This window comes from Epinephelus fuscoguttatus, linkage group LG17, assembly GCF_011397635.1.
Source record: "Epinephelus fuscoguttatus linkage group LG17, E.fuscoguttatus.final_Chr_v1".
In the NCBI taxonomy this organism is placed as follows: domain Eukaryota; kingdom Metazoa; phylum Chordata; class Actinopteri; order Perciformes; family Serranidae; genus Epinephelus; species Epinephelus fuscoguttatus.
The window spans coordinates 14,577,094-14,638,041 of NC_064768.1; the positions used below are offsets into that span (position 1 = coordinate 14,577,094).

General features: G+C 41.4%; 1 protein-coding gene across 2 annotated transcripts; it reads right to left on the reverse strand.

Annotated features, from left to right (window-relative positions):
* Positions 1-1,354: 1,354 nt before the first annotated feature.
* nfatc1 (nuclear factor of activated T cells 1) lies at positions 1,355-56,904 on the reverse strand. 2 transcript variants are annotated; one of them, XM_049602223.1, is made up of 11 exons: positions 56,523-56,904; positions 53,385-54,432; positions 52,868-53,027; positions 45,185-45,387; positions 41,964-42,136; positions 38,360-38,500; positions 26,254-26,309; positions 22,864-22,996; positions 17,421-18,047; positions 9,720-9,835; positions 1,355-4,212 (listed from the first exon to the last, which is right to left on the reverse strand). In XM_049602223.1, the coding sequence occupies exons 1-10, from the start codon at positions 56,539-56,541 to the stop codon at positions 9,735-9,737; spliced, it is 2,661 nt and encodes an 886-aa protein (XP_049458180.1). In that variant the 5' UTR covers positions 56,542-56,904; the 3' UTR covers positions 1,355-4,212; positions 9,720-9,734. The 2 variants fall into 2 exon arrangements, with proteins under 2 accessions (XP_049458180.1, XP_049458178.1); XM_049602221.1 differs by lacking the exon at positions 9,720-9,835.
* Between the last annotated feature and the right edge of the window lie 4,044 nt (positions 56,905-60,948).

A 60,948-nucleotide genomic window follows, 5' to 3' on the forward strand; every position in this document is an offset into this window, starting at 1 on the left:
TTATCATAGCCAGAAACTGTAAAAACAGGAATTATCATTAGATTTTCAAAGTTCTGGGGGTTGTTGGGCACGTCATTTGTGACGAACGCCTCCATCGGTAAACAAAATATAACTAAAACTTAGCTTAACATAGTGATATTTCATCAAAATCGCTTTTTTCTACATCTCACTTAAAATTTCATTCATTCCTTCATTTCATTTTATTGGCCCAAAATAAATCGTTTGTCCTGACTAACCAGCATGCACGGCAAGAGTGAAAAAAACAACTTTTAACTTTAAAACATCAAAGGATTAACTTTAAAAATCTAATAACTAATTTATGCTAGGAGGAGGCTCATGCATTTTCTGCCAGTCACTTAGGGAGGCCCAAAGAAAAATATTTGTAGCTACGGGTAGGCTCAATTAGCCTGGTGTTCCAGACCCAATCCGCAAAACACAAATGGGTCTGGGCACGGACTGTACATTTCCTCTATTCCCGAGGGGCGGTATCAACGGCTGTCACTCAAAGTGCCCCTTCACGCAATCGGAAAGACAGAAAACCAATCAGAGTAAACGAAACGTGTGACGTAGGCTAGCACAACACCACTGTAAACAGACCAGCAAGCTGCAGCGGAGATGAGCTGTGATGATGTCTGGGAAAGAGTGTTGCCGTCTTTACGGATTTCCTCCTCACTGCGGACTCCGAGTTGCATGGCTGTGATTCCCAGCTTGGTCGCTTCCCTGACCTGCTCCTCCATGAGAGCAACTAGCCGAGAACCAACAATAGCCACTGGGTTTTCACTTAGTCCCATCTTTTTCCCGATCAGCGGAGCCAGTTGGTAAACACATCCACATTCAAGATGGCAAACACATCCTTTTTTGTTTTTTTCTGCTTTTAAAGAAAATGTACATTCCAGTTCGTTCAACACATTTACCATCGCAGTTTCAAAATCAGTAGCCATGTTGGTTGTTTACGAAATGCATTCACTCTGCTCCTTGTCCCTCCTTCTGATTGCATGGCCAGACTGATCTGCGGAGTGAAATAGAATATGAGCTCGCGAGATTAGGATGGTTTCACCAGGCTAAGGCTCAATGTAAAAAACAAACAAAAAAACAAACAAACAACAAAAAAAAGCCACCCCCTCCTCTGATAAGTAAAGAACAGTCCCTTACCGGTACTCATTGGACATTTGAAACAAATAAAACCCAAGTTCTTCACTTTTCCTGTGAACAATTTAACTTGAATCTGGTAACTGGCCTAGAATTTATCAATGCTGTTGTTAATATGAATCTACTCTTAAGGCATCTCCCTCTCTTTCATAATATGATGACTGATTTCATGTCCTCTCTACAGTATGAACAGGTCACTCAGATCCAAGAGATGAAGGCTTATTTATTGACAAATACACAAAATAGATCACAAAGCAGAATTATGTGTTGTAGAGCAACAATAACCTCCTTGGTAAACATTTCAGTATGGCTTCGGTTACAAGGATTAAGACTCATAAATACATATAAAAACATGAGAACAAAGTGTGTAAGCCCATTCAGTTTTACTATAAGAGCGCAAACTAATGAGTAGATAAACCACAGTATGTAGGTAACCATGTCAGAGAGGCTGTATGATGAACATGACTAAACAGAGCACATGCTAAGAGAATAAATATGAAAATAGAAAAACAAACATCAAAGACTTTATATATTTGTATTGCTGTTCACTTTTGTTAGGTATTCTTTGGATTAGAGACAGTTACATTCTGTGAGAGACGACCGGCATGTTGCATATAGTAGCTTCCAGAGAAAAGTCAAGCTTTGTCAAAACTGAGATGATTTCGTCTTTGATAAAAATGACTGTAGCCAACAGTTTACTCCAAAGTTCATGTTGATTTCAAGTTTCGATGCAGAAATGACACAAACTGACTCGTTATTCTGTGACTACACAGTTATTTGTACTGTATGAGTGCATGAAGACATATGACCTCTAGATGAGGTTTGGGTAACTTGTTGTTAATTCAAGTGACACTAAATTGTTGTCTTAAAGGGTCAGTTCAAACCAAACCAAAAACACATATTTTTCCTCTTACCTGTTGTGCTATTTATCCGTGCAGATTGTTTTGGTGTGAGTTGCTGAGTGTCGGAGTTATCAGCCGTACAGATGTCTGCCTTCTCTCTGGTATAATGGAACTAGATGGCACTCAGCTTGTGGTGCTCAAAGTGCCAAAAAAAAAATACATTTGAAAAACTCAACAGTAATGTCTCTTTCCAGAAATCATGACACAGTTACTCAAGATAATCCACAGACCTTGTTGTGAGCAGTTTTATGTAGGAACTATTTTCTTTCTACCAAACTACACTCACCGACTGTATCACCGTGCAGAAGGAAGCGTGCATCCACTGCTAGCTCACCTCACACCACTGAGCTCAGGCTGTTCTCATGCACTATTTGTATGTTTTCCTATGTAAAGTAATGCACCAAAATTTGTACATATCCCACGTTATCATGAGCCAGTAATTTGTGTATAACCCACATATTTGGGAAGGCTGTGATCAGAACAGAAGAGCACTCCTTTAAAGAGGCAAGTTGGGGCACAGGCTGGGTAACAAACCAGAACCTTTCCTACCAGGAGACTGGTGTTCAAAACTGTGTGAACTCTTGAGTCATTTCAAGGTATGTTGTCAATGTGTTTCTTGTCCTATGCCTAACCTTTTAACTTAACACTGACTATGTAACATTACTTTAGGTACGTAACGTTGTTCGTGGGGCTCTAATTTGTAGGATATCATACATATCATTGTGTGAGGATATATTGCTAAGCTAGCTAGCATTACAGCTCAGCCAAGAAGGATGCCATTAATGTTTATATTTCATGCTGTAACAAGCATGAGTCTCTCATCCATGAGTAGATGCACGCTTCCTTCTGTGTGGTGCAGTTGGCTGGTGTACTCCAGTAGAAAGAAAATAGTTCCTACATGAAACTGCTCACAACAAGGTCTGTGGATTATCTTGAGTAACAAGGTCATGATTTCTAAAAAGAGACATTGCTGTTGAGGTTTTCAGATGTATTTTTTTTTTTGGCACTTTGAGCACCACAAGCCGAGTGCCATGTAGTTTCATTATACTGGAGAGAAGGCAGCCATTATCGCCAACACTCAACAACTCACAGCAAAACAATCTAGACTGATGAACAGCTCTACAGGTGAGAGGAAAAATGTGCATTTTTGATTTTGTGGTGAACTGCCCCTTTAATGGAATATAATATAAGTAATACCACAGGTTTAGTGGTTAAGTGCTTATTGTTGTTTGTGAATACAGAAAATGTATTCGATTTTATTAATCTTTATTTGTCCAAACAAATGTTGACTAAATATGATTTAAATGCAGCTTTTAAGAGAAGAAGTAACACATTCTTCCTTTTACAAATTAAAAAAAGTTGATGAAGTTCATGAGAAATTAAACAAACCCTTCATCACTTCAACACACCCAGGGGTTTTGTTGCTACAGCCTCACTGAACAGTAGCTTTTGGGGGGGCTAATCACAATTCTCTAATCATGCTACTGTTGCCTTGTCTTTTGTCATTTAACATTACCCCATTATCACCATTTGTAGCCTCTATTCAGCAAAAGTTACATTATCTTACTTTATAAAATCTTTCATCTGTTGAAGTTGAACCTGTGAAGCCAAACTCAGGCCACATTTTTCTGTTTCCAGTCAAAAAGGCACTTCTCTTTTAAATTGTCTCTCTGTAAAGTCAGATACGCAAACTGAAGCACTACAGATACTGTATATACAAATATCATAACTCAGGCACTGGATCATTTACAAACTGCAGCAAAAAAAGACATATAAAACATATTTTGGTCCTCTAAAAGCATACTTTGTTGTGGGGTGGCAGGTTTGGTTGCTACATACTCAATTTACATGTCTTTAAAAAAGTCAGTCATGTGATTTATTCCTTGGATAATTTCTGTGTAAAGGCATTATATATATGAAAAACAAGGCACACGTTGGACCCTGGTCATCTGGACAATACATTTACATTTGTTCTTTTTGCATTTTGTTTTGCTGCTTCTTCCTGCACGCTGTAGTCCAAGCATGAAAAGCACAATGTCCATCTTTTGTTTGGTGTTTCCCTTTTTTTTTCTGTGTCCCGTGTCAGTTTTGTTGGTGACGGGAAACTACGCGTGGCTGTGGACGGAGATGCTCGACAGGTCGTTCCTGATGATCTCATTAACTGCAAAAGGAAAAAAAAAGAGAGAAGAGGACGGTCAGTATTTATGACCTCCAAATAGAGTAAAGTCATCATGCTGAGTGTGTACATGTACAGCGTAATGTTAAAGGCCCTGAAAACTTATCTTCTCAATTCGCATTTTGCTACTGATAGGATCTAATATGAACACATTTTTTTCCAGAATCAATCTTTGATTAATGTTTATTTAGTTACAAATATTAATGTTTATTTTAAGTGGAAATAGACACAGTTTTTGCTTCATCATGAAGTTGATTGACTATAAAATAAGGACACCTTCTGTGTTTCGGCCTGTTTCCTATAAACCTCCCTTTCACTCTGCAATTCCGTTTGCCACTGCGTACCATCTCCCAGGAAAATTAAGGCCTGATCTACACAACTGAAACAGGAAGAGGACAGTGCTTTTGCTTTCCCTGTCAGCTATCAGCAGCTATCCAAAATTACCAGAGAGACTTAATGTAAGTTCTTTGCAGTTACTATTTCCAGTAGCAGACATGGCGGACGCCAGAGCGACAGAAGTAACTGTGGAAAACAAAATGCAATGTGTCCTGTGCCGTTGGTAGTTGCAAGGCTCTGAGGAAAACAGAAAGGATTATGGTTGTCTTTGCAACAGTGGCACCAAAAATAATACCAATGGAAAATGCTGGGGGGAGAGAAGATGAAAATGTGTCTATTTCCACTTTAACATCTAAAACAATATTAATGAATTGACAATAGGCAATAAGCATAAACTCTATGAAAAATAGCAGACAAAGCCACAATGACATCTTTCATTGATTTGTGGACTCCCATTTTGGAGCCTTGAGTTTTTGCCAAACCCCTGGGAAGATTGCTTTGGAGCCAATGTGACACAGTGGCCAAACTGTGGAATTGCAACTTCTGGGTTCATCACGTGAAGCCATTGGTCCAAAAAGACTTTTTCTACATAGAATTAAACTGTGAAAGGGACGTCTGTAAATCGTGGGTTACCGCAGGTTCTCCAGCTTCCTCCCACAGTCCAAAGACATGCATGTCAGATTCACTGGTGACTCTAAATTGCCCGTAGGTGTGAATGTGAGCATGAATGGTTGTCTGTCTCTATGTGTCAGCCCTTGGATAGTCTGGTGATGTCAGGGTAGGTAGTCACTCACTGAGGGTCAGCTGGGATGGGCTTCAGCCCCCCCCACGACCCCTACCAGGATAAGCAGTTATAGAAAATGAATGAATGAATGAATGAATGAATGAATGAAGGTCTGTAAATCAGTGGATATATTCTTGGAGCGTCACAAGCCCTGCGAAACATTTCACTATCAGGATTTGATCCCTTTGGCCCGATGGCACTTCTGAAGTCTAGCAGAGCGGCATGATCAAATCATTTCATCCCCATTCAAGTTAGCAGTGCGCTAGACTGGAAGTTAGCTTGTCAGCTAGCAACAGCCTCTAATGCACTTGCTCTATGGGCCACACAATGTGGATGAGCCTGGTAATTTTATACCCAGGAAGTTGATCTTTTTCGGCTTCATGCACCACTGACAAGGGCCCTCCTCCAATGCCATCCAGTTCTCTTTATACAGCCATGATTTTGGCTCTTGCCAAAAATCTGACTGAGAAGCTGAGGACACTATCAGCAGACAGCAATTCGACGCTGCCTGCCCTCAATTATGCATAACTTTAAGCCTTAATAAAATGTAAATGGATGAGTTATATAAAAATTAACCCCCCATTTGGTTGCAATGAAGAGGGAGATTAGTTATAGAGACCAAAATGTTTATATGTACCAGGCTGTATACATGGTTATTTCTGCTGTAAAGATGGGCATTTTAACATGGGGGTCTATAAGGACTGACTGGCCTTTGGAGCCAGGCTCAAGTGGCCATTTGAGGTACTGCAGTTTTAGCACTTCATATTGCCGCTTGGTTGTAAGTCACTGTGGGTTCATTATTACAAGTGACCCTTTTTACATCACACATAGTGATTTCTTCCATTGTTATTATTAAATATATTTTAGCGCAGCTTTAAAGTTCCAGCCACTGTGAGTATAAGTCCTCCGAGCTCTGAAGAAGCTGTTATTTCCTCTGAGCGAAGCTAATAGAATCACTTTATATCTGAGATCCCCAGACCTTTTTTATCAAGAGAGATGATGCAACCTCCTGCTGTCTCTTAAGGATCCAGGTGCACTTGTTTATCTGTTTTCATCAGCTGTGTTCTTTGGCTGACGGAGGGGGGTGGGGGGTGGGGGATCCAGGAGTAAGTGAGGCTGACTGAAGCTAAATCAGAAAAAAAATACGTAGATATCAATGCACCGATAACAAGAGAAAAGGACAAATCTTTCATTTTTCTCCTCACTAAAGGGGATTGAGTGGGTTCATTTTTCATTAGCTTTTACTGTTCTTATCTGTGAACTAGTTTATTACTTTGAAGAGATAGTCTCCACAGTTCCTCCCTCTCTAATCAGCCTCCAGGTTCAGGTTCAGGCCCTCTTTTCTCAGCTCTCACAGGGATGAGAAATGTGAGAGGGGGAAGGGGAACACCCCTAGCTGGATCCGGCCCCCGAGAAACCGAGCCAGCAGGCTGATGGGAGGAATTCCCTCTGACTGACTGGACGCTGGAAAAGCAGCCTTGGAAACCTGAGATTCCCCTCCACACAATGGAGTTACTTTTTTTTTTAAAGTTTATTTTCATCGCAGGCAGCAGAGCAGCCTTTTCCTCAGTGACCCAGCACTGGCACAGCCATTTCCTACCAGAAATACCACTTGCTTCCTATTACAAGAAAGATGACAGGGTGTACGTGCCTCGCAAGAGGTAGAGGAGGCCGCCATGGTGAAAAAAACACAAAACATACAGGAGTGTCATCATTACCTTTAAGGGGGTAGAGTAATAAGTCAGGAGGAACTCATAATAGCTCAAAAATGTGGGTGCAAAACAGCAAATCACCCAGACAAGAGTGATATGTTACACTCGTCTAGACATAAAGTTCATATGCTTGGCGTGCTGGTTGGCTGCTATTAATACGGCAACAGGAAGATCTCTTGAGAGATTTGATAACTGCAGCACAGCAGAGATCTCACAGGAGTGTGTGACAGAAACACATTGAAGCTATTATGTGACTATGAAGACTGGGTGAGATTCACAGCAGGATGTCTTCATGGAGAACTTGGCAGTGTGGGAGATAACTCGTCAAAACAGCAGTGACATTCATATTCAGGTGCTTTAAATCATTTCCTCTTGATTTAGCAGAGGGCCAAAAAAGGATAAACTCATCATCCATATTCAAAAGATTATTCTTAAAGGAGTACTCCACTAATATTACACAATGTTTAATGTCTCCTGTGGTTCTGGACAGAGTCTTCTGAGCAAATAATCCTGATTACAGCGTGTAGGGTTAGGAGACCACAACTTCATAATAGAAAGTGTTAGCAACCTTTTTTTAAATGGAGTACCATTTTTTAATTTTCTGTAAATCAGTGTGCCATATCAATATAATGTCAATCCATCGCTCCTCAAAATGCTCCTTGAAAACCTTGGCTATGTCCTCGTCTTTTATTGTTTGAGGCATTGGTTCTATGCAGCAGAGCTCCTCCCTTAAAGACAAATCGCAGTGTAGCCCCTTTTCCACTGCACAAATAACCCGCTAACACTCGCGAACATCTGGCTTTTTAATGTAATAGGAATCGGTGTTTACACTCAGGTCAAATGGCTCTGCAGTAATCACGGGGATTTACTGGCTCCAGCTCAGATCGGCATTGATGGAAACACATCACCCAGGTGAACGTCCTAATTTTAGCCCCTTAACTGGTGAGATGTAATGATCTGCCACCACAAAATAACATCCCTCTCGTCCAGGCCACACTCAAACATCGATCCAAATTAGTCTGCATTGAGTTTGAAAGACAGATTAAATAAATAAGAGATATATGAAAAGAAGTAATCACAATTAAGTTTTTACAGGCCACCATGCTGCTTTCTACTGTTTAATAACCTGTTTTCGAGCCTGTCCTTGACATTGAACGCGACACACCAAAAAACAAACAAACAAAAAAAACAACACACACACATACACACACACAGAAAGGCATACTCATTTGCGCCATGTTCACGTTCGCTCTAGTCTACTGGCAATGAGAAAGGAGTATATTTTTAGCTGGTTTTCCCGTGTGTTTTCCCACATACACACACTAATTTTGGTGGTATGTCTTCCTATGATTACCAAACGTGGTATATCATTCACATCCACACGTCATCAAGTGTAATACTAAATATCGTGCTGCGCTCTGTTTTCTCCCTTTTAATCAATGTGTCGTTTTTGTGTATGGTTTCAAAATAGCGTTTAACACTTGATGTTTCAACGTTTTCAAGACACACAGTACAGTACACACTGCACGGCACTTCTGAATCACAAAACTATATATATATGTATATTTATATATATATATATATATACACACACACACACACACACACACATATATATATATATATATAGATATATAGATATATAATTTATGTTAAGTAAAATGTTTTTGTTTAGTTTTGGTTAACATAATAACTTTGCTTTGTCTTGTAACTTAAATCCTCCAGCAATCAATCCTCCATGCTTTTATGTGAAGTTTTCTCTTTTTTAAAATCTTTATTCTTGTTTTAATTTTTGATATACCTGTTATTATTTCTTTTACTTTATCTCTACTATTACTGTCTTTGAGCTGCTGCAATAATCAGATTTCCTCACTGGGGATCAATAAAGGTTTATGTTATCTTATTTTCAATACAGTACCAAAATCAACTTGGAGTTAATACTTTTGCTTTTTTTTTTTTTCTTTAGTTAAAGTTAATATTTTAGGTGGTGATGCTGTTGTGAGCAGGCATTAAAGACTCAGTAATGATGCTTTCAAGAACACTCATATATCTAAGAGTAGGCTGCCCAACAAAACTGTTCTTTAAAAAAGAAATAACGTTTTTGAATTTTTGTTGTTTTTTTAACTTTTGTTTGACTTCTTAGTTAAAATATTCTCTGCTCACAGCTACTTCATCATGCAGAAATAATGGAGCTTTGATTAATAAAAATGTGACAAGTAGTTAATAATAATAATACTAATAATAACAATAACAATGATAACGAATAAACACTCAAACAAGTTTCAGCTCTCTGCAGGTTGATACTGAAACAGAGGAGGCTTGGAAGGTAGAAAAATCAACCAAGAAACTTCTGCTTTTTGTGTCTGTGATTCTCTGGTAATGTGCTAAAAAAAATGCAAAGCCTCTGGTGCTGGCCTGTATTTTAGCCGTGTATTATACATCATGGAAAATGGATACACCCATCTGTTAGAGCACAGTGGAGGGAATGAAATCTGACGAGGTGGTTAATGATTAATACTTATGTTTATATGGTAATGCAAGATGCTTTCTAACATAGCTCATCACCAGGACAGAATGCTGCCGCCAGCCATGTGAATGTGAGAATATGACCAATATCACCAAAAAGACATTCTTGAACCAGAAGAAATAAACACTCTAACCTCATCTCCACCCTCCTACAGCGTGTCGTTCCGCTGCCATGTGTGCTCTTCTCGGCCCAGACTGAACTGACTGACCTCGTCTCCTCTATTTGATCTGGCTTTGACCTTCTGTGCATCTGGAGGTGGAAGGATATAATCTTTGAGTTCAAAAACCTCAATGGGACGTTATTACAACGACTTCTCAACGCGCACATCGAGCCCTGACGTCGGCTATAAATTTAGCACATCAAGACACTGTCAGAGCTCCACATCATGTCATCACCTGTTCGGTAGCTATCAAAATCACGGATGAATTATGGCGTTCAGATATTTTTCCTTATGCATCATTGTGCACCATATGTGTTGGAATATTTTTCACATGTTAATGAAAAGGTGAAAAGACTCTCGCAGTTTATTCTGATATAAAACAAAGGAAGGGCAGGCAGTAAAACTTTATCTTTTGTCCCACTGAGGCCACAACGTTCACAAAGTTTACTGTTTATGTGTCTGTTGCCATGGCCCACTTTTCATTGTGGCGTCACATTTGATGTGGAGGATCTAATTGAAAGAAAAAGTCAATCTATTGATCTCTAAGTGTGTTTACAACGAAGTACTAAAAATAGGCCCAGCACCAGTGTGACATCTGTGTCATGTGTCATCCGGTCACATTGATTCGTTCAGGAGAGAGTCGGGTGATGGAGATGCTTCAAACAAGTTTACAGCAGCTGGGTGGGACGGTAGACTCTGGGTGTTCATTCAGGAAATGTCACTTGAATTCTGATTAAAATCAAGAAAATAAAACAACTTCTTCTTTTCTTTTTTCTTTTTTTACAGTATACGTGATTTTAAAAGAGACGATGTTCAGTTACTGTACGGATCATTACTAATGTACAAAAATATAATTTCAAAAATACTTCAGCCCCAAATGACCGTATCTATTGCTGTTTTTCTGTGTTTAATTTAATTAGTGGAACATTTTTTGTTTTTCTTGCATCTCGCAGTCATGGGGTCCACAATTAATATTAGAGAACCTCCATCAAAACATCAGTTTACAAACACTCACACATCTCATGTAGTACAGACGTCTTATTTATCCAGTTGTATGCTCAGTTCCTCCTAAACAGACAGCCCTGAACACGTGAGCTGCTGGTCTACTGCTGCGTCCATCAGTTAGTTTGTTTGTGTTATTGTGACTTTGGTAAATCCAAACTAACACTATCCTAAAACACCAAAGTCCCACAATTACACAAACTGATCAATGCAGCGGCAGTCCAGCAGTTCCCGTGTTCAGTGAGGCAAAATTACTCTTTTTGTCAGTGGAGTTTGGCTTTGAAGAGAGCATCGAGAAGTTTCACTCTGTACCTCTCCAGTACCTCTGGTGCTCTCCACCCCCACACACACCCTTGGTGACAGAGCATTCAGTGTGGCAGCCTCCACTGTCTGGAACTCTACTGGCAGAGATCCGCAAAGCTCCGTCTCTGGACATTTACAAAAAACTGCTGAAAACCTACCTACAATCATCACTATAACTATTTCTGTTCTTGTTTTGTTTACTCTGTTTAACTATTTGTTTATTTTGTTTTCTTACTCTGTTGAGTGGCCTTGGGCACACTGGAATGTACTGTATAATCCAATTTTATTTTTAAATTTATTATTAAAGAAAAAATAAATAAAGCTAAGAAAATATCTTCACCACAAGGTCAATTTGGTAACTGTTATGGAGGCTATTTTCATGCCACATGATCGTCATCAGGGGATGCAGTTTGCTCAGTTGTCAAATTCAAATTTTCATATTTTCTTTAAGAACTTCTCGTTCACGTTGAGGTTTGGATTTCATTGTTCATACGATTGTGATATGATCAAAAACTCCAGGACAACTACGAATTGGACCTTGTGGTTGAACTGTTTGCTCAGCGGCAGCTTTTGAGCCAACAAGGATAGAAAGTTTGTATCCGGACAGTTCACCCCAAAATCAAAAACATATTTTTCCTCTTACCTGTAATGCTGTCTATTAATCTAGATTGTTTTGGTGGGAGCACAGTGTTTGAGATATTGGCCATAGAGATGTCTGCTTTCTCTCCAAATCTAGATGACACTTGGCTTGTGGAGCTCAAAGCACCAAAAATTACATTTGAAAAACTCAACAGCAATGTCTCTTTCCAGAAATCATGACCCAGTTACTCAGAGATTGTTTTGAGCAGTTTCATGTAAGAACTATTTTCTTTCTACTGAACTACAACCGCCGACCATATCACTGTGCAAGATCTCCAACACACAGCAACTCACACCAAAACAATCTGGATTATTAAACAGCAGGTAGAAGGAATAAATATGTATTTTATAACTGGTAAAGACTGAACTTCAGACTGTAAATACAGCTGGGAACAAAAGAACAGGAAATACAACTTGCTTCTTATGAAACAATATAGGCTAAAAATATGACTATGCAGTATACTGTATATATATTATGTAACAGTGTTACTCTGTGCTCGTACTTCACTACTAATCTAACACAAGGCACTGCAGTGTTAGTGAACTAATATGCCTCACACTTTACAGTTATTTAAGAACGAGGAAGGTGGGGTTTGATATGAAGTAATCCAGGAACTGGTTTCCTGTCCCATGGAGGTCCGCAGCAGCTGGAGCTGACTGATACAGCCCAGCTCTCTGACCAGGAAACCCCTGACAAACGAGGAACTCCCAAACAATTAGCAGGACAGCACTGTTTGCCTCATTAAGGGACGAAACGCGTCAACAAGATCCTGTCCCTGTAATAACACAATACTGCAGGGGAACCGATCAGCTGGAGAGATACTCAACAATCTCTCTGATCGCTGTGAATAAATCAGCTGAGGGACCGGAGCTGAGACAATGAGAGAAAAAAGGCTGGGGGGGCGCAGAACACCCACGAACCCCCTCCCCCGCTTACTGCCACGTCAAGCCCAGGCCACAAGCCACGAGATGTTCTTGGCCCACATTACGAGGCTCCTACTGGGTTACTGCAAGTCAGTCCCTCAGAGCGGTTCTATAGTTCAGCTCTGATTCTGCCAATTTTTTTTTTTTTTTTTGAGCTCAGGTATTATTTAAAAAGAAAATATCTGTGGACAATAGCTTTTTGGAAATGGTGTGAGCTTTAAGAAAAAAGAATAATAGAAAAGGGAGAAGACCTCTGAGAAACATCTCTGCAAAAAAAACCCTTTTATACTAGAAAACTAGAAAATAAAGATATGCACTTAAAACAATCCTGTGATAAATGACCTGTGTCACATGCATACACACCTACAAACTCTCGCACACATATGCCGATGCATACACAATCATAAACAATAAATAGAGACACACACACACTGTTTTGCGTGTTCTGTTGTTTTATCCTGAATCTACTGTATATTTTTTAACATGAATTTAAAATCTTGATCAGGGGCTGCAAATTAGCTTCAGCTGGACAGCCTGCAGTATGTATATACAGTACATCACACATGTTGCCGCTCACACACTTTTACACAGAGATTCTTCACAGAGAGAGAGATTTGTGTGGTGATTCAAGTAGTTAAATTACCTTTTTGCCAGTTTTGTGTCATTAACTATGACCAATTTTTGGCCCTCAAAGGAAAGGAATGATTTTTTATTTTTATTTTACTACTGCTTCTTTACTTGGACTCTACTCTCTAAAGGCAGGTGTCTGACTGTATACAAAGCCAAAGATGACATTCCTCAAACTTTCCCATGAATAGCTGGGTATTTTATGTTTTGGAAATGGCTCTCTATGACCTTTAATTTGGAAGGTAAAAGTAAAAGTGGTCTCTACAAGAAGTGAACTTTTTAGGCTGTTTTTAATTGAAGGGCTGATGCATTTCATTACATTATTACACTAGTGTTTTTTTTTCTTTTCTGGCCACTCATTGGATTTAAAAATGCACTAATAACTAACTGGCAACAAGTCATACCAGATGTGGATGTCGATGAATTATTTGATAAACCGCAGATTTTTTTCGTACAAAGATAGCGTGCTAATAACTAATATTTGAGAAAAGGAAGCAAGTGTTACTGTATAAAATCAGACAGATTCAACAGAATCTTCAGTCAGATACTTCTCACAAATTCTTTTCCTATGATCATCTAAAATCTCTGCTCATCAATTATACAGTTCTGACATCTAACAAGGCCACAACACGCCATAAAAAAGCATTTCGTAATGCTATTTGGCTCCGATCTGACTCCAGAATGCACATGTTTTGCTCATGTTACCTCACCACTGACAAAAGTCTTCGGCACACTACTGTGCAGTATAACGTATGGCTTTGGCCACCTCTTCCAGACTCTCTCTGTGAGCCAAAGGGAAGCATGCAAACCTCTCAAGTCAGCAAGTTTTATGGCAGCGTGGCCGGCCTCCATCTCCCTCAGCCTCAGCAGCGCTGGAGCTCAGACTGTGCACCCTGCAGCCTAAACCTCCGGCTCAGGGCCAGACAGCTACGATTCAGACTTTCCATGAGCAGACATGTTTGTAACCTCTCAGGGGATGGTGTGAAAAAATGAGCAACAGAAGGGGGTCCTGATTAATACAAGAGGGCTGCACAAACAGGGGGAAAGATATCAGCTCTGATTACTGACAAAATGGCAGCAACAGAGTTCGGGTGGGGATCAAAAACACCTGAGTGTGTCACTTTCATTTATAAGTGACGTTTACTGTGGCTGCTTGACACTATAAGTGCTTAAACATTCACGCACTTAAATTATTTGTGTCAGATTGGTCAGAAATTAAATTAAATTGCACTACATTAAATAAATAAATGCCAGTGATTCATCTCTATGTCTGGCAATAATGCACAGATAATGATATACTAAATTACAGCCCATAAACACAATCCTATTTCCACTGAATTCTTGTAATGACAGTCAGTGTCCCAGTTCCTCTAAAAGTCTCAGATATCTTAGTTTTAACGATCATGGCCAACACGAAATTACAGTAACACCACACCTGAGCGAGGCCATAAAGCAAAGCGTAGCATCAAACTCTGCCAAAGGTTTTAATGAAGTGAGAAGCCATATTAAGTTTGGAATGCTTAGCAAAATTTCCTCCAATTTGCCAATGAAAACAAGTGTAATAGGGGGCCCAGCTCCTCAGAAATATCCATTATGGTTATGGTGGCGCACTTTAAAACTTTTCACTTTAACTACACCTGGTTTGAACCAAAAAATCCCCAAGAGACATGAGCACCAGTTAGAGTATAATTACAAATCAAGTCTTTAGCCCGAGCCGGCCAAATATCCCCGCAGACAGGCCTAACAAGTGTTAATGTATTTACCCAGACTGTTCAGAGGAAGTGGCATGGGAACAGTCTGAGTCCTGCAGTCTGCGGCCCAACAACAGCGTCTCACTCGCCATCGCCAGGAAGCCCGGCCAGACGATTCAGCGGGGGCTCTGGTGACGGATCAAAGCCCCCGCTGCTCTGTCCGCTGATAGCTGCTGGTTAGTGTTGCTTCATCTACTGCACTCCCCTTTCTCCACGCAGCCGGGGACTGTTTCTTCTTGCCCCGAGGAAGATCATTTATCCAATTTATTTCAAATCACCGCAGCGCAGAGCGCGCGGCCCCCTGAACCTCAGTGGTGAGCACAGAGGGCCTGAGCAGTGAGATCATAAAGTTTGTGCTCCTAAAAATCTGCTCTCTCTGAGATAAATAAAAGGAGTCACAAAAGCTGTGTTCATTATATCAGCGAGCTTCATGCAGGCTTGTCTCATTCAGGGTTTACAGCCAAATATATCAAATAGGACCACCAGGTTTCTTTGCTCTAATTACCTCAGATGTTAGACGACAAAGGAACGGACCACAAAAGTGAAAGTATTCATAAAGAGATATTAAAAAACATGTCTTTGAACAGCCTCTATTCAAGTGAAGTAGGACTTGCAACAACAGTGATAAATCTTTTGTCACCACATCACTCCCACACCAAACTCCTGCTACAGCGGCCTGTAACTGACAGTAATATCATAGCTTCACAGTGTAGAAAAGTGAAGAGGTGTTGGGTTGGACAACTAATTAACGATATCCAGGCTGAATTCAGTTATAATAAGCAGAGCTAAAAATACCTCATGCATATGCATGGTCATGCACAAAAATTTTGAGCTGCTCAGCTCCACATGCACCAGTGCACATAATTTGGTACAAATATGTTGCACAGGGCTGCAGACTCTCAGGCATTGATCATTAACTCACACAATTGAAACTTTTCACATGTTCTCACGTCCATTGTCTCGAACAATAAAAAACACTCTGACAGACTTGGATTTCAATGCACGTTTACTTGTGCTATATGGTATCGGTACTTGGAGTGGCAAAAAGGACAAAGACTCACATTACAGTAATAATTTATCACACATTATAGTCTCATTGCATATGTGATGTCACCAAAATTAGTTCTAATATGATGAAAAGTTTTCATAGGTTTGCTAGAGCCATTTAAGCTTTAAAGTAGTCTCACTGCACATCACTGTACAGGGGAGGCTCAAATGACATTGTAACACATTGCAAATAAATTTGTAAAAATCTCTCACAATGAATAAATGTTTTCTTTCAAAGGTTTGCTGAAGTTTCGGTGATGAGAAATAAGGCCAAATACACCAAACAGTGCAGTAAATAGCAAATTTTGGTGCACATAGTTTTGAGAGTGTTTTGAGACCTGAGAAACATGAGTCAGTTGATTTTGATGGGTTTTTTTCAGCCTTTATAGATTTAACGTGCTGCAATGTTTGTTTTTCGTGCTTTCTTGCTGAGACTTGAAGAAATAGAACCATAATTTTTGCACTGATTTTATCAAATGAAATATAATGTAGGGCTGCTCCCTGAAAGTTGAAGATTCAAATCATACATCAGGGACCTCTCCACTGAACTCAGTATACAATGTACTTCTGTGTCAGTCAGTATACAGTGTACTTCTGGTGAAGTTACTGTGTAAAGATTTCGCTGTAGAGTGAGCACTCCTTGCTGCTCTCCAGTACAGGTAGCTGTGGACCCAGACTCAGGGTGAGCCTCAGACGGAAACAGAGGCTTTGCCTGGTCAGGCCCTAAGATAACATTATCCCCTGCCTTCTGCTTAGAAGTTATGAATTTACAGCTCACAGCAACTTAATATATGGTGTCTGGCTTTTGTTTTATATCTAGTGTCTGCAAAAATGTTATTGAGTCAGGTACAGCCCTAGCTTAAGATGTAGTGAACTTTAAAGGTGTTGGTAGTCTGCTTTTCTAACTTTTGGACAGAGGCAGACTAGCTGTTTCCCCCTGTTTCCAGTCTTTATGCTGAGCTAAGCTAACTGGCTGCTGGCTGTAGCTTCATATTTACCATACAGACATGAGTGGTATCAATATTCTCATCTAACTCCTGATGGGAAAGCAAAAAAAAGTGTCTTCCCAAAATGTTGAACTGTCCCTTTAAGTGAAAATGGGTTAGGAATTTTTTTTCCAAAACAAAAAACCTCCAAAGTGAGTTTTAAAGGCCAAAAGTTTCCGCTCCTGGCAAAGTGATCAGTGAGTCATACTGTATGATATTGATCAAGACTCCTATCAGCACCTGCAGACATGTTATGATCATTTGTGCTGGAGGGCAATAAAAACCTCTTTGTTTAGTTAATTAGGAGGTTGGACGAGTAGTTCGCTTTATAATTGTTTCCATGGATTAGAACGTTAGGCATCATTTTGTATGATAACAAAAACTTCTTCACTCACCATCATCAAGGTACATCTGGTCCAGCTCCTGTGGTTCCTGTTTGATGCTGACAGCCAGCGTCGGGGGGCTGCCTTCCTCCTGAAGGGAGCCCCGCCCCCTCTCTGGCACCTTGGGGTGCTGCTGAGCTCCTGGGCTGGTGCTGCCGCTGCTGACTGGCTGAGCTGGTGTGATGCAGAGGGCTGGAGAGAAAGGCCCGTCGGTCGGGGTTGAGGGCTGCGAGGTTGGGGAGGAGGAGGGGGAGCTGCTGGGTGGGTAGAGGCTGGGCGGCTGGTAGCGCCCAGGAGTCTCCTGGATGATGGAGACATGCGGGATCGGGGACTGTTGGCCCGGGTGCTGGACGGCTGGGCCGGCAGAGAGGCATTTGGAGAAGGGCGGCGGTGGCGACAGGTCGTGCAGTTTGGGGCTGGTGCTTGGAGAGGGGAGCGAGGAAGGCTTGGCTGCCAATCTTTGCTGGCTGACAGAGTAAGCCCCGCCCACAACGCACGGCCGAAGGTCAGAGGTCATCATCGGGGTCATGACCTGAGGGGGGAAGTATGGCTTTGGGTGCATGGACAGGCCGGGGCCATGTTGGCCACACAACAGGGGGGCGTCGTAGTCGTCGTGTGGCTCCGTCTTTATTGTCGGAGCTGAGGGCAGAGGAGGGGAAACAGAAGAAGGAAAAGCTAAATGAGTAAACACGTACTGCAGTCGTCCTGCAAGTGTGAGTGAGTGAGTGGGTTTGTGGCTAGGATACCCGCTGCCAAACAAACACTCTCATCAATGAGACTCTGTGTCTGGGCCTGGGCTCTCCCACCCTGCAGAAAATATTCACAAAAGTAGGAAAAAAAGGGATGACTCATCAACACGAGAAACATCCAGCTGCTTCTATAATAAAATGCTTATTTTCTTTGGACACTGCTCTGGTGCTAATATCCACTAAATGTGCGATATGAAATATGTTGCTGTAACAGCAGCTTTATTCTCAGCAGGGTTCGGCAATTTAAAGTAAATTACTGCTCGTTCATTGAGACAAAGAAAAAGTTTAACTGAAGCTGCTTTTTTTTAAACACAAGATGAAGCTGAAAAAAGACAAAATGGAGGCTGTTGGGTGTTTGAGGATAGCAGTTATCGCACAAACGAGGACCAGAGTTACACTGAGTCAAGGATTTGTTCTCTGTCATCCAGATTTCAGTGCGAAACAAGTTTTTAAAATGTGGGCCGCCGATATGCTGCAGCTCCTGACACGACATCAATCTTATATAACAAGCGTTTCAGTCCAGTAACAAGGAAACGACAGCACGGCTCTGACCCTGAGCTTCATCACTGCATCACTTCACTGGATCTATTCCTTCTTCTCTTCTGTGGTGAAGCTGCTTTAGATTATAACATGAAGCATGTGTTTGAAATCAAAGCTGACACAGTAAAAACTTTATTTGTCCTTCTGTGACTCTTATTCTTATATTTCACTGATGCACATAATTGTTTAGTTGTTTATCTGCGTCTTTTTCTTAGCTTGGGGAAATCTCCTGACAAAGATATTTTTAACCTCTCAGCAGGCTAAGTGAGTGACTAATTAGACCAAAAGGAGTGAAACTAAGACGCATCATGCTTTACTGAAGCCTCCATTATCAACAACTGTAAAAGAGGAACTGTGATGAGATGGTTACACCAACCGCAGCACTAAAATAGCACATGCACCCCTATTTCTGGCCTCTTTGGAGGAAGTGTTTCTGTCTGCCTGTGGAGGATAGGCACATGCACAGAAAGGGAGCACAGAAGAAGCACGAATGTTTGTGTTGCCACAAAAGAGAGCATCATGCCCCTGGGTTTCCGGAGTGTGAAAATCAGCCGTGTGCATGTTCCCAAAATAAATCTGCTGTTTTCATACGAGCTGTTGTAACACCTGCTGCCGCACTAAAGTTAATGACGTGATTTTAAAAGGAAAGACTGAAACCGATTTACATTTCATTATTGAGAAATTGAGCCTCTCATATATTTTTACAGCTGTGTTTTCACCTGGGGTCGAAGAAGATCTTTTACTTTAGTGTAAAAATGCTCTGTTACAAGTAAAAGTACTCAAATCTTACTCAGGTAAAGCTGTAACAATATTAGCACCAGCATGTCAGTCATTTCTCTGAAGAAAACCAATTGAAATTGTCATTTTAAAGTTAAGATTATCACTCAAGATATAAACTTAAAGAAAAATCTCACAGGGTAAGGATCTCTCTGATTCATATCGTCTCTGATAAAATAAATACAGGAAATAATCTGCTTAAATTTGATCTAACTTGCTTGTTTTACACAAACCTACTGTAGTTATTGTGTTTAATATTTGGGTTAATTGTACAGTTTATCAGTTATAATGTTGTGCTTTAATTATAATGAGAAATATCCATAAAATATGTCACTCAGTCAGAGCTCGTCAGTGTACTCAGTGAGAGGAAATATAGATGGGAACCACTGACTTTAAGTAAAACAAGTAAAAAACAAGTCAAATTAGCAGAGGTGGGAGCAAGTCATTGTTTTGCAAGTCACAAGTAAGTCTCAAGTCTTTGCACTCAACTCCCAAGTCCTGAGTCAAGTCGCAAGACAAGATTGACAAGTTCTAAGTCAAGTCCCAATTAAAGACTGACAAGTCCTGAGTCAATTCCCAAGTAAAGACTGACAAGTCACAAGTCAAGTCCCAAGTCAAGCGAGACAAGTCCTGAGTCAAGTCGCAAGACATGATTGATAAGTTCTAAGTCAAGTCCCAAATAAAGACTGACAAGTCCTGAGTCAAGTCGCAAGACATGATTGATAAGTTCTAAGTCAAGTCCCAATTAAAGACTGACAAGTCCTGAGTCAAGTCCCAAGTAAAGACCCAAGTCAAGCAAGACAATTGTTGAGTCAAGTCGCAGGACAAGATTGATAAATTCTGAGTCAAGTCCCAATTAAAGACCAACAAGTCCTGAGTCAAGTTGCAAGGCAAGATTAATAAGTTCTAAGTCAAGTCCCAAGTAAAGACTGACAAGGCCCAAATCAAGTCCCAAGTCAAGGCCGACGTCAAGAAAGACAAGTCTTGAGCCAAGCTCCAAGTAAAGACAGACAAGTGCTGAGTCAAGTCGCAAGGCAAGATTAACAAGTTCTAAGTCAAGTCCCAAGTAAAGACTGACAAGGCCCAAATCAAGTCCCAAGTCAAGTCCGATGTCAAGAAAGACAAGTCTTGAGTCAAGCCTCAAGTCCCAAGTCATCAAATTCTTAATTTGAGTCCAAGTCATGTGACTCGAGTCCACATCTCTGCAGAAAGGCCCATTTCACAATAACATTTATTACATCATTGTATTATATTTATTAATGTGTTCATTACTTTAATGTTGCAGCTGGTAACGGTGAAGGTAATTTTTAACCACTTCACATCCTGCTGTGTAGCTTAATCTGTAATGGAGTGATATGTCATCATTTATTAGCTGATAGTATTTTGTATTAATAATCCAAACCTATCAATTAATAAGTAATTAAAGCTGTCAAATAAATGTAGTGGAGTAAAATAACATGTAAATACTCAAGTACAGTACAAATATCTACAAATTGTACTTAAGTATAGTACTTGAGTATTTAGTTACATTCCACCACTGGTTTTCACTCCACCCATTTCTTTTTAACTTTCCTTGACTTTCTCCTTTTCTTGACGACTAGCAGATCATATTGTTCTCCAGGCCGACTCGTCACTCTTTAGGAGACACTGACCAGACTAGCCGTCCCCCAGTCTTTCCCCTCCCTCACACTCTGCGCGTCCCGAGGACAATGCTCCACTTTGACAGCGGGGCACTCCATCGCCCACGTACAGGGCTGGGCCAGTTCACTTGAATCACAGCTTTGAACCACCCACTGGATTTTCGCTCCAAGCGCCGCAGTGCAATTAGCAGTGGTTTTTACATTTCAGTTGGTGGGTCAGTGTTTATATTTAGCTTGGCAATAGGTTCTCTATTCAAATAACATGCTTTTCCCATGCCCCCTTTCCCCACCCTTGTGTGTCCAGTCACTGCAGTGTACAGGTATGGAAAAGAACAGATTTTATAGAGTTTTTTTTTTTACAATGAAGGAATAACAGCGTTGCTTTGTTCCTCCCTTGCAAACCACAAGACAAAGGGGAATACAAACTGTTTGTTCTTGTCTTCAGATGTAAAATGTTTTTAATTAGTCTGGGGTATGAAAGGCAAAGAGCAGACTGAGAGTGGTGAAGTGCTGCAGTGATGACAGGAAAGTAAAAGAAAGACAGAATAAGTAACGATGTGTTGAGGGCTTAGCAGTAATGAGGGGGTATTCTCTTATTTTAGTGCTAAATTTGTATGACAATTAAATGTCTATTAAACACTCTAGTGGCAGTTATTTCACCAAAGGTTTTTCCTTTTTAATAAATGTCAGCAACCACTGAAAGCATTATTCATGATCCACTGCAGTGATTGTCTGCTGATATTGCTGACACCACAACCCCTCAACATATCATATAAAGGCTATTCTGAGCATGTTTTCTTTAGTGTATAATCACCTGAAAATAATAACTGTTGTGTTTTCGTTACCTTAGAATGCGCCATTTATATCTACATAGGGAGTTAGTCCATGGAGATTGCTATGTTGCACCGCCATGTTTCTACAGTAGCCTGGAACGGACAAACCAAGCACTGGCTCTAGATAGGGTAATTTGTGTGTTTGCATTTTTGCATCTGCCACCATAGTTAGAAGCCCATCTGCAATGAGCAATATCAAAGTTTCACTGGTATTAAAACTACTTTCTTCAGGGTTTTTACTAGTTTGATTCACCAGTTCCTTTTGTTTTGGAGAGGAAGAGACCTCTGTGGATAATATGGCTCGTGGTAAAAATCTCCTGAACGTCTGGAGCTTAAGTTATCAGAGAGAAAAAAGGTGCAGCAGGTACAGCATTGGAGAAACACTATCTTGTAACATGAAACTACTTTATTCAGTGTTTCTACCGGTTCAAATCACTGATTCCATTTGTTTTGGAGAGGAAGAGACCTCTGCGGATAATTTGGCTCACGGTAAAAACCTCCTGAATGTCTGAATCAGAAGGTGAGCACACAATAGCAAGTGGTGGGCGTGTTGCCCGTCTCTGAAATGCCATACAGTGCAGGGGAAAAACTGATTTGTAAAGTGAAACTGCTTTATTCAGTGTTTTTACTGCTCTCAATCACCTGGTTTGGTTTGTTTTGGAGAGAAGGAGACTTCTGTGGATAATTCAGCTCACGGTTAAAAACCTCCTGAACAATGAACACTGAAGGAATTCTGGCTGGGAGAAGTTTCAGCTGGTTGCAATCTGCAGTTTGCAGCTTGACACCACCAAATTCTTTCAGTTATGCCATCACAGTGTTGGGCAGTTCAAATCGTCATGAAATGGGCATTCTCATTAAAAAGTCAGTTAAAGCAGACAGGAGAAGTGGTGAATGTGTGAGAGGAGGAGAGTTTTACCGCTGGCAGGGACGTAGGTGAAGCGCTGGTACTGGCTTCTTTTCCTCTTGCCGTTGCAGACGTAGAAGTTGACGTGGACTGGGGTGGAGAGTCTTTGGTTCCGGTAGGGAGGGATTTCAACGATTAGTGAGTTCTGCAGCAAAGAAAATTGAAATCAAAACATGCATTCATAGTATGCATAAATAGATGATAATAAATAAAGAGATTAAAAAGCTAAAGCTTTCTTATCACCTCCACAAACGAGGTTATATTTTTGGTTGTGGTTGTTTGCCTGTTTGTCAGCAGGATTATGGAAAAACTGCTGGCCCAATTTTCATGAAACTTGGTGGAAGGGTGTAGCGTGGGCCAAGGAAGAACCCATTACATTTTGGAGCGTAGGTCTGCGCTCTCTGAGGGTCCTTCTAGTTTGTTTTATGGTATAGTTATTTTTCCATTTTTCTGTATAATTCCATCAGATCTAGTTCTTCTAATGTATTATTTTCTTTGTTCTGTTTTGTTACCCTTTGTCAATCCTTACCTGGTCTGTCTCTCTTGCTGCTGTAATACTTAATTTATGTCTTTTGAAAAATAGAAAAGGCTGGTTACAAATGTCACTGGTGAAAAAGGTGATGCAAAAGGCCATTTTTGTTGATCACTTTGAAATGAAAAGGCATTTTCATAAACAGAGGTACCACAAACAGAGTAAAAAATGAGCAAAAAAGGGAAAACTAGGCTTACTCATGTCTTACACTTTTTCCAATTCTTGTTTTCATTTCATGTGAGTATTTGTTATGAGCTCTGGAATATTAGTACCTATTACTAGTATTTTGTATTAGCAGTATTTTGTATTGTCTCGATCTTTGTTTGGGAGAGACAGTGCAGCTCAGCAAAGAGGATGTGAGTCCTGGATTCCTTTAAATCCATAGCCTGAAGTTGTGTGTGTGTGAGGGCGGTGGATAAAATCTGGTTGTAATCCCAAACGAGGGAGCCACAAAGAGACCATGAAGTAAGGTTATAGAGAGCCGTGGTTGTTTGCATAGTGAATAAATTGAACTCGGGATAGTTTATTTCCCCAGCAGAGCTTCCTGCTGTCTGAGGAGAGAGCGAAGGCCAGGAGCGACCACGCTCATCAGCCCCATCTGTGTGTGTTTCTGTGCATGCGTGTGTGGATACATATATCTGAGTGTGTTGGAGGTGCTGCTCAGTAGCAAGGGAGGAAGTCATCTGTCTACAAAACTGTGCTTCGGAGGACGGCTGGCCCTGACGTTACAGGTGAGAGCTGACACACGTTCTATTAAATCACTGCAGTCGTAAAGTCAAGTGAAGCCAGATGAGGCTTTTCGACTTCTCTTATTCAACACAATCCATCTGTCCTTCGGAGAATTAGCTGATAAAAACTCTGGAAACGGTTCACCGTTTGCACTGCGTAAACTGTAATTGTGTCCAGGTTTAACAGGAATATTTGAAGCGTTTCGCTCGTGTTGCTGCTGTCCAACATGTCAACTTACTCATACGCATAAAAAACAGGCTTAATTATGCATCCAAAACATGCACGAGTGAAATCATTCACTCACTCCTGAAAGTTTTATGTTCACACGTGTTGTTTTGTAAAATCATCTCAACCCACTGAGGACACAGTGGACCTCCAATTTGTGTAAAAAGCGTGAAAATCACCAAAACACAGAGATGTTTTTACCTGACAAAAGTAATTTCTCTCATGCGGAGGGAGGAAGATAAAATATGACAAATCGAGCATGAAGGAGCTTTCTTGGACTCCTCAAGTGAGTGCTGCAAGGCCATTTGTCTAAGTTTATATGAGTAATCTGCTGCATCTAATTGAAAATAATTCTTAAAATTAAAAGTGAATCATCCCTCTTCTTCTACGTCTGCCTCCCTCTCGGGGGAGGTCAGTCTGCGCAGGTGACGGAGGCAGTGAGGTATTCTGAATTTGTGGTTTGGTCTGTGTTGTGGTAGAGCAGCAGAGGTTAAACCTGGCCAAGGCACCGTCAGTGTTTAAAATGGGCCCCATCCAGGAGACTGGGCTGAGAGGGGAGGGAGGCCCTTTGTCTATTCAAGCAGACAGATGTGTCCCAGCAGTCACTGTATACTTGTGTGTGAGAGAGAAAGTGTGTACGTTTTGCAATGGGAAGACACTGAGAGCAGGTGCACCGCCTCACATCGAGACACCCTCTAATCCCCTCGTCTATCTCCCAGACTCCCACCACTACACATCTCTCTGTCTCTCTATCTGTCCGAGGCCAAGACAGGACACACTGCCGAGCACAAACTCCCACTGGATGAAGGTTGAACTTTTGAAAACCTTTTCCACACGTTTCAAACACAACATAGCTGTTCTCCTCTTGAGAGATTCTGCTCCGGGCTGAGAAAATCTTCAGCCATATCCAAGTTACACTTCTGTGTATCTGTGTCATTAATGTGCTTATGTTCACCAGTGTGTGTATAACTACAGTGGCTGACAAGGGCAAATGCACAGTGGTGTAGTGGAGGATATACGCAGGTATACGTGATATATCCACCTCTTTATGTGGCTGTTCACAGTATACACCTATCAGGCAAAAAGCCATTAGAATCTGTAGGAAGGTGTACTCACTCCTCGATAACCTACTATTTGAATCGATTGACCCCCTAAAAGTAAATGGCTGAATGAGGTGGGCAGATATTCTGTAAATCTAGATCCATGATTCCGAAATCACCAGGTGATGCGGAGCTCAATTAGCCCTTCATAAGTCCCTCCCCTTTCCACTCAGTTGTGCAAGCTTGGCCCCCAGGAACAGTGCTGAGCTTTGAAGCCATTTTTACATAGTGGCCAAAAGTGAAACTACACCGTCCTGGACCGTCACATGATGCCATTGGGCAAAATCAGAATTTTTCCCATACACTTACAATGTGAAAGAGACATCTGTGAATTTGTGGTTACATTTTTTTGTGCATCGCAACCCACGTGCTACCGCAATTTGATCCATTTGATCTATTAACACAAGAACAGAACAGAAGCCAAGAGCCACTGACCTGGCTTCCATATCTCACACCCCGGGAATGAAAATGGGATGCCACTGGATATTATACTCCTTGCTTTCAGCTCCTTGAAGCTGTATTACTTAATGCCAAGAAACTATCTATCACACCACAGCACCTGGCTTAACAGAACTGGTGTCGCCATGCTTCTTTCTGTCAAGATTGTGCAGCCCAGCAGCAGTAACTAAAGGGAGTAGGACTCAGTTAATTCACTCTCAGCTCACTTGATTTAGACATCAGCTAGTTGTTTTTTTATGTAAAGTCTGAAAATTCTTTGCCACTGAAATGATGGAGAGCAGCTGTTTTATCCTCAGTGCTTTAATCCTGAAATGAGACTGGATTTGTCACGATAACAGCGTCACATGTATCACTTACAGGCTTAGAGGCGTCTCTGTCGACCTTGGCCTCCGTCTCCCAGAGGTGGTGACCGTCTGAAAGAGAAAGGAAAAGAGATTCGTAATGACAAATTGGAAAATAATCCACCTACTTGGCTCCCAACAGAAATGAAGAAATGGTATGAGCGTTGTTATTATAATCTGTTACATCAGTGATATATAAAACAGCCACACGTCATGCTGTCTGACCCGCCGCTCATGAGCTCATATCCTCGGTCTAACAAACCTGAGAGACACAGACAGAGAAAAATTCTGATGCAATCCTAAAAAAAACCCCAGTCATACCAAAGAGATGAGCGACATCTTTGGTGGATCGGAGAAACCTTGACTTCATCGCTGTGTGGAATCCCAACATGCTCCAGCAGCTGGTGGGCTCGTTAATGCACAACGACTGGAAACTGACAACTCGCCTCAACTTTCAAACTCCTTATTTCTCGTGTTCTCATAGGAATCTTTCTGCTATCCCCATATAATGACTGCTAAATGGTATTTGCTCTTTTTTTGGTAATGCGTTATTTTCTCCTTAAAGTGGCCACAATAAAGAGGTTTCCCATCAGGCAATTAAAAAAAGAGGCATCATGTGAGCTGTCGGAAAACACAGGCCTGGTAAAAAAGAAGTTTGATTTGTCATTCTGCCCAGTGAGGTGTCAGTAAAAGTATATTTTTACCAATTTATTAGTCACAGAAGGAAACCATTGTAATTTCTTTAGCCTCCTGACTCATTAACAAGGCCCTAAAAAGGACTGTGAAAATGACTTTAACTGCAGTTTAAAGAAGAAGGGTCAGCTGTGGCCAAGTTTTGTTAAAGAGAAAATTAACTAAGATATATGCAGTGTTGCTCAACAGGCTGTCAGCAGTTTGATATGTGGAGCTTTTGAATTGAGCAGACAGCACGGTGCAGATGGATTGGGCAGCGCTCGTTTGTGTGGAGAAGAGTTGTGAGGTGGCAGAGATGGAGGAGGTGCAGCTTGGCCCTGACAGCTTCCATTATGTCTGAGGAGACACTGGAAACCTGCTTCCCTTTCCTTTATTTTCCCACACCGCTGTCAGCTGTGGAGTGGAGTTTTGGTTGCTCCTCTCCAGGAAAGTATAATATCTTGTGTACCACCTTAAAGAGAATTAACCTTCTACCCCAAAGGAAAAACAAACAAATCAACCAGGTATGGTGCCAGATCTCTGAATTTCTTGTTTCTGTTTGTAGTTGGAGTAATCTGACTGATCACTGCCTCTCAAAGGTTGGCTAAATAGATTTTTTGGTGAGGTGAGGTAAAACCTGGCACAGGGGTCCCTTGAACTCCTTTATGCTAATCCCATGCAGTTTTGGGGTAAACCATGCAGTTTTTTGCATGCAGTACAGATGTGTTAATTTCACCTTCTGTATTTGAATATTTCTATATACTAAGGTCCCTAAACACTCTTGAAATTGCATAAATTTGGTATGACTGGAAAGTTGTGACTCTTGTGGATTCAATGAGCCCAATTCAATTAATGTGTGATGACGTTAGCTCCCACAGTAGCCATTTCATTGTAGCTAGACCATTTTCTCAAACTTCACCTAACTGTATAGAATGACCTATTGTGACCTCTAGGATAATCATAGCATCATGAAACTTTACAACTTGACCTCTGGCATTCAGAGAATGTATGGCTTTCACAGGTATAAGGTATATGATAAGGGGTTTCTCAGAAGTTTCTAGAGCATAAGTGTTCAGCACCCAATCATCAAAAAATGCAATGTTTGCATAAAATGTCCAAATGTCAAAGGTTTTTGATACAGAATCATGTCATGCACTTTTCTACTGTGTTCCCCAAGGTCTTGATGTCTTAATGTGGTATTTTAGAGGAAGTTTTGAGCATTTTTATCAATTCTTGAATAGTTTACAATGCTTAAATTTAGTACCAAATCTGTGTAACAATTAGTATCGACCCCAAAACTGCTGCAACGACTTATGGAACACAACTGAGCATGGGAATGGTCATCATATACTTCCATTTTAATGTTCTAAGCCCAAACCAAAACATTATGTTTATTATGACTTTGTGTCAGATAAATTGTTAAGTTGTTAAGCTTTCAGATGATGTATACCACTTCTGTGTGGCCTTAACTGTTGACCTACTATCTCCCCCTAAAGATCCCCTTAAAAGACACAAATGGATCTAGAGTGGGTCTCAGAGGGTTAAACCTAACACTAAGAAAATAATTCAAAAATATTTGCTATAAATAACAAATATAAAGCTAGCTAAAACAACAGTACTGAATTTCCTGGGCACCATAGGAACAATCAGGTCTGGTACATGGCATGGTGCAGACATCTGGGCTGCAAAAAAAAAAACAAAAAAAACACCTGTGTGTGGTAATATGACTCAAATATAACATTTGCAAACCATGTTGCAAGGAAGCCTTTGTGTAAACAGAAATGAAAAGGGAAACAGCTTGTCATACAGGAAGTTGTACAGGATCTTTGTCAGAAAGGGTGAAAGGACATTCAGTGTCCAGTGGATATCTTAATTTCATTTTAAAAAGAAATATTCGATGTGCAACATTTTAAGTGTTACCCTTCAAAAAAGTTACATCCATGACCATTCAAGTGGACAAAAATGTCCATTTTCTAATAACTTTTGTAGTGTCCAACAAAAGGTCACAGGCGGTGATTTTTGGAAAGGGGGGGGGGGGGGGGGGGTAATTTTGAGTTAAATTTGAAAATCCCAACTTTCAGGATGAAAATCCATTGTTTGACCCTGTAATGCATTTTTATCCCATCCATGACCCTTCAAGTGGACAAAAATGTCCACCTGTCATTAGCAATTTGTTATAGTTGCTATACCATCCATTTATCATGGATGGTTCTAGAAAATGGACATTTGTGTCCACTTGAAGGGTCATGGATAGAATAAAAATGCATTACAGGGTCAAATAATGGATTTTCGTGCTGAAAGTTGAGATTTTGAAATTTCATCCAGAATGACACCCCCATGCAAAAAAATCACCCCCTGTGATATTTCATTTGTCTGTGAGTTTTGAATTTTGGAAATGGACAAAAATGTCCAGGGGTAACACAAGGGTTAATAACATATCCTATTCTGACTCAAACATCTAGTCATCTGAGTTCAGAGCAGGAAATTTTGACATCACTGACTTTAAACCAATTATTTCTTACTCCAAGAAAGCAGTTCTGTCTCTAAAAAATGTTTGTTTGACTTCAATCTGCTCGTCCGTCTCTTTTCTCTCTGGCTGCTTCTCTCCGCTTTGGGAACCTCTCCAGAAGGGAAGCCTTTGCAGCCGATGTAGATCCACAGGAGGTAAACATGTTTTTCAGATCTCCCTCTACGTCTCTCTCTCTGCTTCTCCCTGTCTGCTTTTCTCTCTCTGACTCACACTCACATCATTTTTCACATCAATACAGAGATAGAAAAATCTAATTTAGCACTTTTTTTCTGTGCCCGGCTACCTACTGCCAGGAAACTTCTCAAAAAAAAAAAAAAGAGCTTTAAATGCGTGGGATGCCTTTGTTTGAAGAGAGTGTACCGGATAATTGATAACCACAGAATGTTCCAGAGTTATAGGGCAACATCTGCGCAGCGCCTGCACTGATCCAATGAAAAACTTCAGCAGCATTTACTCTCCAGCTCCCCTCCTACCAAATTTCAGCGAGCTCAATATGGTTTCTAACTCCCTGGCCCACTGTGCTGGAAAACATCCAATATTATCTAAGTTAAACAACTCAGCCTAAAACCTCTCCCCTAAAACCACCCCGACCATATAAACCCAGTACCCCTCTCCAACTCTCACAACGCCCAAGCTCCACTTGCCTTGGCAGCATCCCAGCCTCGCAGAAGTCTTACAATTCACATTTCGTTAGCAATGGTCTATACAAATCATTAGTTTCTCAGAACAGACATAACACAGAGCAGTCAATGGCACAGCGGCGGTGTGCTGTACAGAGTCATGGCAGCCGAGGGGGATCAAACAATATACAATACAGTTATTTGTCATGTTAGGTTTATAAAGGGAATCAAACAGCTCCTTGTGCTCCTTAATTGGGGCTGGGTGGAGTAAAAGTTTGGTGCCCAGAGTGAAACAGCGGGGTGGCGTGTGCCCAAGCGCTCATAACATACAGTAAATATAAACACATGCTCTACCCATGCTGAAAGAGTTCCCTTGTCCTCTGACTGATGACTGAAACTTCTTCCTTCCTCCCGCCCTGAAAACACGTGGACTTTGCAAGTTGCATGCAAGCTGCTGCGGTAAGGAAGGGGTGGCGACTGAGCTGAGCTACGAGCTGATAAATGGCGGCGGTTGCGAGGACGAGATACTGACTACCACTCTGCAGCAACGGCAGCTACAGTGGCGCCTGTCACTGAGCAGCGTCATCTGGACGCAAAGCAACGCTTTCATCAAGAAATCAATCTCTGGAGTTCCTCAAACAGGCCTGCAATTTTTATGAATCATGCACTGTAATTTATGAAAACACAATCCCCACTGTTTATGTGGCTGTAATTGATTTGTTTATGAAAACAGCCATTGTTCTCAGAAGTGTCAGAGGCAGCCAAACCACTGAGCGGCTTCAAGTGGAAGTCATTGTTCTATGAATGCAATGAAACCGAAGCCGGTTGACCGCCCTTCCCTCCGAACAAAACCACTGCTCAAAGCTAGCAGAGCTAACGCAGCTACCACATGTTCAAAACAGCCTCACTTCTTTTGCTGTTACATTATTGTCATCTTACTCACAGCTCTCATGGGGCTAAAAGGAGGATGGTTATCTGTAATTTTCTACAGGTAATTCCAGACACCATCTGGCAGCTCTGCAGCACGATAATCCTCTCACAGTTCAATTTTCAGGTTCCTGTTACCTCTGCGGCTGCTCTGGCCAACGACAATTAGACAAAATTGTCTGGGTGTTCCAGGCAGACGCAGGAAGCTCATCCAGGTCTCTACCTGTTTGAAGCTGCGACTCATTTGCTCGCAAAAAAGATGAACAGGTGAGGTAGATGAGTCAATAAAAACACAGCTACCCTGCAGCTTAGGAGGTTTGATGGAGCAGGGAAATAGTTATTCACAGTGATACTGAGCACAGCAGAGCAGGCAGCTGTCCAGTGCAACAGGCCAGATGTGAAAGAGCTCTTTTCACAAGGGGGTTTCTCCTCTGCAAGGATTTCCTCCAGGATCTCTCACTCAAATTAAGCTATTATCAATCATGGTGGGAAGCACTGAGCAGAAAACCACACGTTATTAAAAGAAAAGACTGGAGGAGAGTAAAAAAAAGAAACTAAGAACAAATAATCAATAAGAGTAGAACACAAAACTAGTAGTATTCATACACCATATGAAGGGAATACAATGATACACTTAATACAATGGCCACATTCAAAAGTAGTACTGGCCAGAACTGGATTGTGATTGGCTGGAGGGGGTGCATTATTTCCAGACAACTACACGGCTCTGAAACAGAAGCACAATCACAGTTTCAACTGGATTCAAATTCTCCTACATGTTGAACATATCTTTATCAAAATACAGTGCAAATGCAATTTATTTAACCCTTTCATGTCCTGTGTCTACTGTGACACAACATGATTTAACCAAGTAGGACATGTTCCTGGATCAACATCAACCAATCACAGCCCTCTGACATCATCAGTACACAGAGCAAGTTTTCCAAAGTTAGCACAATTGAACAAAATCCTCAGTAACACTGACCAAAATCCTTGTGAGCTACTGCAGGGTTAGAAAGTTAGCTTGCTAACAAGGTAGGCTACACTAACAAGTCAGACACATCCTGTTTGACTTGGTAGACACCATCTGTTCATAGGTTTCAACCAATGAAAACCTCCCGCCTTGCAACTGAAGAGACTATAATTACTCATCATTATCAAACTCACAGCTAGGTGACTGTGTCTGTCATGACAAAGACCAGTATGGAAGAGACAGAGGAAGAGAGTTAAGAAACTTATTAATCTTTTAAACACACATATACATATATATATATATATATATATAGATAGATAGATAGATAGATAGATAGATAGATAGATAGATAGATAGATATTTTTTGTTATTTGTTCATTTATTATTATTATTATTATTTATTCTTTTTTTTTTTTTAAATATTTAAATCTAATTCTATGTCTGATATTTTGAAGTATGGCTCCTATATTACTGTTTTTCCTCTATGTTTATTGCCAGTTGTTTTATCACCCTGTGCAGTTTGGATGGTTAACCACACCTGCCATTATAGGGCTTGTCGGCCTTTTGGTGTGCATTATGTACAAATGTAGATGTGGTTTCCACTTACTAAGCATTCTGACCTGACATGGATCCAATAAGACTTAAGCATGGTCTTTATTAAACCTTTGTGGCAAAATGTGCAGGCGTTACTTTTTATCCTTATCTTATATATTTTAAACATCAGTGTACAAATGTAATACAAAGAATACTTAATATAATTTGATTGCTGCTGAGTGGTTTTGGCATAAGTGGGTTAATCCACTCTGATGTGTCATTTTGAGAAGTAATGCATAATGGATAGGCTCTAGTTTATCTCCAGTAGTTGAATGAAGACCATGCCATGCAGCTGAAAGTGGACCTTTAAGTTAGTTTTGTTACTGTTACATATGTTTCACTCTCGTCTACTCTTTTTAACTTAAGTTAATGAACATGTTTTGTTTAAATAAGTTTTATTACTTTAGTATAATTCTATATTTAATCCTTTATTTACTTTAATGTAATCCTATCATGTCCTCTAAGCCCACATTACATATAAGCCTAATATATTTTTCTATGCTTTGCTATGAGATTGTCATATAAGCAGCAAATTCTTACTTCTTCAGCAGTACAAATCATTAAAACACATTTGATAAGCTGATAAAAGCACCTTCATAAAGCTCAAAACAGGGCTGTTTTTCTTAGCTTAATGGGAGTTGACATTTTGGAGATAGATGCAGTTGTCACACTTCTGCTTTTGAATTATAAAATCTCATATAATAACTTGTATTTGAATGTTTCTCCTTCACAGCGTCTTCTCCAATCTTTGCACCTTTAGTTTTTTTATTTTGAGACAATAAATTTAATCTGAGAACACTTCCAGCAAAACCCAGAATACCACACCACAAAAAATCAGAGGTGAATAAAGGACAGAAGGGCCTAATTTCCTGAATAGAGTGAGTGCAACTTATCGGAGACAGCATCTTCTGGGCAGAGCCGGGGCAAATGAAAGCAAGGTGAGATTGAGTCAGGTTTAGATTACAGGCTGATGTCTGCAGCACTGAGGCTGTACAGTAATCTCTTACGACTGATTGGCTGTAACCAGGAGTGACAACTGAACTGATGCTATCTTGGTTATTTCTACTGAGGCGGCATTGAGGCAGGAGACAGGAGGGGCAGGGGGGCGTGACGGAGCAGAGCTGACATGCAGTTACTGTTTTCAGATGTTGTGCTCTGACTGAGCAACAGGTGACAGAGTGCGTCTCTGTGGGGGGAAACAGGGATTTCCTTCGGCGTGAGTCATGGGTAGCAACAACAACACACTCAAAAACATCAATATGAAACTGTGCAGGCACACAAATACACATGAGACCTCGCTGTCACTGTCTTCCTCCTCTCAAACACACACACACACACACAGATGTGGAAACATCATTTAGACCATCGAACAGTAAGGCAGAAACCAAAACAAATGAAATTTTCAGTTTGTTGGCAGCTTCTTAAGGCAGGGTGTCCCATCTTGCCTATTATGACAGGGGAAACTCTGACACACACACACACACATTTGTGAGTACGCGACACATGCAAACACCCAATATGTCAATGCCCACATGTTCTGTTACCGCAGCTTTGTGAATGTTATTTTGCATGAGCGCTTTATTGGAAAATTTGCAGGAAAATTGTACATCGGTGAAATTAAATACTTAAGCTCTTTGTGGCAACAACATTCACCGCTCTGGATTTATGAGTTTGATCGTTAAAACTGTTTCTCAGAGCTTTGCTTTGGCGCAAGTAAAATAACAATAAAGGCATATTAAATTTCCAGCTCTACACGTGAAAGCTGAGATGAGTTGAATCTTTTTTTAAACATGCAAATTAGTGTTTTTGCATCTTGTCATATTTGTATGTTATTAAACGAGTGACGCCCTTTCACCCCAGAGATTAATGATGTCTCTACTTGTCAACTGTATCTATTTATCTATTTGTTTAAACAGAGACCAGCTGTAGAGAAGACCCAGTATGATCCGTAGGGAGCCCACAGCTTGCAGAGTTAATGAACTGGTGGCACAGAGGCAGCTTGGATAGAGAGGTGGAAGGATGGAGGGAAGCAGAAGGGGGGGCAGTGTTGTGGAAGCCTGGCTTAAGGGTGTTTCCATGGTAGGATTGCCCAGGAATCTGATGCTGGTGCCAGACGCGGGGAAACCCTCATCAAAAACAAGGGAGCACACCCATCGACAGCAGTCCAGAGGCTGCACATGGCCCCAGAGACAGTCAGATTCAGAGCTGCTGCTGCTGACCAACACAAGACTGTACAACTGGTCATGTCTCTCTTTGCTGCTGTAAAGCTAATCCTCCCAGCGACTGAAGTTGTAGTTTCATGGAGGCAGAAGTAAACTCATTGGTTGGAGCTAAAGAACTACAGTTACTGTGACTGAGCCGAGCAGGGACGGGCTTGGACTGTTGTGAAAAACTGGTATGAGAGGATAAAAAAGTGTATTCTTGATTTCGGAAAAAGCAGACTAACAAAAAGGAATCTTGACTTCCACTTATTAGTTGTTTTTTTTTAAACATCTCATGATCTTCCTCAGTGGATACAGCTTGAATTATCATTATTATAGGATTAAATTATGATTATTAGAAGGTCAAAGTCATAGAAATAACATCTTTGGCCAGCATATTTTCACATCTGAGTCAGTGAAACGTACCAAGTTGGTTACCAACCAAACCTGAGTTGTTGATTGTCGGAACAGTGGAAAAGTTTCTCTCTTTCACCGAACTAAGACTGGCTTAATTGCCATGACTCACCAAAACCATCCTGGTTAACATGAGTCAACTGCCAATGATGGAGGCCTGGTTGAAAAATAAAAACACTCCTGTGTTTGTTAATAATTAGAGGCCAGCTAATTAGACTAACTAACCAGCTGAATGCTTATCAGAGTGTGAACTGCAGAATTCGAACTTGAGGCTACCAAACTGCCAGCTTTAAAATATTGTGAAAAACAGCAATCCAAACAGAAAAGCCACAAAACTGATGTTTATTCCAAAGATTGGTTAGTCTAAGGTAATATCAGAGTTGAATCTCTGATAAGCATAAGGCTGCTAGCTAGGCTGAAATCACAGAAATAGCGTGTACATCTTGCATATTTTCATATCTAACTCTCTGTACTCTGTACACATGACACTGTACGTCTGTCCATCCTGGAAGAGGGATCCCTACTATTTTTTTGGGAGGAGAGTTTTTTAATTTATCCACTGTGGGGGTCCAAGGACAGAGGGATGTTGTATGCTGTAAAGCCCTCTCAGGCGAATTGTGATTTGTAATAGTAGGCTTTTTGAATTGAATTAAACTGAACTAAACTGAACTGAATTGACTGGATTGGATTGAATTGAACTGAATTGAATCGAACTGAATCAAATCAAATCGAATCGAATCACATGCTTATTTTGATCAAACCAGAGCTGGAGGTTGTTACAGTGGCAAGTTTCTCTATTTCACTGTACTAAAACTAACATTAGTCTAATTGCCTTGTTAATTCATTATAAAACACACTTTACACTCAATAGAAACAAAACAGAACTCACCAAAACCGTCTTGGTTAATGTTAGTCAGCTACCAAAGATGGAGGTCTAGTTCAAAAATAAAAATACTCCTGTGTTTGTTAACACCTGGAGGCTAGCTGATCAGCTTAAATAACTAGGCTAATGTTTATTAGATTTTGAACTTAAAAATTAAAAATACCCATCTTTAAATTATCAAGAAAAATAACAATCCATTCAAGCCAGAAAATGACTCCTAATTCCAAAGATTTGTTAGCCTAGCATAGCATCAAAGTTCAATATCTGATAAGCATAGGACTAGCTGGTTAAGCTAATGAGCTTGCCTCGAATATTAACAAACACAGAGGTATTTTTATTTTTTAACCAGACCTCCATCTTTGTTTGCTGGCTTACGGGTGCTCGAAGTACGGTTCTTTGTCTTTTACAGGGACAATATGTATTTGTTTTATTGCTCCCAGAGTTCTCTAAATCAAAATAATAACAAAAAACAGAGCAATACCATCACTGATCTGTTTCTCCTGGTTAGGATTCTTTCAGTGTTTATTGGTCAGGAGGTTTTTACAGGGAGCCAAATTATCCACAGAGGTCTCCTCCTCTTCAAAAGAAACAGAACTGATTATTTAAACCAGTAAAAACACAGAATAAAGCAGTTTCAATTTAATGCTGTTTGGCTTGTCACAGAGGGGCTGCTAGCCCAGTTCCTGCTAATGTGAGTGCACCGTTTTTCTCTGATAACTGAAGATCCAGATGTTCAGGAGGTCTCCTCCTCTCCAAAGCAAAAAGACCTGGTCATTTAAACCGCTAAAAATGCTGAATAAATCAGTTTCATATTAAACATCAGTGGGTTTTGTTTTTTATACTCTCTGGCTTGTTGCAAGGGGGCTGCTAACTCAGCTCCTGCTAATATGTGCTCAACTTTTTTCTCTGATAATTTAAGATCTAGACATTCAGGCCGTTTTTACCGGGAGCTGAATTACCCACAGAGGTCTCCTCCTCTCCAAAACAAACAGACCCAGTGATTTAAACCGGTAAAAAGTCTAAATAAAGCAGTTTTACGTTAAAAATCAGCGTTTCTTCAGTGCTGTTTGGCATTTGTTCAGCTTGTTTCTCTGATAACTTAAGATCCAGATGTCAAATAACTTAAAATTCTTTATTGGGTGAAACTATATGGTTAAAAACGAACAAGATCCAATAAATGTATTGTAAATATGTAGCTTAAAAAGGGATTAAAAGTAATTTGTTCCAGACACCCACAATCCTGCATGCAATAAGGAGACATGATGCCACTGACAGGTGACGGCGGCCAAATGACACAGATTGTATCCTTGATTAAAATTACAGACTTCTCTGGGTTTGAACATTACTGGAAACGTTTGGGATAATGTAAATACACAACTCAACAAATATATAATATTGGTCCAGTTGTTTTTAGACATTCTAATAAATACAAGTTATATATTACATCTTTAACTTTAGTTTAATCCAACCACGAGACATTATTGTTGTCTTTAGAGCAGCTCTGACAAGCGTTACACGACTTAAAGACTGATCTGTCCTCCTCTCAGGAAGAGCTCAGGGTTAATCAAAGAAATTAGGAACAAGGCCTCCGCTCATTCAATCACTTCTTGTTTTGATAAACAACCTCACTATTCCATTGTACAGTGCTGGAGGGGGGGGCGGAGGGGCAGCCTTGAATTCTTCCTTCCACAGGTGGAACAATGAAAAGGCTTCCCTCTTTTTCTGAATGAGTCACCAGGCCGATAGGATCACACGTGTTTACACTGCTCAGCCTCGGCCCAAACCATACCTCACGTTGCCTCGCTGAAGCTAATCAAGGAAATTGCTGTTTGTAAACCTCCTCGTATCAACATCTGGGAGCAGTCCCCTCTCCCCTCCAAACCAAAACGGCTTAAAGTAAGAAAAAGAGAAACAAATACTGAGGCATGGCACACACAAAAGCGTATGCATCCACACCACGTGCACAGCCACCCACACACACACACACACACACACACACACACACACACGCACGCACGCATACACACGCACCCATACACACAACACATGCTGCATTTGTGATCCATTCCTCTGCTGAACAGGCAATGGAAACTTCTGCAAATGTAAATCTGCTGGGTTAAAAATACAGCGCATTAATGTGCACCACATGTGGCACTCTGGCAGGATGGAGGATATTTTGACGGCGGGGGGAGAGCGGAGGAGAGGAGGGAGGCAGTCCTGGGGTTTCTCCAACAACGGAGAGGGAGACACACACACATACATACACACACACAGCTGTACTGGGAGTCCAGAACTCCTCCTATTTTACCTTGAGCCTTTTCCACAAACACCACCTTGGAGTCGTGCTGGAAGTTGTGTCCGTCGATGAGCATCCTCTCCCCCCCGGGGGCAGGACACGTCTCCAAGCTCCTCTTATCCACCAGCGGCAGCTCCTGGGCTGATCTCTGGGCTGTGGGAGGGAGAAGAGAAACCGGCCTCATCGTTCTGCTAATACACACCCACTCCCCATGCAGACCTGAGCATCCAGACTGAGGCTGAATCACTAACCTAGACAGCTCTCACGGAGCAGTCAGCTGTAAACCTCCACCTCTTTACGTTAGAATTAAGCTGACTCTTTGCCAGTAAGTAAAGAGAGACTCCATGTTGTGTTTATTTGTGTTTTCCGAAATTATGGTGGATGTTTTGTCTCAAATATTTGGTTTAAGTGTTTCTTTTCGTCTCTTCGTCTGTTTTACTCCTCTCTCTTACCTTTTGGCCTCTTATTCCTCACTCCCTTTCAGTTCTTCTTTTTATTACTTGCCATGAAATATTTGCAAACCTTTTCCGTCTATAATGCTGATGTCTTGGCCAGGTCTCTCTTGTGAAAGATAGCTGTAATTTCATCGTGATTGACCGGGATACATAAATAGAGGTTCAATAAAACCTGAATAGTTTTCTCATATGAGGATCATCTCTTAGTAATTCGATGCTTCTGCTTTTCTGATTTTGATAAAACTCAAATTCTCCGTTTTTGGAATCCATCAGTCTTTCCCACATCTCTCTGTTTCTGTCTGTCGTTCTGCTTCACTCACACACAAAGTGAATTTTGGTCAAAAACAATTGCTCGGTGGCAGTCGTTCAGAAACTAACAATGGTCTATTTCAAGGGGCTGAGATCATGGTTTAACTACTGTCTTTCATTTACCTCATAAGACTTAATCTCTATGGCAGCTCTGACTGCCAGAACCACATGAAGTGGTTGATGTGCCTGAGTTTATCCCAGTCCAGTGAAAGGTCAACTCCAGTGCACTGCACAGTCGATAGAGTTTATTGAGCAAGCCCTACATTAACTTTACACAGACAAATACTGTTGATTTAAAATGTAGCTCATAATCACATGCACCAGTAGTTACAGGGCTGCACTGAATTATTGCTATTTTTACCAATTGATCTAATGTTTATCTTTTAATTAATTAAGTGTTTATCCATAAAATTTTCAAGTTAGAGAAAATAGCCCCAAAACAGCAGAAAACCCAACAGTATCTATATTACAATAACAAAACAATAAATAAATCATCTGAGAAGCTTGACCCACTGACTGTTTGACATTTTCACCTGATATATAACTTCAAGGATTACTTGATTATCTTTCTGCCAACTTTCGGCCTATTGACTAAATATTTAAATTTCAATGGAGCAACTTTTACTTGCCCCCCTTGTCACGTGTCATATGCCAAAGAGTTTCTAACATCAGATTTGTTAATTTCAGATGGGATACGATACGATACGATACAATACGATACGATGCGATGCGATGCAATGCGATACGATATGATACGATGTGATACATTAAAACACGATATGATGCGATGCAATACGATATAACATGATATTATTTGGCACGTTACATGCAGGAAAAACTGTAACTGTAAATAACAATATTTCTCTGCAAAACCTTTATTAGAAATTCTGTAAATTTATTGGTTTTGGACTTTTTTTAAATATGATATTTAACTGTAATTTTACAGTTTTTGTTTGGCAGCTACTACTGCCAGGTATCAGAGGTATTTGATTGTAATAATTAAGTTTTTTTTCTGCTAAACTTTTAATGCAATCATTTAATTGATGTTGTGTGTTCATAATAATTTAGGGAAAAACTGTAAAATAACAGTATATGTCCACAAGACCTTTAATGAAAACATATATAAATGTATTTATATATATTGTTTTAGGATATTTTCATTTATTTGCATGGTTTTTGATTGTCAACCCCCAATGCAAGTCATTTGACCGTTTTTTTTTTGTTCGTTTGTTTGTTTGTTTGTTTGTTTGTTTTTTACAATTTTTTTTTAATACAGTGTACGATAGGATGCAATGTGATATGATACTACACAATACAATATGATGTGATATGATACGATACAATACTTTTAGATGCGATGCGATTAAACAAGACAAGACATTGGAATTATGATAGCACTCCCTTATTTTGATAACACTAGAAAAATATAAAAGAAAGTCAAAATAGTATAAATCAGTCAAACTAGGGGCAGTGCTCAAAGTGCTATACAGTCTACAAATAAACAAGATAGATGCAAATAAGTATCAGTAGCAGCGTAAGAGTATGGCACATGGACATATCGCATTATAGTGAGTTCAGTCAGTGGGGGGAAGGATATATCAGTCAGGGTGAGTTTAGCAATTTGGCAGCTTTGGGCAAGAGGCTGGTTTTTAGCCATGTAGTGTGTGCGTACATGTTTTGTCCTGTAATAGAGGCCTGAAATTGTCAAGGTTTCCAGCATTTTCTACAGAGTCTACAGCCATGTGGGCAGCCCTGTGAGGCAGGGATGCTTTAAGCTAAATGCTAACATCAACATGCCAACATGCTCGCAATGACAATGCTGACAGGCTGATGTTAAGGGGAACTGCCCATTGGTTCGACAGCCCATTGTTCCGACCATATTAAACTCATTGTTCCTAAGTCCGTTCCGAAATCATCAAGATGCCCTGTGGTTAAGGTCTGGTTAGGTTTAGGCACAAAAACCACTTGGTTAGGGTCAGGAAAAGATCATGGTGTGGGTTAAAATGAAAAAGAAAGTGGCAAACACATAAGCCGTGAGCCTGCTCCGCCTCAAGCCAGTCACGGTGCACCATACGCCTGCCGTGAGCCGTTCAGCACCGCGGACAGTCGGACTAATGGGATGTCAAATCAATGGGCTGTCGAACCAATGACATGGACCTGATGTTAAGATGGTATCATGTTCATCATGTCCACCATCTTTTTTTAGCCTGTTAGCGTGCTTGCATTTACTAATAAAGTACAGCTGAGGCATATGGGTATGAGATGAGTTTAGCACAGAGGTGTCAAACTCATTTTAGTTTATCAGCAACATACAGCCCAATTTGATCCCAACTGGGCCGGACCTGTAAAACCATTGCAGAATAACCTATCAACAACAACACCTCCAAATTTTCCTCTCTTTCTTTTAGTGTAAAGAAGTACATTCGGGAAACATTCATGCTTTTACAAATCAAATGATAAACAGTCTGAGATTTCAGCATTATGTCTGTTTTTCCACATTCAGTGGGTCTACTACCCACATTACCACTCTTGTGTAGTAATGCTGACATCACCAAACCAAACCAAAGTAAAAGATACTGAGAAAGTAGGCTAAGTTTTCCCCTGCTTTATAGACCGTTTACAAATCAAAAGCGTCAGAAAAGACGACACCTGTGATATTACAATATCTAAATTATAAGTTGATATCTAGTCTCATGTCACAGTATCGATATGGAAGGATTATTAAATGGGCAGTTGGTAGTCTTAGAGTAGTCTATTCTCCAGTAACCATTTGAGTACTATTCAAATGTCATGAGAGGAATGAGGCGTTAAGGTGACATTTTCAAGGGAAAACAAATAGAAGATGTACTCACAGCACTCAATGGGGTTGGACGAAACCTGCAAGGACACTGTTCGCCCCGTGGCCTGGTTAATGTGAACTCTGAAAACCATCCGCACACGTGTGTTCTTGCGTCCGATGTCAGTCTCCCCCTTTCTCAGCTCAATGTCCGAATTACGCAGCTTCAAGATCCCTGCGCAGTCAATTCTGTGTTTGAGGAGACAAAAGATGAAGAGTTTGCCAAAGTCTGCCTGTCAGCAAGGCAAACTATCACATACACTAATGATATATTCACATCTAAAGGTAATCAGGCTGTGATTTATACAGTATTGCAGCTAATTCAAGAGGGATTTTCACTCTGGACTCCATTAGCATGGTCCTGACGGAGGCTGCAGTCATGTCAACAGAAGATTAACACCACCGCCTCCAACAGAGCTTCTACACCTCAGTGCATCCACTTTTGAGTGAAACTCAAACTCTACAGACTGGGAAACGTTCATCAAATCAGGAAAATCGTTGTTATGACACACAAGAGATGGTTCCTAAAATACTGCTCCCCTTCCACAAATCTTACAAAAAGAGTTGGCTGTAATGATTTCTTCATCAGTCACTTAATAAAAGCCCCCCTCCTCCTCCTCCTCCTCTTCCTCTCTGTCTGCACTCATCTAACTTTTTCATACTTAAATACCTCAAGCCTCTTCCAAACGCTTTCTGGCTTTTCCATCGCCGTGCTACTTGATGCCGCATTCCTCAAAGCCTAGTTAATGTCAACTTTTACACACATTTGAACACTCCCTAACATTCTTCTCACCAGACACCAGGGTCTGCTCCGCTGGCGAAGCAATCAGGTGTTGATGCTAAGGACCCCAGCTGTTCAGCTCTCCGCCTACGCAGACAGGCTGAGTGCAAAACCACATACTGAGGCATCCATTCAGTGCCTGAGATAAAGTTTACACTAATTGTATTGTATCATTTAATTTATTAAGCGTTACTTGGAGTCATACCAAGCTGACCATTTGTGGCTTCAAGTTAGCTAACTGATGTTGATTAGTGATTTAATTTAACACACAGCCCCCTGAATCATCATGAATAACTTTTTCAGAAATATAATAATGCCCCTTTCTATACCACATAATAAAACATCTATATGTCAAACTGGAGGACATGTCAAAACGAATAAATCTCCCTCAAATCCCCTGTCTACACTGTAAGCCCTCTGGGGCGTGTCCCCCGTGAGAAAAGCGAAACCGTATCCTGAGGTAAAGTCGTTGTATAAGAGGAGCTTATGTGTTACATCCATTAAAACACAGAGAAAGTGCTGACGCTAGCAGGCTGCTGCTGCTGTTACTGCTGTCGGCAGCTCAGACACAAACCCCAGGTCCCTGTTAGCAGCCCAGAGCTTCCCCCAGTAATCTGATCTCGGAGGCTTATAAAACAGGAAAGCCACCCATCTGTGTACAGAGGGCAACACTTCACAACACACACACACACTTGTGGACACACACAAAAAACTAAACATCAGCAGCAAACTTCATATCTACAGATTTAGCTGTTTTTTTGTTTGTTTGTTTTGTAGAAAAACAGTGATCTAACATGTTTTGATAGTTTTATGAGCCCAAGAGGAACAACATTTCCCCCTGAAGAGGACCGGAAGGGTCCCTTAGTTGAAGTAAACTCCTTAAATTTGAGTTTAGAGATTTTCATGTAACAACAGTGATGCACATCTTTGCAGAGAAGCTGGTGTTTACAGCATTATGCATGCTCAATATTTCATGCCAGGACTTATTTCAAGGGCTTTTCAGAGTTCAAGTGCTAAGCCACTTTAGACAAGTTAAGCCTGTGTTAACCAAGTTATGACTTGGTTGGGACTGCAAAGAACACAGCTTTGGTGAACATTCACATACACACAAAAGAACGTATTTGCTTATGTTAAATTTTGACTTAAGGACTGTATCAAAAGACTAAAAGGAAAACTGCTACCATAAAATGACCGTTTGTATATCAGTTAGTCCTGCTGAGTTACCTTGAATACCTGAATGTCTCCATAGAATTTGGCAAACATATTCATTTACTGGGGACCAGGATTAACAACAGCAAAGATATATCAAAACATCTGTTTATAGTTTACACTCTCACAAAACTCCTGTAGTATAATTCATTTGTCATTTTCATTTATCCAATCATGTGCTCAGTACTTCCTAAACACATTAATTTTTGCTAAAAACAAACAAACAAACAAACAAACCTATTTTTGGACTGTGAATTTGAAGAGATCTCAGAGTCTTGAGTGAAATAGACTTCTCTCCAATAATTTGAGACTTACCTTGTTTTAAATGACTCAAGACCTGACTTGGACTTGTCTTAAATGACTTGAGACTTGATTTGGACTTAGCCTCATCAACTGGAATATAACTCTCGATGTTTAAAACGTTTAACCATTTACCAGATTCACCACTTTTAACCTACACATCTAGAATTATTTCTAAAGGCCGTTACACACCATCAACCTGGTGAAATACTCAATAGTAATAATAATAATGATAATAATAATAATAATAATCAAAAAACCTTATACCGGGTGCGCTGCAAATTTGTGACAACTACTGGGATCCTTGTGACCCAGAGCATGTGGCAGTCTGTACAGTAAGTTGTTGTATAGCCGAAGATACTGTGAGCTATTTTATTGAGTTTCCTCTTATCAAGATGCTGCGAGTGGTTTCGGTATGTGTTGCCTTTGTCAAGGTTGAAAAGAGTAATATTTACCATCTTAGTTTGGATTACAGAGCCTCCATGTTGTTGTTTTATAATTATCATAAGTATAGGTGCAACATGATTGGCTGATGCCTCTATTTGTGAAATGAAAGTTCAGAAAAATTGTCCTTGTTCTGAGAAAAAAATTACATCGCTTATTGGTTGTGGAATATTCTTCTCTGTGAGAGTACTCATGACAGAAACAACAGTTCGAATGTGCCAATGAATTGGATGGAGAAACATTCCTGATGTGTGAAGGCCTTACTGTAAGTCTTTTGGGCCAGTCCAAGTCTCGAATCGTTTAAGACAAGTCCACATCAGGTCTTGAATGGATCCAAACTTGACACCCGAGACAAATCTTAAATTACTTGAGATTTGACTTGTATTCTTCCCCTGAAGACTTAGAATAACTCTTTATCCCGGTTTGAACCTACTGTGGACATGTGAACATATTTGAACCTGCTGTAGACGCCTTACTGGACAGGTACAGCCCCTGATACTCACATGGCCCGCATGTTGTTCTCTGGCAGCAGTGGGATCTCCAGGATCTTGGTGTTGTTGTGCAGGGCCTCGTGGCTCGGGGTAGACACCGTCTTCCCTGTGATGCGGTGGACCTGGTAGAAGGCGTGGGGCCTCAGCAGCCTGTCGTCAGCAGTGCCAATGAACAACTGCAGAGTAAGCGGCTCGCTTTCCATGTAGCCATGGAGCTGAGAGGGGAGAAGAGACAGTTGTGTTTAAGCATTCGTGTCCCCTTCAAAAAAACATGCAGTTAAAGACTAACGCAGGTCTTTCAGAGGTCAGGCTCTCAGCATGATGGTTTTCAAACAAAGCACCCATTTAAGATCTTGTAATCACCCTTGTCATCTCCTTTAATTTACTACCAATGGCCTGTGTACACTTTCTCCATCAGTTCATGTCAGGCCTGCCAAGATGTTGATCCTACAGTAGCTGAAGGAGGCCGCCGCTGCCAGAGAGCAGAAAAACCACCTACGGCGAGCAGCGTTGTGATTTGTGACAAGACTAAGCTAATGTTTCAGAAAAGTCATGTCAGCCCCACCAAGCCTCGGCCAATCAGGGTCAAGAAAAACTCTCAGCAGTGACCCTGCTCTGATCTTTATCAGTAAAATGATCCCGGCACGATGGAGCTGGAGAGAAACGCTACTCGCTGGAAGTGGTGGGCTTGACTCAGAGCTTCTAAAGCACTCCCAGACCTCCATAGGTGTTGCTTGACAGGAGGCCTCCTGCCAGGATGACCTCAACCACCCAAACTGCAGAGTGCAGGCATGAGGCCCAAACCCACAGAGTGAAATCTGAGCACAGTAGCTACCACTGACACACTGTCTGAGAGTTATGTATGTTATCAATACAGCGCGATGGGGGATGAATTAGAGCAGAATACTTGGCCTTTTGACGTCAAAACAATCGCAGGCAACACAATGCGTGTGATAAGAAATTACAGGAATATAGTACAGCATTAGAAGGAAAGATTTTATTACAAATTGTTCATATTTAATGTTATTTGAGGGGTTAAAGCTACAAAATTGATTGTATGCTATATTTGGATATGGTAATATTGTAACTGCTGTCTTTCCCTGGTTTTAAAGGCTGCATTACAATAAATGAATGCACCAGACTGTCCTAGCTGTTCTGTTTGTTGCATTATTAATATTATTCTATCTACAAGGAATTCACGTTGAAATTCACGCAGTAATAACTCAAAACTAAACTACACCTTACTGCAAATCAAAAGAAACAGTATTCTTATCCTTAACTATAGCATATATAAAAATAAAACTGAACCAATCTGAATTTTTGAGTCAAAACTGGCCTGAGTGGGCAAAAAACTGGACATGTTCACATCACCATCCACAGACCATGTCAGTGCCAGTGTTACAGACGCAGATGCTGAACCCCGCCTAATTATACACCGCTGTGGATGAGATTGTCAGCTGAAGTGATCGTCAGGGAAATGCTGAAATGGAGACCACAGTTTTCACTTACACAAGAAGAGCACTCGAGGCGAGGAGTGCCCACAACAAGAGTGAAAAGCTCGGAGTGGGGAGGCACAACATGTGATTTGGAGGAGGATCCCTGTCAGGGTTAAGAGCCTGCAAAGCCCTGTATATTTGTGTAAGGAAATGGGTTGCTGCCTAGCAATGCTGTTTATTTAGGCAGCAGGAAAGAGTGTGATGAAGTGAGGAAGCCCGCTCGCAAGGTTAGACGGTTCCTTTCAAAGTGTGATTACAAACAGATTATCTGCTTTGAATCATTATCAGCATGAAAGCAAACAGAAATAATCAAACCTGACAGAGTCATCTGAGTGATTTCAGCTGTTTCTAATCGTTTCCAAAAAGTACTGTTATCTTTCACTTTAAAACATAAAATTATCAAAGTGGCAATCTTAAAATCAAAGAACCGTTACGTTCTGTGATCTGAATCATCTGTTTTATGAAGCTGCTGCGGGAGACAACAGTTATGATTTGTTTGTGTAATTAAATCACTGTGATACCACTTCATGTAAACCCTCTGCTCCTCCACCCTGGCAGTTTGACATTGGCAATGCATCCACCCCTCCCTAGTTCATATTATCACCCACAAGAGGAATGCTGAGACTCCGGCTGCCCAGAGGAGGAGAGAGGGGTGAGAGCGACCGGGGCTCCCTCTCCATTCCTATTATTGCCCCTCCCAGCTCTATAAGGATGATCACACACACACACACACACACACACACACACACACACACATACAAAACCCCACACACACGGGCTGTGTTTGAATAGTCAGGAGAGGGATAGCTCAGTGTGACCGTCACGCTTTTTGCTCCACATGATGTTTGTTAATTGTACTTCAAAGCAATGAAAAGACACATGACTCCAAAATATTAATCTTCAAAAAGGCATTTCAAAATGGCTCTTAGTCTGGACGTGTTTTTCAGCAATGTGCTGATCATAAAAGCTGACAGAGGAAAAAAAAGAAGACCTCACAGACTTGAATAGGGGGTATTTCCTCTCCACTAAAGTACAGCATGAAACCGTGAGCATTAACTGTGGTGAGAACTGCACACAGCACTTCAGAGGGGCATACTTCAGTCTGCTGCTGGCGTAAGGGCGGGAGTGGTTGAGGCAGGCAGCGGCAATGGCATTGAAAAAGAACAGAAAATAGCCGACTGTGCTGTGTGCTGGTTGCTAAAGAAAAAAAGTGTACCACACAGAACAGGACCTTCCAGAATAAACTCTGTAAAGTCTGGGCAAGGTTTGAGTCAGAGGGGCGGCAAGACGAGCCGCAGAGGCTTCGTCAGCCAGCGTCCACACAGCAGAGGCTGCAGCACTGCGTGCACCATGTAATCAGGAAGTCACAGAGATGGGGGCTGCCTTGTCTGAGGCTCCCTCCAACATCTCCATCAGAGCCTGCCAGAAACGTGTGTGGTTAAGTTGCTGCCGCCTCCGCAGGACGCAGCATGCGATGATGTCAGCCGTACACACGGGAACTTTCCTAAACAAAGGGAAGTCTGTGTGGTTGGGTGGTAGCTGGCGGAAAAGTAGGGGGGAGGTTTGGGTTTGGGTTTAAAGAGAACACACACTCTCTTTTTCAGCCGGGGTGAACCCAGACCTCTGTCATTAAATCATTAGCACCTTCTCATGGACAAATACACGCGTCCAGCACAGATGTGTGGCTGAAGCTGCAACATGCTGGATGGTACAACATGTTTTGGTTTCCAAATGTTGTATTCCACAATTCCATACAAATATAATATTCCTGTTTCCTTATTCCAATGCTGTTTCCTCAATGGTAAAAAATTTTTCACAACACTGTTAAATTTAACTTTAAAGCATTTTGTATAAGAAACAAAACAATCATTCTCTTGGATGAAACTATCCATTCTCAGCACTAACAGTACAGCCTGTACTATATACTTATTGTCATAGTATACTGTTTTTGCCACAACGTCCTCGTACCCAAACAACAGACTAGATTGTTAACAGTAACAGGATCTATTTAACAATTTGAAACAGCCACAGTTTTGAACACATGGGTAACGTTCAGGGTTAGGCAACAAAACTACTTGATAAGTTTAGGAAAAGGTCATGGTTTGAGTTTACATAAGTATGTTTTTTTCATAACTTAAGTTACGTATACATGTAACCACTGTGCAGGAATGCGTTTTATTGGCAGAGCCTATTTCTGAAAACGTCTCAGCTTTATCACTCAGTTTAAACATTTGCCAGAAAAGCAATAAAACAGTAACTGACTGTCATAAGTTCCATTACTTTGATGAAGCAATTAATAATAATATAATAACGTTATGTTATAACATAATAAAGTTATGTTCTATATTAAATTTTCACAGTTACTAGTAATCTATTAAATTTCAAAATTAACCTTTCCAACACTGCACATAATGTAAGTACATCCCCTTACGTAATCTAAGTACAAAAGTTAACTTACAAATATAAATTAAAAGAATTCAGTGTTGACATTTGGATTCACACGGGACACAAACACCTGTCTCCTGGGTAAAAGTCCTCTGTTTGACCCGTACATCCACCCCAACCTCCTCCCTACATGGACTGTTGCTCTTTGTACTATGTCACCCGTCATAATTACTATGACCAGAAGCTGCCACCCTATTTATAAATATAAATATGAGGTCGTAATCAGGCCCCAAGGAAGTGCGCTGGGCTTTGAAGCCAGATTTCGCAGTGGCCAAACAGTGCAATTACACTGTCACATGGGAGAATTGTTCATATTGACTCACATGGCAAAAGAGACATCTGTAAATCAGTGGATACATGTTTTTTGAGGATCACAACCCCCTGTGAAATGATTCGTTTCACCATCAGGACTGTAACCATTTGGTCTGATAACATTCAGAAAGTCTAGAAGAACCGCCCAATTGAATAATTTCTTCCCCATTCCAGTTAGCAGAGCATTTAAATGGAAGAAGCCAGCTCGGCCGGCTTCATGCGCCACCGAGCAACTTTTATAGGAATGACCGTGGCTGCACCTCCAACCCTATATCCAGGTCTCTTTAGACATCCATGGTCATAATGCTGCAGACACAGACAACGTCACTACCAATGCTGCTGTTTAGTACAGAAAAGATCAGTGTATACAACAATTTTGTTGTAACAAGAAATTATTAATACTTATTTTATTGTTTTCCAAGATCTTCCTGCAGCTGTATCTACTGGGTCAGGCAAATATTATCAGCTAGTTTAGGCTAATTACAGATACTGTATATTGTATTAGTATGATTGAGATATTTTGGCAACAGTGTTGCAATTATATACTGTAGTTTGTCCACTAGAGAACCCTGACAAGTTTGCTTTTTAACTGTAAACTATGCTGCCCAATATGTTGATTAATATGTTTCTTGGTCACAAGTCTTTTATAACAAATGAAAGGAATCCTCTTCAAAAATGTTGGTTTGTAAGGGAAAAAAAAGTGCACTAGCCAACATGTATTATCTGCAAAGTTAGACGATATTCAATATTGGTATCAGGATCAAAAATATTACCTTTTGGTAATTAAACCTGCATTAACTACTTTTTTGGCCACTTGGGGGAAGCACAAATAAGCTAAACCTATGCTTTGTAAAGAACAGTGGCGTATTTACACACCAAGCAAACACAGAGTAACATTAATATTATTTGGTGTTGTGTTTCAAGCCATCTGACAAATGTAGGTCCAGTTTTTACTCTTCTTTAGACTCTGTTTTGGTCTCCACCAACTCCTAAAGGGAATATTTGTCTCATTAGTTGTTAAATACTCCACTATGCTCACGAGATAGTTACATAATTTGTCTATCTGACTTTTGGTAGGTAGAGTACCCTATTAATAGTATAAGGTACACTCGTGAGTATACTTTGTTTTCCATTATTTTGGTGTGAATACAGTAATTAACAAAGATGTGTATAGAGTGAGTATGTGGTATGGAATTTGGACACAGTTTTTTTTGTCCTTAAAAAGGATGCTTAGCAATGTTAGCATCCCCCATTCAAACTAAGGGGCATGAAAAGCTAACTGCTCCTCTGTGGCAGTAATGAAAACTACTCATGCTAAAAAAGACATTTCATCAAAACTGAAAGCCAAACACAGAAAACTCTACCCCATATGTGACGGATGTCTGGTTAACTTGTACTCTTATTGTAATGTATTAATAAAATGTCAAAGGGTATTAATTAAACTGACAGCCTGGCTAAGCACACACTCTGTCCGACTCCAAGCTGCAGACCCTTTATTTATTCAGAGACTGAGGTCAGCGGTGTGGAGTAATGGTTGGGGGACCAGATGGGTTTAAACCAAAACATATCTGCAGTTGTCCACATTTTCTTTTTTCTTTGGAGTCGACCACCAGAGCTACTGTGGTTAAAGCTCATGACTAAGCTCTTACTGGCCATGCTACATCACTTTGTAACTGTCTGCGCTGCACTCGACAACGCAATGGAAAAGTCTGACTCACCCTAGTCTGGACAGGAACTGACTGAGTGGACCAGTCTGTCTAATAGCATACCTATGGTATTCCATTCAGAAATGTGACATCTTTAAATAACATAACAGCCAGGCCATTAAACACATGTCGCCCCAATCTATTTTAACACATGAGGCAGAAAAAAAAACAGAGGGAAAGTGTTGAGGCGAGAAGTGACGAGGTAAGGAGAAGGAGTGAAAATGGGTTTAATGGCTGCACCGTGTGTTGGTCTAATCATCACAGGAAACCAAACAGTCTAGCTCAGTGGTTCTCAACATAAGGTTCGATGATGAATGTGAAAAAAATTTGTTTTTCTTTTCGGTGATACAACATTCAGAGTCTGGGCTGGGATTTTCTGCACACAGCTCTTTCCTCTGATGTCACAAACCAGGATGTTCTCATGCACTGTGTGTAGATTATTCTACGAAAAGTAATTCTTACATACCCTTCGTAATCATGACTTAGTAATTCTTGCATAACCCACGTATTTTGGAAAGCTGCAATCATGTGACCAACATGCTGATGGGAGTGAGGAGGGAGGTGATCCCGAGCAGTCCACATAAGGATACAGGCTGGGGTGATGGATGGGTCATAAAACACAGAACTTTCCTCCAGGACTTTTCTCTGGAGACCGGTGTTCAGAACCATTTGACTTTGGGTTGTTTTAAGGTAACCATGTTTGTTTTCCTAACCCTAACCTCTATAACTAATTACATAACTTTATGTTGAAGATGTAACGTCATTCTTGGGGCACTAATTTGTAGGATATCATACTGTTGTATGAGGATATGTTGCACTTAGCCAAAATGGCTGCATATAGTAGCGCTAGCCATGCTTACATTGCTAACAGCTCTAACAGTGCTAACAAAAGCAGCAGTGCTGACTGCAGTGTTAACTTGGGTGGGCGCTCTACTTCCGCAACAACATTAACAGGAGAGGGGAGTAAAGTGTAGCAGCGTTTAGCTACACTTTATTCTCTGGTCAGGGCGCCATTACTCCACTATTACCGAACTCAACATGACATCACAAGATCGCAGCCATCTGAGTTTAAGGGAAAGGTTGTGTGTATTCTGTGGTCTGTAAACTTCAAAATCTTGAGTGAGCTTGAGATTTTCATCCTTTCTGGTTAATTTCACAACCTTGAATTACATTTTGATTGGATAATATTGAGGCCTACATGGCGTTTGATTATTTTGGAGCTGGTGGTCAGCTCTGGTGAGCTGAGGCAAGATGTGAGAGAAAACTTGCCATGGTCGGCCTTGAATCATGCCTTTGGTTATTTATGATACCAATACCTTTGCGCTAGCTTAAAAAATGAGGTAGTATAAGTATGAGTACTTTAAACTGGCCATGCCTAAGTTTATAAGGAGCTTGTGAGTCGTCATACACCAGTCATCCAGCAGCTCTTTGGCATGTTGGTGTGTTGATTTCACAAAGAAAACACTCCTAATTTGCCGCCTTTCCAAGCAATTCTCTGCACTGCTACAAAAGGAACTAAAATAATCCCTTGGCCAAAGTTGGCTTCAAGACTATCTTTACATACCAAATAGGTTTTTGCTGCTATATTAATGTTTCAAATCTCACCACTCATATTTTTGCTTAATTCTTTTTCTTTTTTTTTCTTGAAGTACTTGATTATTTTACCTCTAAAAATATTCAAAAAGACTTTTTTTTTTTTTTTAAAAAAAAAGGTGTAAAGCACTGGTTTAGCAAACCTGAACAACAGGGTGTCCTCCTGCCAGGGCCTTCACTGCTCCCCTACTGCCCTCCGTCTCATAGTGGGCTCGGTGGTGGGACTTGGGCTGCACATCGATCTGCAGGCTGTACGGCCCTGAACTGGACGGCAGCTGCCAGTCGAGAGCTGGCAGGGATGGGCTGTCAAGGCGAAAACATGTCCAACGTGTCAACTTAGCAAAGAGGGAGGAGGGCTTATTTTAGATGCACTTATCAAGGTAGAATGCGCAGAATGTGAACACTGTGATGTGCCAGAGCTCGCGATAAACCTGCTATGAAATTACAAATATGTTCAAACTTACTGCTCGTCAGTACATTTTCAGGAATCTATGTATGGAGAACATTTCATATAATTGTCAAAAATAGTTAGCCTGTTTAAGTTTATGCTTTTATAAATTTTAAGCACACAAGCCATTCCCTTCAGGCTTTATTTCAGCTTTGAGTAAATCTTGTTAAAGGTGAAAATCTTCATCTGTAATTCTGCCATTCCTCACTTACCTGACATATTGCTTTGGCTTGGACCAGGAGTATGGGTGCTGTGGCACATCTAGAAACCCACCACAGTAGCCCTCCTTCTTTAAAGGCAGGCGATTGGAGGGGTGATCGTCCTGACAGAGCTCCCCTGGATTCAGCTCCTCGCCTCCAGGCTCCAACTTCAGGCTGACAGTGGGGCTGTGCTCCAGGCTGGTTTTCCGAGCTTTAATGGGGATTCCCTCCCCAAGGTCGGCCACTCCATCTGTGGTCAAGGCATTGATGGCTGCCAGGATGGCTGAGTTGGTGTACTGGTTGGTGTTTGGCAGCCAGGTCTCTTCTGTTATACTGAGGCGAGGGGAGGTCTGCGGGGACACTCCAGGGGAGTGGTTGGGCGAGTATGGGTAGTGCTTGTGCGATGCCCCGCTGCCGTTAAAGCTGTACTTCCTCTTTGCACCACAAGGGGAGTTGGGCCTGGAGCCTCGCTGACCCATCCAGGTATCATCTGTCACACTTGTGCGTGGGGAGGTGGAGGGGGAGTGGCGAGGGGAACCACCAGAGGTGCAGCCATCACCTGGCAGGGCAAGGGTGGAGCCCTTTGGGGACACAGAGGGCGACTGCCAGGGAGAGTTCTGGGGTGAGTTTTCATAGTTGTAGGAGAAGCTTGACTCATAGGAGGAGGCGTCGGAGTGGCAGCTGCGAGATGAGATGCTGCTGGCTGGGCTCAGGCAGCTGGGGTCACGATAACCATCTGCACTGGGGAGGGTCAGCGTCACTATAGAGTTGACTCGCTTAGCAACAGGAAGGTTGCTCTCCTCCACTTGGTCCTCAGGAAACTGACCGTAGGCTGTGATCTCGATACGAGGACTCTCCAGGGTTGGAGCCCCATTTGGGCGGATGCTTGAGGATGAATAGTAGCCGGCTGCTCTCATGTCATCCTGGGTGTCATAACTGTGAGACTCGGAGACAGAGACAGATATAGTGGGGCTGGACTGGAGGCTGTGGTACTGGGAGGGAAGGCAAGGGTTGCCCAGTGGGAGGGAGAGACTGACGTTTGGCGTGTAGCCATATGCATCTGGAAAGCAAACAGATTGACTTTGTTACCATGATAATCAAACACACATTCACTGGCTCGCTTACTGAGTGGGAGACAGCTGCCAAGTTGAGTCTTATGAGAGCTGTTGCAGAGGTGTTGCCTATAATGGCAAAAGAGCTGCTTCCTTACCAGATTTGGCCCTGGCTATTTCCCGATGCATGCAAGTTAAAGGGAAACTCTGATATTTTTCAACCTGGATCCTATTTCCCCATGTTTTTGTGTTTAAGTGACTAATGGAGACAACAATTTGTGAAATTGGTCCAGTATTGAGAGAGGGCTGCAGCCACAGCAGTAAAAAGGGCTGCAATGTAACCACACGGGGCAATTGGCACTGTCAATTTATGTCCATTAAAAGTGCTTGTTTTTGCCCAAGCAAGCCCAGGCTATAATTATGAGTGTCTGACAACATAACAGAAAGAACTCTATAGAGAAAAGACACACATTTTTCCTTACATTTCAATCGATCTGGTCTGTGATTGTGTCTAACCAGGTCTCACTCAAGCAAGTTGAAGAGAGGAGTGTGTGGAGTTTGTTGTGTTGGAGTACAGAAAGCAACTCTTAGTTGTTCATGCTATGGCTGAATATGTGGCTGATTTCAACAGTCAGAGCAAGACTTTTCCCTGAACAAGTCTTGGTTACACACAATAACAAACAAACTGAATCAAGCTAAAGTTAAGGATAAACTTCCCGGCTGGGTCCTTTCTGTGATGTTGTCAGAAACTTATAGTAAGAGTCTGAGCTTGTCAGCGGTAAAACCAAGCATTTAAAGTCGACGTAAATTGACTGTGCCAAGTGCCTTGTTTGGCTACATTGCAGCCTGTGTTGCCGCTCCCAGCTGCACGTCCTCTCTCTCAAAACTGTACCAACTTCAAAAACTATTGTTCCCATCAGTCACAAAAACATGGGAAAATAGGGTCCAGGTTGAAAAGCACAAAAGTTTCCAATTGAAATTTAACGCCTTGTGTAATGGGGATCCCCAAAAGCACTAAGTGGCACAAAACATGTCTGAATGGCTCAGACTGCACAGAGCAAAGGTGGGGAGACACGAATAAAGGAGCCAAAAATAACTCCAGTCTAAAAATAACCAAAGGCGAAACCAGGTGTTTTTTTTCCACGTCACATTGCCAGATTTATGCCACTTAATGCACATGCTGCAGCCCATAAACTGTAACATTATGAAAACACACACTAATGCTTTACTTGGCCAGTTTCGTGTTCCAGCAGCCATCGAAAATAAACACAGGAGGGACATGATTCGTTTATTTGCATGCTGTAAAGGTGCACGCTGTACCCAACTGGGAGGGAGCTTGTGGTCTCGTGCCAACGCTCCTGCTGGGTCATATGAAACTCTGCCTGTCTGTTGCGAAGGCTGAGGTCACAAACAGGGGGCAGGGAAGGGGGTGACATGGGAACGGGAGCTGTGGTTATATGGTGCATGAGGCCGGGCAAGTGTGACCACAGTGGAGCACATTGATATAGATGGAGACGGCTGCTGCAGACAGACAGCCTGCAGTTACCACAGCTGCTGTCTGCTGTAAATTAAAGAGAATTAGGGGCCCCGCCATAAAGACTATGACATCAGTGCAGCACCATATGACTCCTCGTAATAAAAGAAAATGATGCTTATATTTAATGCTGCTTGCTGTGTGTGACACAGTAGCACTGAAATGTTTGCTTTCTATAATTAGACTGAATGAGCCTACAACAGGTAGGGGGGCTGCGCCATCTAAATGCTGAACACCATCTGATTCACCCACAATTTTACCCACAATGCCATGTCAGTCATTAGCACAGGTTCACTTCTGACTATTTTGGGAACACTTTTTAGTCATGAGTGGCTCACAGCAGCAGAACCACGCCCACTTTGCCCAAATCATAGGGAGGGGCGCACACTGAGTATCTCCACCACAGCTTTAATACTGTTACCTACTGTACTGCACTGAAGCTGAATACAGACATTCAACTGGACAGAAAGTGCAGCTAAGACCCTCATTTAAGGTGTCAAATAATGATGAAAAGTTGAATTAAAAAAAGGAAAGCCTCCTGTTATAAATGAAAGTCAAACTCACCCTCTTCAGCAGATTTCATTTTCTTCTTTGCGCAGAGAGAAACGTGTGAGATTAAACTCTGAGTACAGCTGCAGATGGGAGCTTATCCATATAGCGGAGTTTATATATTCCACAGCTGTTGCTCTGGATCCTCTCTCGCTGTATCGCCGCAAACAAACAACAAGAAGGAGAAATAATAAAGTCAAAAGAGACTGTAACTGCTTCAAAAAAGGGGGAAACAAGTCGCATCCAAAAAGGAAAACCCTATAAGAGATGTGAAAACTATTACAACTTGTGGAATAAGATCATGGCCGATGCAGACGCGTTCTCTTTGAAAAGCTATTTTCGTCGCTGTGTTGAGATATCTGACTCGGGGGATCCTGGCTCTGCTGGGTCGCTGTGACGCACTGCTCCGGCGCACAGAGGACTTCTGCGCTTTTAAACTCGGGGATCACCTCGGCGGCGGTGCACCGCCCCTCCACACAATGACGCATCTACACGCCCGACCACCAGATGGGTCCAATGGAGAGATCCTCTCCCTTTCTCGCTCTCTCTCTCACACACACATACACACGCGCACACTGGGGTTTCCAGGAGTCAAAGGAGGCCAATTAGTGAAGCTGGCAGTGAAGCCTGAAGGCTCCGAGATGAGTAAAATAAGCCTCGCCACGGGAGAGCCACATGCAAAACCTCCAGTGATTGGAACAAACATCCTATACAGACCCAGCGCAGTTGAATATGAGGTATCCCTCCGAATATAAACAGTGGAATAAAGGTCCAGTGTGTAGGGTTTAGGGGGATATACTGGCAGATATGGAATATAATAAGAATGTTTTCTTTAGTTTATAATCACCTGAAAATAAGAACAGATGTGTTTTCATTATCTTCATTAACATAGATATGTACATAGAGAACGGGTCCTCCTCTACAGTCTGCCATGTTGCACTGCCATGTTTCTACAGCAGCTCAGAATGGACAAATCAAACACTGACTCTACACAGGGAACATTTGTGTTTTTGATGCAGTCATGGTAATCAGCAGCCCGTCTGCAACGAGTACCGGAAAACACAGATTTGCTGCTTCATTCAGTGTTTTTACTGGTTTAAAACACAGGGTCTGTTTGTTTCAGAGGGGAAGTGACTTCTGGATTCTACTCCCGGTAAAAACCTCCTGAACGTCTGGGTCTGAAGTTATCAGTTAAAACGGGTGAGCAGCACACATGAGCAGGCATGAGACTAGTGGCTTGTCTCTGATGTGCCAAACAGAGACACTGATTTCAAACATGAAGCTGCTTTATTGAGTGGTTTTACTGGTTTCAATCACCTGGTCTGTTCATTTTAGAGAGGAAGAGACCTTATTTCGGTTCCGGTAAAAACGTCCTGAATGTCTGGTTCTTAAGTTCTCAGAGAAAAAGGTAAGCACATATCAGCAGACGCTGGGCAAGCAGGTAGTTAAATAGTGTGGGAGAAACACTGATTTGTAACATTAAACTGGTTTATTCAGTGTTTTGACCTATTTTAATGACCTGGTCCATTTGTCTTGGAGAGGAGGAGACCTCTGCAGATAATTCAGCTCCCAGTGAAAACCTCCTGAACAATAAACACTAAAGGTATCCTAACCGGGAGAAGTTTCAGCTGGTTGCAACTTGCAGTCCTCGCCTCTACATGCCTATAGATGCTCATAAATCCCCCCAAATCTTACACACTGTTCCTTTAAACCGACCCAGCATAGCATAAAACATTATGACTTGTTGGGTTGCAGATGTTAAACCCATGTCCCCATTATCCATTGACTGACTTAATGAGCATGAACAGCATTAATCTGCAGTTTCCACCCACTTTATCTACAGTATCTGTTCCCATTGGCATGATTCACAAAGGAGTCATCACTGTGCTGCTGCGAGACACTGCACATGGAATCTCCTAAATCAAGATTTATGTGCAGACTAATCCTCACCAGCATTTTTACATTAAACTGCTGCCATTTTCGCCCTGAAGGAGCCATTCATCAACGGCTGACGGATGTTCGGTTAAAGGCTGCTGGGTTTTCAGATCGCAGCAGATACAAGGGCAGGTGAGCTGAGGGAAACATGACAGAATGCTGCTTCACAAGACATATAAAACATAAAACTTCCTTCAGATGTTGCATGGGCGTCTCATGGGGTTTTGAAGATATTGCAAAGGCAAATAATTGCTTTCCACTTCCTCCTGACAGACTGCAACGTCTGCGGGGCACAAAACACATAATTATCCATACTTTCATAGAAGTACTATATAAAAATCAAGTCATATACCCGGTCATTTGACACGCTGAACTGAGAATCTTCATAAAGTTTTCCATAGGCCGCTCTCTGCGGTTGGTGTATACTTATTCAGCTTAGTCCCATGCAGGCAGGGTTGTTGCTATCTTTGGCAGGTCTGGACCTCTCAGCAGCTGGCAGCAGGCTCGTGGTTTCTGTGATGACAATAGTCACATGGCGGCTCTTGAAGAGTCTGTCCATCCCTGGAGGTGGAAGCTACATTGCTGCACTGCGGCACCTTATCAGCTAGCCCTAGTTGGTGGGATTCTTAGAGGTGGCGGGCTGAAGTGTCATGCCACTTCCACTCTCAGCCAGGGAGTGTTAGGGTGTGTCTTCATTTATGGGTCATAACTCCTCATTGTCTCATTCTACTTTATATTTGCAGTATGTTCCCTCTGGTGAGGTCATTTTTATGATGATCTTTTTTAAATTTCTTTTGGGATTGTCCTTTGTGTAATTTCCCAGGCTTAGTGAATTGAGAATTGCACATCCAATTTTTCTTACGCAGGTGCATTTGGAGAGGCTCAATCTGTTAGATAGATAAGGAGAATCCAGCAGACTGCTCTCACATTCATCTATTGAATCACCACCCCAAACTTGGTCCCTGCAGACTTTGCTCAGAGTTCTTTGTTAGACCAGAGATATCGTCTTAGCACCTTCCATGGTGATTTTATTTATAGGTGTCCCAGAAAAGGTCTTCAGCTTGGCAGGCATCTCAACTGGGATAATACTAAAACAAAAGAGCGAGTTTTGTGGTGCCAAGGTTTAAGGTGCTAAGTGCACTGTAGAAAATCTTTTTTGATAGTATGCATGTTTTTGACCTCTTGCTGCATCTGTATCAGGTACAAACTACTTCCTAAACCCTGAGTATTCAGCTGCTCGACTGTCTTCACAGTATTACTCTGTCCCTCCTCCCGGGATTTTAGTGATTGCTTTTAAAGAAACTGTTTCAGACATCAGCTCTTAATCCACATTTGACTCCATTGTGCAACAACATGGCATGCCTGCCCCACATCCAAAGCAATATTCCCTCCTCACCCACTGGGATCTCATTTTGGCCGAGCTCTCTCTCCAGCAGAGTATCTGAGGGAGTGACGGCACTTGTGAAATCCTAGCCGTCTGTTTCATCATGGGGACGTGGCTCGGTGGCTCCCCAGTCATTTGAAGAACCCCACACGTTTCTTTGACCTCATGGAAATGTCTCATGGGGCTGGGGGGGCTAAATGGGGCAAAAGGGGGGGGGGGTTGCCACTCCACAGTTATGTGTAACTGAAACATGTGCTGCAGTAAACACTTCCACCCGTCTGTAGTTAATAAATAGCTCTGCTGCTGATTGACTCGTGGACCGTTCTACGTCAGGGCGGTGCTGGGGCTCGTAGTTTTCCAGCCAGGCCTGGTGTTGGTTAGTGGACACCTTGGTAACAGGCCACTACAGACCGGATGGATCCAGAGCCACAACTGAAAGAAGAGCACAGTCGATAATGAGAAACAACACCAAGGTCCTGCGTAGATAATGTAGACACAGCAGAGTGAACACAAGAGCCCTTTGATATCAACAAGCTGCTTTCCACCACCAACACAAGTAACACAAGAGACTTTATTTCATAGTTTTAAAAAAAACTCTATTTTTAAGTCTCATGGGACAAGTACAAATCAAATCTCAGGTCCTTTAGAGGAAGTCCAAGTGAAGTCATCACTCACAATTCCAGGAGAAGCAAATTGATATCTCCTATTATGCTTATTTTCAGGTTCCTAGCATGTTTACATGCTTTAATGTTCAAAAAACACTTGATTTTTTTCTCATACTGTCCGTGCTAGAACACCTGTATTCACGCTCTGTCTGACACACTGTGTTCAGCACCAGTCTCTTTAAGTCTCTCTCCTGAAAAAGCCCAGTCTGCTCTGATTGGTCAGTGTTTCCAGGTCTTCTGTCTCTCGACATCTCTCTGAATAGCAGCAATTTTTTTAACATGAAAAATTCCCAATTAAAGCTTCTGGTAGATCTGAAATCAGGGAGAAATTATTGACATTAGCAACCAAGATTACATTTCCCTGACATTAGCATGTACCTACATTTGGCAGTGAATGCAATGTAAGCACTTGTAGTACAATACCTTGAGCTGATGACCATATAAAGACATCTGTCAG

Excerpts from the sequence above, each read along its gene's own strand:
- nfatc1 (XM_049602223.1), bottom strand. Across the intron at positions 42,137-45,184 it reads GAGAACAACATGCGGGCCAT|AATTGACTGCGCAGGGATCT; the intron begins GTGAGTATCAGG and ends CCTCAAACACAG. Across the intron at positions 9,836-17,420 it reads CCAGATGTACCTTGATGATG|ATGCACAGAAGGTCAAAGCC; the intron begins GTGAGTGAAGAA and ends TTCCACCTCCAG.